Source organism: Homalodisca vitripennis, chromosome 8 (assembly GCF_021130785.1).
Source record: "Homalodisca vitripennis isolate AUS2020 chromosome 8, UT_GWSS_2.1, whole genome shotgun sequence".
NCBI classification, from domain to species: domain Eukaryota; kingdom Metazoa; phylum Arthropoda; class Insecta; order Hemiptera; family Cicadellidae; genus Homalodisca; species Homalodisca vitripennis.
In genome coordinates this window covers 111,601,593-111,662,540 of record NC_060214.1, presented here as the reverse complement: position 1 = coordinate 111,662,540, position 60,948 = coordinate 111,601,593, and the positions used below count along the sequence as shown (strand labels likewise).

The window sequence follows — 60,948 nt, the reverse complement described above, 5'->3', positions numbered from 1 at the left end:
TTCACTTAGATTACACTATATTTTGTAGCCTGTGCGTCTCTGATCTTGAAACAGTCTAAAGAGTTTGTATTGAGCTTCTTCTTTGCCGACTTTTTTTGGATCTCTTCTGGCGATACTCTACTCACTATGTTGAATAAATATGTGACTTATATAGTGATATACCCTCACAAAACATTTATTATCAAAAGCAAACTTTAAACAAAGGAATGGGTAGGTTATAACATGTGAGGATCCCACCCAGTTCATGGGCACAAGAGATCACGCAAAGTCAGTTTGCTCAAGCTCAAAATAAATCTGTGACTAGTTTGATTAACTTATTTCAGTACATACTACTTTATATAACCTACACATAAAACTTATAAATGCCTTTTTAAAATACTTATAAGATTATTTTAATTAATTTAGTTAAAATATCATACAAGTATTATTATTGTTAAATCAAGTGTTGGTGCTAAATGTTATAGCAGCAGTATACATTTGTTTTGTATTTTGACTTGTATATTCATGTATGACATTATTTTTATTTACATATTATTATAAATGTACAAATAATATCTTATTTAATACCTTAAGAATACACTATTTGTTTCTTGACGTTGGAGTCTTGTAAGGATCTAGGTTATCTTCTCGCTAAGGGACCATCAGGCTTCCTTGATAGAAGCACCTTATCCAGGTTACATTTATGTTACCAATATGCAGAGAGTTACTTTGTTTTAAATAAATTTCTTAATTTTGTATAACCCTATGCTTTACCTGCATAAAACAAGACAGTGGCGTTGTTTAGAGTGTGTATATCTTGAATAATTCAGTACTTATACAGAATCACCAGCTACTGACTTGAGAGTAAAACAACTGGTGAATCCTCATATAAATAGAATAAATAGTGCATTTTTGTGGCTTTTGTTCCATTTTTAACTTGAACTCCTAATAAACCAGTTTGCTAATGAAAGGGTAATAAAACACAATACTGCATAAAAAGTATCTTTATTTGTTGTGTTAGTTTCCTTTCAATATAAAGTACAATGAATCTCCTAAAAGAAACTCATAATACTATTTGTGTTTATGAGGAAGTAGAATAATACAGGTTTTGCAAAGTCTAATTCTCTGGTTCTTGACAAGGACAAAATAGTCCAGAAACCAATTTGCATTTTATAAAGACACAACCTGTTTTTTATCAATTGAATTTTGTCTAAAATCATCCATCGTCAGCTGCACTAGTTTTGGTGGACATCGAAATGGGAGAGTATCAAAAAAGGTTAAAAACAGAAAAGGATCATTATTTCTCAGGAAATATTTTTCTAAGTTTAAGACATTTAGAACCTACCTTACATAAATAAAGGTTAACTTAGTGTCGGCTAACCATACAGAGACCCTTAAAGTGGTGACTTTCAGTCTCGTTATCTGATGGTCAGCTGTTAGTGTATCAAGTTAGAAAAAAATATAATCTGAGAAAAACATTGTTTGATATTTTTAACTCTTTCGGTAACCTTCCATTTCAACTTCCACCAAAAATTGTGTGGTTGATAATTGACTTGTTTCTTAAAAAAGTCTCTTAGAAAGACTTCCTTTATTGATTTCAAGAAAAACATGGTGGTGTGTTTATAACCTACAAAACGGCTCGGAGCTCCTAAACTATATGCTTCAAATGAGATCTATGAGCTGATACTTAAAGACGTACCAGCTAATCTTAATTATAAGCGTAATTATGATTGATAGTGCAAGTTACGCTCTAAATTTTAGCATAACAATCCTCCGAGTCCATTGACACAGATTGCATCTACTCGAACTAAAACGAGTGCAATAGACGCAAATCGCATTGTTCAAATTCACTTTACCGCTTAAATTATTGTAAATACCATTGTGAGTTTTTATTCCTGTTTATCCATGTAAATCTAGTGACATAAGTGACATTCTTTTTAATGATTTTGTTGAACTGAGGTGTAAGCAGTTCCTATCTCATAAAGGTCAGTACAAAAATAATGAATTACTAATGCAAACATTATAATATTATACATTTCTGTGTTCAGGACTAAATTTGCTACAATTTAGCTGTTTTGAATTATATATGTATGAAAAGGATAAAAATAAGCAGATATATATAATATTTTATATAATATAATAATATTTTTTTGCAAAACTTTTTAGGATTTTCGAACAAAAACTTTTTTGTTGCATCTGGTGTAAAAAAGATATTTTTTTTGTTTCACACTAACACAGTCTGATTCTACAGTATCGCAACACTGTTTATAAAATAGGAATAACATTTTTTGAAGTTTTACAAGAAGAGTCTGCATAAGCCCACAGACAGATATATGTGCATTCTACAAAATATGATGGCACACTCGGAAAAAAACATTTGCAGTGTAAAAATAAATTTATTGTGATTATTTAAAGGTTGTATCCATGGTAACAATTGTAGCCATTTTGTATTATTTGAGGTTTTGATCTGATATCACTACAGCTATTTCACATGTAACAAATTATAGATTTTCTAAAGCTAAATTCGATTTAGAGTATGTTTGATTAATACAGTACATTATCATTCTTTATTAGGTTGTTCCCTATCACATAACCTATCTTTCCATTAACACGTTTATTTTTTTTTTTGGGAAATAGTTAATTTGTGGGTAGTGTACAATGCACCATGACATTTGCAGATTCTCGTGAAAAATTAAATACAATGCAATCGTATGTTTATACTGAATATATATTTTATAAAACGTACTTTTAAACGTAAACGTACAAAACATTAAAAGCCTGACATTTAAGGAATTTTTTACTGCCACCTCGAGGCTTAAGACAGTGGATGTTTTGGAATTCTTGTGGATGCTCCTAGGGTTTAGTCCTAAGCCATTGAGCACTTCAATTATCACAGATTGGTTCCATGTTGAGTACAGTGAGTTAGATTTTTCTAACCTTACGCACTCATATTATTATACACATGGAAACTAATATGAAAAATTGCATCATACATACATATACTGAATATTATGAGAATACATAATACAATATATTTTGTCATTTTTAATCCTATAATAGAACTTGAGTTTTCAGCAATAGCAAGTGAAAACGTTTCATCTTAAGACCTATTTGGATTTTTTATCTTTATTAGTTGTAAAAGGGGCAATTTAAACAGAGTGTGGTTTTGATACATCAAATTGAGATATTTTAATAACAAATTTTTAAATAAATACAACAACGTGTTCATATAACGTGGAAAATTCACGTATGGAAAATTATGTCGGGCACGCAACAACTTTGTCCGTGAAATTCATTATGACTGCACGACAAGTTTTCATTTTGCCGACAACCGTAAAATTTCTTCCTTCAAGGCACTAATGTTTTGGGGTTTATTGGCATACACCAATAACTTCTGATAACCTAAAAGACAAAGGTCACAAAGTGTCAAACGACTTTAGTGGCCATTGATGATTGGAATTCCGTATCATTCAGAGAAATGACGTGATCCTGGAACCGTTCACTGAAAATCACAATTGTTTTGCGGACAACGTGGTAGGAAGCCACATGCATGATATATAATTTTCATACTAGAAATCTGAGGGTTATATAAACATGTTGGTGCATTTATTGTTAGTTTTTATTAAAATAAATCTCTTAATTTAATATAACCAAAACCGGTGCTCCTTTTGATTCACCCTTTAGTTTAGTTTGAAAACATTGTAAAAGAATCATCGAACATACAAAATATTTAAGATTAACATTTGTTTTTAAGCACTCTCCCAATCACATTAGAAAAAACTGATTTTAAATGCTTAAAGAATAAAATGTGTTTGCCACATACAGAATTGAGTTCTATGCACAAATCAATCAATAAATGTGGAAAATATTGTTTTTCCAAAATCACATGCTTTTTTAAATTTATAAAAAATAAAATGTATAGTTGAAGTGACTACTTTTGTTGGCGGGCTATGGATATATGTTTTGTACAAGGAAAAAATTATTTTCACATCAAACATATTTATGTTTTCCACATGCTTTCAAGTAGAATGACAGCTTTACCGAAACATAAACAAACGTGAAAATGAAAATGATGAAGTGAAGCAAGCAAGGCAAATACAATTGGCTAAATTATGTTCAAAAGAATTTTCAAGACAACATTCGCAAAGATATAGGGACAGTAAAAGAGCAGATTCTTTGAACAATGTTCATATTTCTCAAGCAAGGCAAAAAAATTGGCTAAATTACAAGATTGAAGTGAAAATGATACTGACCAAATTGTAGAAACTAATATAGAAGATAATATAATAATAAAAATGTATAAATATTTATTACTTTAATACTTAGAAGTCAGTGATCATTGTAATATATGACGTAAAAATATAAGAAAAATAAAAAGAGAACACTTTTATGTTTAAGAACTTAGTGTCTCATATTATCTTAAATATATAAATTAACCGTTTAATTTTAGCAAACATATTTTTACAAGATATAAAGTCACAGCCCATTAAAAGTAGTCACTTCTGTGAATCAGTCTCCCAACTGCCTTACTTTACTTTTCATCTCAAAACTATTTTTCGAAACAAAACTTTGTATGTGACGTTATATTCACAGCATATTTTATTAATTAATAAACATAGATCATACATTACAGTTATATAAAAAAACATTTTTTTAGCAAATCCTTATGTTTTGGTATTTTTAACTGGATGAATCAGAGATATGCAAAAATATTATGTTTTTAATGTGTAAATGTCCGTAATAATAAAAGTATAAAACAACAAATCATTTATTTAAATTTTTAGTCCTAACTAATCGATAACTACATTAATCTAAATATTTGCTAATTACTTAATTTTTTATCCTAATTTGAATTTCTCTAAATTTGAAATCCTAGATTCGACGTGGTTAATTCCAAACCCATTTTGGTTCAACGGGTCCGAAATTCCACACATCAGCCTGTCCCACATGAGGGAGGTCCTTGATGAGGCTTTTGGACCACTGAAACGGTTGAACCACCACTGCCCCATGGTCTACACTGAACGGTGGTCCTGCTGCCGCAAGAAATCCATCTTTTTTCGAAACCTTAAGGTCAATTACGCCAGAAAATTCTCTTAGTGGTAATATCTTACTCTCGTCAGTATCAAAAACTTTCCGTTTAGTTATTATCGAGTCAATTTCCGGCAACTCCTCCGCCACCCGGATTTCTTCACTAGTATCGTTATTGTTGTCCTCCATTTGTCTAAGTTCTTCAGAGAGCTTCTTCTTCGATATTATAGTGTTGAAGAGTTCCCGCACATTGTGAACAAAATGGGGTGGCGTTCTCTTCTCCTGATCGTTATCTTGGTTTTCACGAGAGTCAACGATTTCGTTAGTCATATCTTGTTCGGTGGTGGATCTCAAGAAGCGACTTTGGTACTCCATTTCCAGCTGGTGGATGTCATCGAGGCTCAGGTCACTGCGCCCCACCAACGTCAGGTCCGGGCTGCGCATCAGCTCCACCAGAGACTCAAGGTCGGTCACGTTGGCCTGACCCATCGACAGGACTTCGGCTACAGGATTGGACAACTGGTATGCCGACATGATGTTGCCACTCATATTCAGAATATCCTGGAGAGAAAATGAAAAGGTCATTTGCTAGGAAAGGTTGAACTTTAATACTTTTACTTAGCTTATATATTAGTGTTTCATATGTTATTTGCAAGTAAACAAAACTGTTCAACAAAAAGGACAAACAGTTAGGCATAACAGAATATATTACAATTACATATAGTATTAGTCAGTCGCTAATCATTATTCATTTAATAAGCTCAATTTTGATCAACTCTGAGTAAAATAATGATGCTTTGATGTAAATAATCAGAATGCACATAAGATTAAAACATTTTTCTACAGGTGTAACTTCAATGTAGACCAAATTTTAACAGTACTCTCGTTTGCTGTTTTCTCGCGAATCCCTTGATACATTTTTTCATTCGCTTTTTTTTTTTTTTTTTTTTTTTTTTTTTTTTTTTTTTTTTTTTTTTTTTTCCTTCTGAGGGAAGAGGACACTTTGTCCCCGCACTTAGTCCTAAAAGGACCTTTGCGCCTCCCTTACTTTTATTTGTGCCCTCAAAAACCAATCAGATTTAAGGGCTCCTGTTCTTTGATGTCCTTGGGGCTGAGGAGGTATGCTCCCAGGTATCTTTTCCTAGTCTCTACGATGGCAGGACAATCCAACCAAATGTGCTCCGCTGACTCCTCCTCCTCTCCACAGAGTCTACATTCGCTGCTCCGACTAAGGCCTACCTTCAAAAGGTGCTTTCTCAGAGGGCCATGTCCTGTCAACATTCCTAATATCAGTCTTATATCCTCCTTATTCTGGTCTAGGAGAGCTGTCCATCCTTTTGCATAAGGAGAGATAAACATTTTGGATATTCATTCGCTTTACACTATGATAGAATTCAAAGGTTCAAAATATAATTAAAAAATCTGGTAACCTAAGGACGTACCCGGTAGAATGGCACGCCACAACTGGCCCAATAACCGGTTGTGTTGAGGCGCTTTGTCTGTTCCTCGCTGCGTGTTAACCCCGGGACTTGCTCTGTCACCCACAGACGCACTCCCGGAGTACCACCCGTAGACTGCACCACCAGCCACTGCTTGTTGCCTGTACCACTGTAGCTCTTTGAGACCAGCTGGCTCCAATGTGAGCCGTTGTGGGCCACCCGGTTAGCAGCCATTACCCGTGGACCCATGAACACCTGCAGAAACCATTCAAACGAATTAAGTACTGTTAAATTGAAATTGGATAGAATCTGGCTTCTACATTTATGGCTGAGCGTTAGTAAAGCTCAATGTCTGAAAAATTTCATTTGTCTTTATGCACGGTATATTGAGAACGAACTCATCAGTAGACTTAACTCTCGAACTGGTGGTGTCTGGTCTATCACTTAGAAGGTTGGCAAAATTTCTCTTGAGTCTGCTGGGGCTCTGTAAAAATTTCTTTTCTGTTCCATTGTTTTTCTGTCTGAAGGACAACTTGAGAATGGAATGAGCTATAAACTTGAACTTTTGCGTGTGACTTCAGTAAAGCCTGCCTGCTACATGACACGTGGTGTGTTATACTCCTGCTTTGTATTAGTTACAAATTAAAAGAACACTTTATTTATTTTGCATCCGGAAAAGCTTTAAAAATGAGTATAAAATAACTAAAAACAAAATGTAACCCTCCAAAACTAATGAACATTACAAACAGCAATTACAAATTTTGAGAAAAACGTTTAAGAGTGTACGGTTTAAAACTAAATATGTCATATGGTAAGTATTCATAACTCTTTAGTTAAATATTTTGAAAAAGCGGTCTGTCATTGAATGTACTCTTATGAGGGAATTAAAAGAAGGTAGGTATCACAATTAAGTAATTAATAGTAAGGTACATTTAAGATGATTTAGTGCACAGAAAAGAAAGAGCCCAAATCACTGGAACATTATTCAAAGTGCCATCCAGTGGTCAGACCTAGCAACTACCAGTGGTGGGAACAACGTATCTCTGAGAGATATTCTGACTTATTCTAGTTACTAGTGTCTGAAAAGCTCTAGGTTTGGATGGTGTTTGATTTAGTGTGTTCAAGGAATGTTGTAAAGATTTCCGATTATAATTGAAAGCAACTGAAACTTTACTAGTAATGACTTGGGTATTCAGAACAAACTAAGCATATGGAATAGCATGGTGGGTTTATTTAACAAGGGGACAGTGTGTGAAGATCACCTGAGTTGTGACTTCAGCTTGGGCCCAGAGGTTGGGGTTGAGGTTCTTGATGGCGGTGCCAGATACAGTAAGTGGAGTACCGGTGCCAGACACCTGGTAGAAATCGTCCTGAGAGTGAATGGTGCCAGGGTACGAGGTGAAGGTTACCACCCGGCCCGGAACAACAGCTCTAGTACCACTCTTGCCAGTCATGTGGAACCCAAAGTGGTACCGTTTCTGGACACGCAGCATAGCACTGTAACTGCAACGTGAACAATCTACATTAGTATAGTGGAATGAAAAAATTGATTCAAGAAAAGTAAGATGTAACTTAAGAATACTGTAGATGATGAAAATGTATCATGTTTTTATGGTAAACATTAAAATTGTGAAGGATGAAGCAAACAGTTTCATGGAAGACGAAAGTGAATGACAAGTTGAATTGACCTAGAATAGCGTAGAGGAAAGGTGAAAAAAGGTTATGTAATGTATGGTATCCAACACGGAACTGGTAAAATTTAATGGTGTTTGAGAAAAGAAAACAACAGAGACAAAATAGACCTGTACTTGTAATAACAATTATTGAAACTAAGCAATACAAATTATTTGACTTGTTTGACATATTTGGGTTGCTCATTTACATTTCCCAAATTGATATCAAGCAAACAGGAACGCATCTTAATTTAATTAATATAAATTTGATAATATTATATGTCAACAAAATAAAATTTGTTAAGTTTACCAGGAAAAATTATTATTTAGGTAATTAAGATTAAAAAATTTTCTTAAGAAGTTAAAAATATTATATTTAATTATTTTTATTTACCAATAATCTTTCAAGTCAACTATCCTACTATCCGAATACTGATTGTAGAAACAATATATTTATTTATATCTTAATAAAAAACATACTGATTTGAAATCAATTAATATACTACTTACAATGAAGAAGATGCGTGAGCTAATAAGAATTGTGTCGAGTCACCAGGGTCTATTTTAAGAAGAGCCATGCTTAGTGGTCTGTGGGGGTTATTCTCGAGTGACGAGTTGTACATCAGTTCCAGGTCTCTCAGGTCACAAGCCATGTTCATCCATCTGTAACATCAGGGGGGTAAAGCGTGACGTAATATCGGTCAAATTTAAATTTCAAATGGTTCACGCAGGAACGGTAGTGGAAATTGGCGTGTAATTTTTTGCTGTGTACCACAAACAGCTGATAGAGCAAAACAGATGTTATATTTTCATTACCTGTAAGTGTAAAATAATTAATAAAACAAAAGATAAATTAACTCCATGCCGAAATCAATTTGAGCCCTTTGATTACGATAATTAATAAAGAAATTTGAAATCTATATTGGTGATATCAATTAATACCAAAGTAAAACATATTAGTTTGCATCGGAAGCTGAACAGCTGACGACTTCCGCCTTGTGCATCCTGTTATGTAAACCTTAACGGTTGTCTCGGATCTCTCAGCCTTCTCGTTTCTTTTGGTCTAAGCAGCATAGAGAATAGGACATGTGTGATTACTTAGTAGAAAAAGCACATGTTCTCATAAGTTCGTGTTATTTGATTTAAAATAAGAACAAGTGAAATTGGTTGGTGATGTTTTGTGTAGTGTTCAAATATAAACCGTAAACCGAAATGAATGTTTAATTGACCTCAACATGAAAAAGGTGAATAGTGTTATAGTGAAATTGGACCACGATTAAATTATTTTTCAATTTTATATTACAAATTCATTTAAAATGTAATGTCGTTCAATATTTTTATGTAGATCTGAATTGAACATTTATTATACTACTCACACTATTAAATTAAATAAATTACACAACCCGAACTTCTACATATGGTGCACAATCTGTGACAGTTTCTTACAATGAATTAAACCAACAATAATTTAATCTACAACCAACAATGTGGGTCAACTAATTGACCCAAATAAACGATTCACGACAAATTACACCAAAACTCAAGGGCAATTATTAACACAAAAAACCTGAACCACTACAAATGGCACCACCAACGTGGGGAAATTAACAAATACACAATAAAATATGATTCAAAAACATAATAAAAAATTATTCACATCAATGAGACCATCAGAGAAACACCATTTGAAAAGTTAGTGATATATCAATGTCAAATACCTTTATTTTTAGTCATTCTCTAACTAAACCCAAAATTGACATTTAAGTATGATTTTTTTAACATCTAATAATAAATAAAATATCAACTTAATTTTTTTACTTTTTTTCTCCACACTTATGTCGTTACTTCTATATTATTAAAGAAAATCATTTTAATTGGAATATGTTTATCAAATATGACAGTTCTATGATGATATTATTGTAACGTAATTGTGGCAGATTGTGCAATTAAAGAATAAAAAAGCAGAAATATTGAAAAATAATGGGGAAAATTTAAGAAAATAACAAAAAGTATATAATTTATAAATATACAAACACGTTCGCAAGCACGTGTACACACATGTATTTAGTTTTATATAGATAACAAAAGGCAAAGTAAATTGTGAAAAAGTTCATTTCTTTAAGAAAGTGTTATATTTACTTACATTAAAAGACTGAAATACAAATATTTTATAGCTAAGATGACTCATTACTATTCTCAACGAATATATTAATAAAGAATTATGACTATGACTTACAAGAAGTCTTGGTGTGGAATGTCGAAGTCTTTACGACTTCTATCCACGGCATAACGCCATCCGACTTCAATCCCATCCAGCTGTTCGTAGAACAGATTAATCTGAAAAATACAACTATTTGTTACAAATGTGTGGGAACATATATGGAGTGTGATTTTCTAAAATATTTTTAATTGTTCATAAAAAGCTGACAGATTTCAGGGGCGTAGGAAATTTTTAATATTTTGGAAATCAATGATGCTACCAGTTTGAGTTCAAAGGTTCCAAAACAATTAATTAATTATATCAAAATCTTATTAGAGATACTCTAAATAATAGACGAGTGTTGGTAAAAGATTCACTGGAATGCAACTAGGTTTGCTCTTTTGCACCTACAAAATTAACTGTCAGTATAAGCTTGGCTCGAACATTGAGTCTTTATGTTTAAGGCCTGCTGAACTTTTGCGGTTATATACTTTATTATAGTTCATTCGTTGAGTGTTGAGAGTGAAGCCCCACCCACAGCTCAGCGAGCCTCTAGGTTGTGACCGATCAGAAAAAGAAATCTAGGCAAGCCCATGTGGACTGTGCATATTCTTAGAATATTGGTGTGCCGTTTTTACAAGCGATCGATTTTGCTTTGCTATTTGTACATTGGCACTACTGCAGAACACATGTAAACCAGACTGTTACGGCAGTGGTGGGTAGCGTTTTCAAAACTCAATAAATATGTTTCAGAGAGAGTAAATATACAACGTTTTCACCATCATCTGATCAATCATTTTCATGGACAGTATAATAGGTGGTCCAATGAAACCTGGCACTTTGTAGAGCCACTGAAACTAAAGAATGTTACATTCAATAATTCAGAACATTTCAACTTCACGGATGCAACAGTTTGAAATGAAATAAACTTGTTTTGTTACTAGTAAGATGGAGTGACAGCACAGCACACAACGCAGGAGTTAATATCTGTTTATGAAGGTTCACTTCCTTTCAAAAACTTACACCAACGTCAATTTAAAGAACAACGTAAGAAATAAACTTGCTGCAATACCAATGCCCATTATACGTCAAATAATGACAATTTTAAAAAATGATTAGAAACATGATGAGTGATGCTGGTGAACGCCTGTTAATTAACAAATGAAAACAACATAACTATTTAAATAAATTTAAAAATTTTCTTAACTTTAATTTTAAAACAGTCAGATTTTACTGGACCATCATGTATTTTGATAACATTACATTAACGCCACAGACATTTTGTTGTAACGAAAATGTACCACAGAATTGTGTTGTACTACAGCAACATTTACTATACAGGTTATCCAATTCGTTTTTTTTCTCGTAACGTCTGAAGAGTACAGCATCCAGCACACCATAATTTGAATTTGACCAGAAGGAATTACAATGATTGGCAATGACTCTTGTTGACCCCAGTTAAAAACTGGAATTCTAATTGACTGAAACCAATAACTTGACTTGTTAATCTGTTATAACAGTTACTTTTATACGAGGGGTATTAGAAAAATAAGGTTCCCTATGCCGCCGAGACAGAATGCGATATGTTGGGAGAAATCTGGAAACACTGTCTTACTCATTAGCTGTCCCTCTCTCTATCCATACCACTCGCGCCTCGCTAAGTCCAACAGTGCCGGCCTAGCCGCCTTCGAAGATGGAGCTCCCTTTCGTTGTTACCGCCAGATGCGAAATTCGTGTTGTGATACGTTTTTTAAATGCAAAACAGATTTTACCTATTGAAATTCATCGTTAGTTAATCGAAGTTTATGGGGAAACATTAAGAAAACTGAGACGCGCGATCCAGAACCGCCGGTGAGGAAGATTGTCCAGTGGTATGAGGCTTCTCCATGACAACGCTTGACCTCATGTCTCACGTCAAACTCAAGAGCTGCTGACAAATTTTGGCTGGACTATTGTGCTCCATCCCCCCTATAGCATAGAACTCCATACCTAGCCCCAAGTGATTATCACTTATTCCCAAAATTAAAGGAATGCTTGTGTGGCCTTCAGTACCGATGATGAAGTCAAGGAAGAGGTTACTCGATTCCTCAAAGGATTGGCGGCAGAATTCTACAACATGGGGATAGAAAAGTTGGACCATCGTCTACAAAAGTGTTTGGACAGAAACGGTGATTATTAAGTTTTAAATTGATGTATAACACTAAGTAGAAATATAGAGCTGTCTATTTGAAAAAATCATGGGAACCTTATTTTTCTAATACCCCTCGTATTATGTTAATTTCACGCAGTGGTTCTTTATATTTTGAAATAGTGCAATAATTAGTTTCAAACATTTCTTAATATATAAATCTAAACACATTTTTGTCAAAACTGTAAGCTTTATGATGAAAATATGCTAATGACTTATATTTTTAAAAACTCACTTGAATGTTAATCCTGTTTGTTAGCATGGACGGAAAATGTAATTAGTTTCCAATCAAATGTACTGCACAGTTAGTTTTCCAATAGGGAAGTCTCGTCTTTACGGTAAAGAAAACTAATGAGAACTATTTTAATTTGGCCTTATTAATAACTATCATGGTTATAAAAATACGAGAAAATGTTTTATTTCCTCAAATTATAATATGGCTATATTTAAAAGTGTTGCAAAATAGACTCCTGGAATCTGGCGTCAATGTCCGTCTGAAGAGATCCAAAAAAAGTCAGCAACAATTGTGCAACTGATGAGACACTGAAAACACGCCTTCGTCTAGATTACACTTGATTTTGTAATCTAGGTGTCTCTAATGTCAAAACTATGCAAGAAGTTTGTTTTACGCTTTTTCATCGCCAACATTTTTTGCATCGCTTCAGATGGACACAGACATCAGATTCGAGGTGTCTGTAACAGCGTAAGATTGTACACGCCCCAGAAGTATCTGAACTCACATAGAATCATCCCTTCCCACCATATCTACATCGTTTAGAATGATTAAACAAATAAAACTTTGAACTGTTTTTAATTTAAACAATTTAAATGCCAAAATACTCATATCTAACCAACAACAACAAAAATCATGCCATCTGAGCACCCATTCTGATTGCCGATATTGTAGTGATTGATTTAATCTATGTTGAATAAAAGCCTTTTGTCAAAATTACAATGAAATTAGCTCATTACAACGATTTTTACTAATCTAATACTTTCAAACGAGCAAATTCTTGTATATGTATAATCTGAATTTCGGAAACAGCTCCAATGAAATTTAGTATTCAGAGGGCTTTGGGGGCGAGAAATCGATCTAGCTAGGTTTCATTTTTAGAAAACATTGTTTTATCCATGTTTTCAAGCAAATTAAAAACTGCTACAAAGTCAATATTTAATTATTTTTTATTTCTTTGTTTGCTTCCTATAGTAAATGACATCTGACGTATCATAACAAGAGTAGGAAGCCAATCCTCACACCTGATGTTTCATCAGAAATATGAAAGAGTAAAAAAAATTGGTGTATAAATTAATGAAGGTTCAAACTGAAAGGAAATTTTGATTTTAAAATAAGTTGACGAATAATTTCACTCCTTTTAAAACTACATCTATTTATCTATTTCATATGCTTTGTCCTACATGTACTGCTAAAGTCAAATGCCTGCAAACCTTAACTAACATATACAAGCAGAAAGGTCTCATGATTTAGATGTGTCAATGGTTTACTGATATTTTTTTTTAAGTTTATATATTTGAATGAAAATTGTAAGAAGGTTTCTTGAATAGCTATTGACAACTTAGAAGCAGGTAATTCATAAACGCTAATGCTGTTTAACCTTAGTAAGATTTTTGAGCCAACTATTTATTGCATGAAAAGGGAGCATTTACTAAAAACTCCATGTCTAATGATAATGCATATTATTTAGAGAACTGTATCTATAAAAGAAACACTATTATAAATCAAAACATAAAAAGCAGCCACAAACCTGATGCCAGAATGGGTCTGTTTCGTCCAGGCTTTTGGCCTTTTCTCTGATGTTAACTGAATTTTGATCAAGGATAATTCTAGCCTGCTCACAGAAATCCTGACGGTCTTCACAGGTCCGCTCGATGGTGTTTTTCCAGTGATAGTATATCAGTTGCCACGACAGGCTACCCTCAAGCAGACCTGCTGCGTGGGCCTGCACCGAGTCGGGGTAGCTGTCTAGCGTCTCTACCTCGATGCTTGCCCACCTGCATGACAGAGATTCAGGTTAAAGATGAGAAGTCAGAGAGAATAATACCATTACAGCAAGTTGTGGTAGATATGCAAGAAGAAATATTTTTAAATGTAAAGGAATAAATAAACCTAGTTCCTTGGATGAAATAGAACACATTTTTTATTTACTCTTTCTTCTTCCAGATAAATTGTCAGAGTAATTAGATAGAGTTCATATGCCTATTAATATCCTAACAGAACATATTAGCATAACCCCACTAATTGCCCCCTCCCCCCCGCCCTATAGAACCAAAGAACATTTGAATGTAAAGATTGTATATATACCCCAAACACGTGAGGGCTTAACAATTTTAAAAGCACATAATATTATTAATCTTTTTGTTCTCAGAACCATAAATGTCACTACAATTCCAAGAATACTCTCATATAGATGTCTTTGCATTAATTCCTAATGTCCTGTTATGAGGATATTCACAAAACATCCTACTCTACTATTTATTCTTAAGCCTGATTGTACAGATATTTATCATTCATTGATGCAAAAGCTACTAAATCGTCTTCTGCATTTCGTTGATGGTTATTGACAATATCATTGTATGTCGCCTGGTAATGTTTGTGGTCATTAAGCCATGCTTAGATATCTTCATCGGGTAGTACATAGATGTAATTGGCTACACAGCTGCAACCATCAGGTGTACAGCTATAACAGTACGCCACATTATAACTGTGTAGTGTTATTGCTTGATCTAACTACGATCAAACAGATGGCACTATATCAGTTCATCCTTGCACATGAAAAACAAGATGGCACTATATCAGTTCATCCTTGCACATGAAAAACAAACTTGGTATCTTTAATGTACTTTAGTACATGATTCCTAAAAGATTATTAATTTTTTTAATGGCCGTGGTTGATCTGGTGGCTTAAAAAACGGGAACTCAGATTATTGGACTTATACTGTATTTCATGCTGAATAAAAAGAAGAAAATCATTAATATTGGTTAAGAAAAATAAGTAAAATAGAGGTTTTTCAGTGAAATTCTAGATTGCTGCCTTAACAAAAATTGCTACAATTTGTAATAGATAATTTTTTTCATATGGCTGAGATTGCAGCGGTCAAACATGTCAACATTTTCTCAAAATTTCTATTTGAATACAATGATATACAACATAATATATTATAATATACTTTTATTTTTAAGAAATAAGTTTTCTAGATAATCAGTAATGTTCTACCAAAGAAAATAGAAATCACGTCTGAAGAAGGGTTAATAAAACAACATATTTTCCTAAATTCGTAAGTGTTTGGTGCAACGGAATGTTTGGACAGTATTGTTTCAAATCCACCACAAATCTCTAGCAGGGGTTCTGTGACTGGAGCAATGTTGCAATTATGTGCACGTCTTAACATCACTTCCCTGGTAGTCCATTTCCTCACTTTGCCGTCTTGTCTTTGTATTTTGACGCTTTTTGTGTTGCATAGCAATTTAACAAGTTCAAGTCCAGCACTATTTTTGGGTATAGCATCCAAAACCCTAAACTTAGTTTTTTTTTTATTTATTTAGCATTATAATTACGGAATATAATCACTTTTATGAATAAACATTTATGAAGTGTTCTGAAACTACCGTGGCGTCATTGGTACGGGTGGCCATGTGTCATACTGACCAAATATTTGTGTTGAAACTTAAATAATACATACAGGCATATGTAGTAATAACGTTGCTAAATAACGTAATTTTTGTAGATGAAATGTTACTTTTTACGTAAAAAGTACTGTGACATCACTGTGGTACTAATAGTATTGACATGCCATTACAGTACTTATCAAATAAAGTAGAGAAAATAGCGGAAATCCTATTCAGCTAATAGTAATAGAAACATGTGAGAGACTGGTGAGAAGAACAGCTGACTACAAATCGGCTAAAACTCAAGTTGTAAATATTAAAAATAATCTGTGCTTTGCAGACTGATTTCTGGAAATCAAGCTTGATTTGCTGTTCTTAGACAAATAAATTAATAAACATTTAATAACTACGATTTATTATCAAATAGTACAAAATTTAGCGGCTTAAAAATACCCCAACCATAAAATTTTTAGGTATTGATCTGGATATAAACTTTTCTTGGAAAAAATGTATTGAAAATATTATTAGGAGATTGAACTCGGCATGTTATCAAATGCTAGTGTTACGAAATTCAATTAATTTGGAAGCTAGAATAATAATTTACTACTCTTTCTTTTTTTCAACAATTCAATATGGTATTGAATTTTGGGGATCATCTTCTGACTTCGATAAAGTTTTTAAGATCCAAAAAAAATTATAAGATTAATGACCTTTTCATCATTTAGAACTTCTTGCAAACCTCTGTTTAAAGAATTAAAAATCTTATCACTTCCAAATTTATACATTCTGAAAACCCTACTAACAGTACAATCAAATTTTGAAAGCTTATCAAGCTTTGATCATAATTACAATACAAGATTTAAAGCTAATTTTAAATATCCCATACATCGACTGCGTCTGGTAGAAAAAACTCCAATATACACGGCAAAAAAACTATACAATAAGTTACCTCAAAAATATAAACATTTAATCAATTCAAAGACATTTAAAAGCAAACTAACAGATTTTTTGTTGGAAAAAACTGTTATAGTGTTGATGAGTATTTGATGGATCCTGAACTTTAAAATTGTGTTTTAACATAGATTACATTAAATTTGTTACGCTGTCTTGACCTCTTATATGTATGTTTATGTGTATCTGTTTATATGTATATGTGAATGGTGATGTGCATATGTAATAATAATAATAATCTTTATTGCGTGAAACAATTAAAATATTGCATGGCATGCGTCAACATAACTATATAAAGTAAATAAGTACATCAGATAAATGATGTTGGTCAAGGTAAATACATACAAGAATTATATTACATTGCATGTATCAGAACCGGGGATTTCGTGGTTATTGTTAATTTCAAAAATTTTCATCCCAGCGGCCCATCATGAACTCATCAGTTGAGTAAAATGCCTTTGACATAAGAAAATGTTTTAGTCGAGTTTTGAATTGTTTTGTTTCATTGAGTTGTTTGATGCCCTCAGGGAGCCTATTGATTAGTCTGACTCCAACTTCAGATGGTAAGTGTTCGAAAGCTGCCGTTCTGTGCTGTTCGACTCGAAAGTTATTCCTGCCTCTAGTCCCATATTGGTGGACATTCCTGCCCCGTACCAACTCGCATTTAAGTCGGCAGTACAAGGCCACCTCGAGAATATAGAGACAGGGAAGGGTCAGCAATCCAAGCTCCCTAAAGGCATATTTGCACGACTCTCTGGGGTTTAATTTTGAAAGAATTCTTACGGCTTTCTTTTGAGATCTGAAAACTCTTTCAAATCTGTACTTGGAACAGCTTCCCCACAATCTTAAGCCATATGTCAAATGTGGATGTATCAGACCGAAATAGGCCATTTTTAATACATCCACCGAACAAAATTTTGCAAGATTGCGCAGGACATAAATTCCCGAAGCAATCTTAGAGCAAACGTTTTCAATGTGATCGTCCCATGTCAGCCCCCGATCAAGGTACATTCCAAGGAACTTAATGGAGTCTGTTTCTTCCAGAAGGAAATCGTCCACCATCACCGCGGGTCGGAGCTCTTGTCCTTGTTGCCGAAGGCAAAAATGTATGACGTTTGATTTGGAACTGTTTGTTTTCAGATTGATTCTGGAGAAATATTCGATGCATGAATTCAATTCAATGAATGACTCCATTTCAAGTTCGTTTATTGATTTTGATCTGATGCAGAGAGTCGTATCGTCAGCATATTGAATTAATTTTCCATTCTGGATTGTAGAATTCAATCTGTTGACGTAAATTAGAAAAAGGGCTGGTCCTAATATTGATCCCTGTGGGACACCGTAGGGCATTTTGACTTTGTCTGACAAGACACTCGCAATCTGCACGCACTGCTCTCTATCTTTTAAATAAGACGAGATCCAATCGTGTGGCAGTCCCCGAATACCACTTGACCACAACTGGTGCAACAGTGTATGTATCATTATTACATTAACTTATGACAATGTTTCTATAGCAATGCTATGTATAAACGTTGATGTAACAATAAAGACTGATTCTGATTCTGACCCCCTGTATTTGTGCCCCAGTGGCGTTATCAGTACTAGTGGTGTGAAATGTGGTATCAACGGGATTGAACGTGTGAAGTACAAAATAGTTATCTTGAATTTGAGTCTGGAGACTCTACACTCTTCCATCTAACACTCAAATGTTTCAAACGTAGGAAAATGTATGACAAATGTTTCAAAACTTAACGCACCCGTCTGTGGTCATGTCCGGGCGGTAGTATGCCCTAGCCACACCCTTGCGGACAGCTACAGGCTCGTTGTTCTGACCCCAGAAGTGCAGCCGGAACCCGGTCGTGCGAGACCAGTAGACCGTCGCTGCGTAATTCCCGTCATGTGACGACCTAGGCATACACAGGGAATTTTAGAATTTCGTTATAGAAGAAACATTGGCACAGGCAGAACTCCATCTTGGAAAGACATCTTTCATTGAGCTATGAATAATATCCACAAGAAGAAAGTGGGTCAAGGAGCTCACAGCTAAGAGAGATTTAAGGATATTTCAACTAGAGCTAAATAACCTGTTTGAAGATTATTATTCTAAATTTTATGAACACATGCAAATGTTTGAAACATATCCAGTTCTCTAACATTACAAAAAGTAAACTCAGTATTGGGAACATACTTAACTTTTACTTGGTTAACTGGTTTTAATTAGTAGCAACAACTCTTTTCCAATGTAATTGTTATTTTTTGTTTCGTCAGGTGACTCAACAAAAAAATATGTTTTTTCAGTCCCATGGTGATTAAACCTTTGGATTCAAAAGGCTTTGTTTCAAAATAAAAATTTAACTGGAGTTATTAATACTAATTAAAATTATTTCCAATTGGTCCAAGTGTCTTCACATTTACTTAGCTATAAAGCATAATTTTATCCTCAAAAATTTATCATCGCTCTATTTTTTTTTTTAATGTAAAATTTATACTTTTACAATAAAACGTGACAGATACATGAAATGAGTTACTCACGTGGTCTTATCTCCATAAAATAGTGTAGTTGTGACGCAAAACTGTGATAAAAAGCCATATACTATAATATATAGTATATAGCGTCATAAACACAGCCATATAATTTTTTATTCTATAGTAAATTTACTGACGCAAGATTCCTTAGGAAAACAATATTACCGGTTTTATGGTGTTTGAACCTACAATAACAATTAAAAAAAATTATGGTTGCCTGTAAAGTCGGTTTTACGGGCGAAGATTTTACGTGACAACGTCTTTTTCTCGGTAGAATATTTATTGATATGAATATTATTAAATTGCACAATAGGAACAAGGAATTGAATGAAAATAAGAATTGCACAAATTTTAACTATAGAAATATATTTTGTTTACTAAAACATTGTACATAATTTGAAATTAATTAAAATTTGTTATTGTAAATGGTAAAGTTGAATAAAACATTTACTAAAATTGGAATTTGAAATTCTTGCTAAACACAGTTAAATTCTAACTCCGCGCGTGGTGATTGGTCGGTTTAGTTCGTTTGTTTGGTCGCACTGTTATGACAGGTTAGAGGTTATAATTTGTTATTTTAAATGTTTGACTAGCAATACGCGCTGTTTCTTCTCAATCGACTGAATTACGATTGATTGCAGAGTGATTTAAACTAATAATTTACTTAACACTATCAACATTTGTCAATAGTATGACATAACCTATAAACTCAGTTTCTCAACTTTTGTGTCAATCTAACAATTAATCAATCAATCATAGTTTACGATAATGAAATATCAGTGTACAATTATTTACCTTTATTGTTGTAGTTGTTGTAAATGACGAATCTAAGCACTCCACATTTTCACGAATAAACATAGTTATCTGCTTTATCCCGTGCGGCGGACCCACAGTTATCTGCTTTATCCCGTGCGGATCCCGTGCGGCGGACCCACTGGACGGGCATCGTAACGTTACCGGGCGTTACACTTTTTCATGAGTGACTCCGAGCCGCAACCTAATTTAAGACGTTGTCACGTCAAAAAGTACAGAAGTCACTTTGACCTAATACTTTCCAATATTTTACGATGGTTTTAATGGTCTAAATATATTGATCAAGAGAGAAAGGAAACTTTCCCTGTGAATCTGTAAATCACTGTGGACTACAATGTAAGACAGTAGTTCCCATGAGGTGAGTAAAGAAACTGGATGGAGGGATTCTCAGGAGTAAGAAATAACTGATGAGCACATCTAGTAAACAACTGTTTTCCACCCTCAGATTTAACTCATTTTCCGCAAAAATTCACTTTGTTTTATTTAGCCATAATAAATAACGGTATATTTCCATTGAGTGCCTCTTAAGCTGCATTAAACAGGCAATATTCCAAATTCTTCACTTTAAAAGTTAGAAACCAACTTCAGTTGTATGCGTCTAAAAAAAAATTTGGGTAAAGAGGATTATTTTTGTAAGGATTAGGTTTTAGGTAAGAGCACCACTAAGTATTTCCCTTATAAAAATACACAACACGTTTCCAGCCACCTTAAAATCAGTATAGTGAGCACTTACGGAATAACACCACCATAGTAGTAGGTGAGCAGGCCTACGACGGTAACAGCTGCTAGAGTGAAGAGAGTTATCCTCGTCTGTACCCACGAAGCCCCGACCACTTTCAACATGGCTCTTTTTTACTGCAACAGAACACACTCACTGAAACACGTTTTTCAACTCATTTTTGAAATAACCTTGATTTTTTAAAGAAATAAAGTAGTTAAAACTGTCCAAATAATGCCCTGTCACAGTTTTTAATTACAAATTCAGACAAAAAATTGAATCTGGGATAGTAAAAAAATTAACCAATGAGGAGCAATGTGATAAAAAAATTGTTTTTAGATCTTGATGATAATTTGGTTACCAAATAGTCAATTCCTTGCTAGTTCCTAAGCTTTAGGATCTACAAAAATTGAATTCATATCTGTAGATCTCCAAACCTTACTGTTTACAAAAAATAAACTATTGATCTATCAGTTTCAGCATAGATAATAAAGTTGAGGCTGAGAAGAAAATTAACTGCAGGAATGCATTCGCAAATCCTAACAATATTATTTTAAGAATTCCATACCAACAACACAACAATTATTTCAATTTTTCTCCTTTGCTTAATTGTATTTGCGTAATTTGGTAATTGTGTTGAACACGTTAATGTGATAGAAAAGTAAACAAACCTTTGATAAATAAGCTGTTCAAGTACAATGCTTAGAGAGATAATTATGTGTATCCTTGTTGGAATGGCAAACCTATTGTTATTAAATTTTAACTTATTATACAGAGAAAATCAAAATGAGTTGTATAGTATTGAATGCGACTAGTTCTTGAGTATAAACAAGATTACCCGTTTGTTTAAATAGTAACTGGATTGTTACTAAAACATATGTTTACAAAAACTGTTATCGCTACATATTCAAAAACAATTTGTTATAGAATGTAATGGAGATTACATTTTTAATACAGTACCTCGATTTATTTTTTAATATTATCACAATAAATTTATAACATTTACGAAAACCAGTTTTAAACTATTACAAACTTTTACAGTTCATTTTATTTATTTCTGAATTTAAAACTAAACTGCTAAAAACATCAATAAAATGCTATTTGTAATTCATACACTGTTTGAAATTTGTACTCCAATAATAGCATATTCAAAGTCCCTTGTTACAAATTTACTAACCGGTTTATCTTGGCTAAGTTCCACATGCTTAATCGCAATAGATCAAACAGAACAATGTATTGACACTATGTTTATACTCCGAACAATGTATTTATACATCTTGGCAACATTACACGAACAGTGTGATATCAGGTGTTAGTGAGTGAGTACTGCTCGAGAGAGAGCATCGTCAACAAACATTTGGTTTGCATCATTTTCAACAAGGACGGACTCACAACACATCACTTGACCCACTAAATGTTTGATCCACATTTCACTTAAGTTAGACTTTAAGACCACAAATTATTACTATATTCGTCAACATGTCTATATGTATGTATGTGTGTGTCTGTGTATATGTATTTATGTATGTGTCTGTGTATATGTATGTATGTATGTGTCTGTGTATATGTATATATGTGTCTGTGTATATGTATTTATGTATGTATGTGTCTGTGTATATGTATATGACAACTGTTTTATTACTATAATATAGAATATTTTATAAGTTAATATTAAACAATTTTTGATTAACTATAATGTTCTTGATGTGACTTTATTTATTGTAGATTCTGGGCATTTGTTTGTGAATGAATAAATAATTTCTGAATCTGAATCTGACTCATACTTTAGGGTGAAAATGTAATCAGTTGATCTACTAAAAAAAGTTGAGTGTTATAATTGCTAAAATATTTTATATTAAAAGAGATAAGTACAAAGTTTGTTTTCATAATTAGTAAATAATTTTACTTGGTTGTATAAGACAGTACAGTAATAAAAAAAAAACATGGCACTAATTTTAATTATAGAATATAAAAATTGAATATTTAAAGTTTTCCGGTTGTTATTTTAATTGTACTGATTTTATTCCACCTATTATGTTTGCTCTAAATAGTGTCAAGATTGACAGTATATTAACAAGTCAGCAATATATAAATGAACAAGTAAATTAATGTATTCCAAATTACAGAATTTATTATGAACTGATAAAATATTTTGAAATTAACTAACCACGATTAAAAGCGCAGTATTGGAATTTAACAACATTGAAATTATATATAAATAGTATGAGTCCAGCACTACTATAGAGATAATTTTATCTTGTTGTCTGCTAATGAAAAAATTTAGAAAAATTATAGTACATGATAATAAATAATAACAACTATGAATAAATGGAAATAAACAATATAATAAAGTATAAAAAAACATGAATGAGCGTTCGATGAGCTGAAAAACTACCATTTCTGTTTGTCTGTCCTCACAATGTCTTGAGAAAGAATTTAGCTATAGATTTGAAATTTTGCATGAAACCTCATTTCCATCAGGGCCGCATTTACAAATTCGGCGCCCCTAGGCCTACAGACCAAAGAGCGCCCCCCCCCCCCCCCCAGAGGACTCTGATTACACTGACGTAGAAATCCAGTAATATATATATATGTATATATAATAGTATATATACATATATATATATATATATATATATATATATATATATATATATATATATAATAGTATATATACATATATAGGAGTGTTTTGAATAAATAAAAGCAATGAACCAATGAATGAGTCAACGTCGCACCCCGGACCTTGTTGACCTTGGCCACCCGCCCCGCCGAGCGCCAACACCACCCGCCGCCGCAACTTTTTTCTTTTGTGTACTTTAAAATTTATGCGCCCCCTAAAATTTTGCGCCCTAGGCCTGGGCCTAGTGGGCCTATAGGGAAATGCGGCACTGATTTCCATACGTGGAACTTTGAGTTTGATGATGGTGCACGTCACTCTATGGGTATTGGTTGAGTGTTAGGGAACATTTGTATATTGGTCTTATGGGTAACCACCATGGGGGCAATAAAAAAAATCTCAGAATAGATAAGTTTGTAACAAAACTTAATACAATCATGTGGCATTTTAAGAGGTGCCGTAGTAACATATGTAGCTAACTATAGACTTAACTAGTTATAGACTTGAAATTTTCAATGCAAACCCCAAAGAAGCCTGTTATATGAGTCACGTATTCCTCCCTTGTATTTTAATCACTTGCTGGACTAAATTTAAACAAATTCATGTTCACCTTTATACATAACAGTGATGACGCAGTTGACGTAATACCATCTGCTGCATTCACACAGAAGAAGTGGATGTAATAAAATTATTTCTTAAATCACTGGGTGCTCAATAACACACAAAGGAACTACACTGTGTCCAATCCATTGTTTCACACAAAACTGAAGCATTACACAAGTTCATTACTATCGTAGGTAGTTATGTAGGTGAAGTCGCTATCTAGTTGATAATAGCACCAGGCCGCCAATTATTATAAACACTCCACTATTCATATTGCGAGAATTAATTTTAAAACTATCCGTGTTTCTCTAATTATTTGAAAATATTGTTTAACGCGTTGAAGCTTTCTAAATAATATTACGACCAAATGTTAACACTAACAAAACATAAAGTACAGATAATAGTAAGTTAGAGAAATCGTTGTATGATTTGATAAAGAAACGATAGAAATAGTGTCCTAGAATTGTGAGAAATGCCTATAATAATACTGAAAATTACATTATTATAGAAATCTTAAGATTACTGTTACTCATTCTAGAACTAGAGAGTTCTCTCTGAAAGTAGAACAGCTTTGTACGGACAGAAAGGGGATAACACCACGTATATGTAAGACGAGGTAGGTAACGCCACACCACAGTTGGACGTACAATTTCAAGCCTATAGCTCATTTCTTTAGGCTACATGTGTTACTGTCACATGTTATAATTTCATATGATTGAACTTAGTTTGTTTACTAATGTACTCTGCAATTTTATCATTGACATCATGAACAGAGTAAAACAATACACAATAAGAACAATGTAAAATGTTCACTAACGCTCAGCCAATCTGATAAAGTTATATCCAGCATCCCGTTAAGCGTGACCTTCCTCAGCAAGATAGCCGGCTCAAATCACGCAAGCCATCACTACGAACAGCATCCCAGTTGATAGAGGAGAACTTTATGCCTAATGCTAACTGGGCGTCATCCTGGGAATCATTCGATGGACGGAACAAGTTCTTGATATCCGATCCTACGGCTTGGAAATTCCTCGAAAGGAATGGGTTTTATTGAATCGTTTTCGAACTGGGGTTGGGAGAAGCAATCACTGGAAATTTAAGTGGGGTATTACTGACGACCAGACGTGTGATTGTGGCGACCAGACATGTGATTGTGGCGCAAACTCTCAGATAATGGAGCACATTGTAAACGACTGCCCTTTGCGATTGTTTTCTGGTGGTCTGAGTGGTTTAGAGGATGGGTCTTTAAACTGGCTCAGTAATTTGGATTTAGCTTTGTGACGGGAGACCTTAATATTATTTTTAATTTATGACTCAAGAACTTTGTTCTTACGTACTTTTTAATAGTTGTAATTTTTAATTTATTTATTTATGGATAGCTGCCTTTGTCCCCCATACGATATATATATATATCCAGCATCACAAAACTCAACATTTCTCATATAGACATGAAGCTCTGTGCAAAATTTCAAGTCTGTAGGTACAATCGTTCTCGAGATATAGACAAAAATAAAAATGTTCAGACCCTCGAGTGATATGTTTTGTTGACGCCCAGTCATCCTTTTTTTTTTTTTTTTTTTTTTTTTTTGCCTTGGGATATTGGGGTGGATTCATAGATCCTCACACGTCAACCTGAGCTTATTGTGTGCCCCTTTAAGTCACCCATGCTTCTATTTGCTTACAATTGACCAGTTCCAAATAGAAATATTAAACATGAAGATCATTTGGGAGACTTACAGGAATGTTTTCATTATGTTAAATTTCTGGTATTTTCCCCTTCTCTAGAAAGATTGTACACCCTCATTTCAAATTGTTAAATAGAAACCCTCATTTGTGTTGCACCTTTGAATAGAACATGAAACCTAAATAGATATAGATAGTAGATCGTGGAATTTAGTGGAGATTTAAAATCTCTATTTAATTTTGAGATGTCAATTTTTTTCTTATTTCAATTTTTATTTTTGAGGTTATGGAAGAAAGGACCATGTAGCCCTAGCTTTGGTTGTGTACATCAAAGGTTTTTCATTTTATTTCAAAGGTTTAACTGGATTTACTATTAATATTTACTAAACATCTGATGATCTCTAAGAGGATTCACTTTTGGCTGGTTTATATGGTAAATCCTTCACTAGGTACAATACATCAATTAATCCAAGATATTTCAAATTTTTTGTAACTGATTTCTTTCTGGTTCATTTAAAACTGTCTGCACTGTAGGATTATTAATAGTTACTGTACAAATTGAATCTTAAATTATACTTTTAGAAAAGGTTTACCCCCAACAGTGATTATTTTTTATTTAAAATTTGAATATTCACAAGCCAAACGAAGTTTAACTCAGGTGTTTAGAGATCCTACAGAAGTGAAAAATTATTTTTGTATATAATAAAAAAAACAAATAATTTACAATTTTGAAAGCTTAATTTAGTTCAAATTTATTGACTGGCTTAGAAATTAGTTCTCTGTTTATAATGTACATTACAAAATAATATTTAATTATATTGCAACTTATTTCTCAAAAGTAGTAAATTGTAGGCATATTTTTCCTCTGGAAGATAATATTATCATGTAGTTCCCATATAAAATTATATGCAAAAGGGCTGACTGTTGACATGAGTGACATATGCATGATTCTAAAGTGATGATTCCATGCCAGCTTTTACATGATGACTTCCTCACACGTGGAGCAAACAGCTGACCAGCCCAGCTGATAACGGGACAATTGTTGATCAGCTGATTTTCAAGCAGACTAAACAATGCTGCCACTGCCTTCTTGATTCCTACTCTTATCTACAATCCTGCAGCCGCCACAGCCGCCAGCTTAATACATTTATTTTTATTTATCCTCTAACTCAGTATAGAAACGGTTTTTTTGTGATCCAAAAAATTAATTTTGACTACTGTGAGTAAATAAGGTGTTATAAAAATACCAGTCTGTACTTGAATATGTGGCTCTATGTACGTGTCCACTATGACAAATTAATGGACCAAATTTACCAGATTTGGCATGTGCCTATAGTTTTAAAAATATATCTAAAACAGATATGTTAGTTTTTGTTCATAAAAATCCACTAAAAAACTATGGTTTTAGTAAGCAGTTAAAAAACAACTCTCAAGGATGGTATTAGTTATCTTTTGCTATTTTAGACCATTAAGTACTCAACAAAATTAGGCAAATAACATATCTAATAAATCTTATTTAAAAGTTATAGTTGAATTTTGAAATAAATTGAAACACTTGTATATATGTTATATGAAGAACTGATTTTGACAAAACAAAATTTCATTTATGGTTAATTTGTGCACTGAATTTAATGGTTAATAGTACATATTTTATTTCTATTGATTCACTTTTTCAAATTTGTCAACTCAATACATCAGATTGTTATGCTATCAAAATAATTGGTTTGAATAAAGTTACAAAAATAACACTGATTCTTTTTTTTATTACATTTTCAGCATTTATATACCCCACTAAATGATAAGTCTCAAACTACGCTAAATGAAAACAATACTTAAAAAACATTTAGCCTTTTTACTTCTAATGTCCGGTTTTATAGATTTCATAAAACTACACATAAATTGCCAATATCTGTTGAATTGGGCATGTGGAATTTAAACCTAAATTGCCAGTATCCATTTTCCCAGATGTTAAAAATGTATGAAATATATTAAAAGTTAAATTACCAGTAATTTAAGTTGCATATAGTGTTTTATAATAAACATTTAATACGGCTATATTTTTTATAGTAGGCTACATTCTATGGACAACAGAGTTATTTCAATTATTTAAGTTATGTGTTTGTATTATAGTACGAGACATATCACTCCAAGCCTAGGTATGGCAAATAACTGTTATTTAAAGCGCTTAGACCTGAAATATGTTGTTTAAACTTTACATGAGTATACAGTAAAAGATTAGTTTCTAGCAATATAACTAGTATTACAATTAATAATAAAGCCAAACGCCCAGACATTCGGTTCATGAAAAGGTTTTGTGGAAATAAGTCATATGTTGATACAACGTACGCTTTAATGAAACAATCCTTAAGTTCTTAGAAAACAATAGATTTACTCACTTGATTATTTGGTGACGACAGAAGAATATGCTTCACAGCAGGTCTCAACCCATTTAGGATGCTTCTGGGGATCGATAACCACGCTAGGGTCCTTTGAGGCCCACCACCAGCACTCACAGCTTCTTGTGTTCACTTGAGTGTCACCTGTTGACATATAATGACATTAAGTTACAAGATATGTCGCCATAAGTCACTTAGCATCACTTTTATATCAATGATGCTGCTACTTGCATAGCTTGCCATTTCTTGTATTGCACAGTGTTATCCAGCTATTGTTATGTAACTGTAATTAACATTGACATAGGCCACACTTGAAAACATAATTTCTTACGTAGTAAAGAACACAGAGCAGCTTAGACATACAAGGAAAGTTAATATTCCACATTTAGGTGTAAACTACTCTATAGAGGTGTTCCCCAAGGCTCAATCCTTGGCCCAGTCTTTTACATTGTGCTCCAATTGCTTTCTTTTGTTAATAGAATGTGCCTCAGCCACTATTATAATCTTATTGTTTGGGCCTTCATGCTTCCAATGGCCAAGCATAACTATAATACTAATAACTCTTAAGGAATTATTGATTACAAAGATGTAACACAGCCTTTTGTGATACCAGTGCTGGACCTTTGGAATATTATCACAATGGTTATATTGGGAAATATTTTATATTTTTTTGTAGCAACATTGTAAACTACTGTTACTGGTACGTGTTAACAATGTACGCTGTTTAAAATCCAGATATTCTATTAGTCCTCCAAGCTTTACTTTAAAATACTTCATAACCCAGAAATTATAAATTGGTCCATGACAGTATGAGGATTTTGCTTATGTTTAAAGATAAGTTTAGCCTAATATTTCCAGTTTTGAGCTACAGCAGTCTCTGGATAACTAAAGTACGGTATTTTAACACCTTATGTGTCAACATCTCACGGTACTTGACGTTATCCAGATGTTCCTCACAGTCTACGTGAGACTATGGCACTATAAGGGTAGACAACAAATAGTATAGTTGACTACCACTCTTTAAAATAGCTAGTAAATTGATGTCAACTAAGGTGTGAAGATTAATTTTCAAGTTATATTATTAGGTAGTATTCATAGAAATATGCAATCTGCCTCATTACGGAAATTCCAGAATATTTTTTTCTTATTTTGTCTATCCAAAATAATAATAATTGACTACTATTTAAACACCTGAAAAGCAACACAGTATCAAGTTAAAAGTAAGGAAATGGGAATTACACTGACAAATATGTCACTATTTACTTGACAGTGTATAGTGAGTTTGTCACAAGCTGATAGTAGTCCTAGCCAGAATTATGTATCTAAATGAACACATGTTATGTAAAGGGTCAATGACATATTTTAAGAAAGTGACAAAATTTAATTTTATGCCCATGTCTTTGATTATTTTAATCTATTATAATACAATTTACAAATATAATAAATTTGCATTTAAATTAATTTAATAATATTTTCCTCACGTTCCATAATAAAACTAATTAATTTATAAATCTCATAGATAAGGAAAGAAAGTATACATTTTTTTTAGCGATTTTCTTACAGAATATTAAATTTAAATGAATTCATACATGATTGAAACAAAATTAAACCTTCTCGATGTAGCAGAACTGTTAAAAATGAAAAAATAACTGATTGCGACATCCTAAGTTAAGTTAATATCATCGTATTTTTCAGAGTTTACTTTAGTGTTATTGTTGTTTTTTTATAAATTTTGCTTCTAAAATGTGATACTTACATGAGATCTTTTTGTTTGTTTCACCTTTTTTGGGCCTGTACATTACACATACACACATTATAGTTATATATACTTTTCCATTCTATAATTTGGATAAAATTATGGGGTGTCTGTTTTCTAGTTTGTAAGACATTGTTAATTTCACACACTGTTAATGTGAAGAATATATGAACTTTAAACCTAGTGGTAGCAATCTTGTAAGTATTTTTTTCTTTCTTTATTATCTCACATAGTAAAATAGTATACCATTGTAAATAACAAAAAATGAAAAAAAATAGCTGATTGCGACATCCTAAATTGGCATGTAAAATCCTCAGCCCTGTGTTTTCCCTCCCTATCATAGATTCAAAGATGACAAACGTAGTTGATTCCTTTTTACGTAGGTGGGTTCTTGTAAAGACAAAGAGAGCTGCAATACCGGCTCCGGTCTGGTCCGAGAGGAGTCATTGTCCTTGCTCGAGTTGACCCTACAGTCGGGAACATCGACCCCCGGCCCAAGTGAAGGTCTGTGCCCCATCCCGCCCCAGATCTGACCCTGGCCGTCGCCCTGCCCCTGCTCCTGCAACGCCCGCATTCCCCGGCCAGACCGGCACGTCCGGCACCTGGAGATCGCTATATGTCTGGCTATCTGTCCTTGATATCTGCTTTATTTGTTTTCAAGGGTCAGTTATAGAAATGGTCTACATCAGTACGAACCTGTATCCGTTACTTCTGATACCGTTACTCGGCGATACGGTACTGAGTATAAATACTGGTTACAAACACTGGATACTTGAGATAAGTATTTCCGTATTTGTAATGGTTTAAATACTGGATACTCTCAATCAGTATTTCCGTACTCGTAACGCTTTAAATACTGGATATTCTCAATAAGTATTTCCGTACTTGTAACGCTTTAAATACTGGATACTCTCAATAAGTATTTCCGTACTTGTAACGCTTTAAATACTGGATACTCTCAATAAGTATTTCCGTACTTGTAACGCTTTAAATACTGGATACTCTCAATCAGTATCTCTGTACTTGTAACGCTTTAAATACTGGATACTCTCAATAAGTATTTCCGTACTTGTAACGCTTTAAATACTGGATACTCTCAATAAGTATTTCCGTACTTGTAACGCTTTAAATACTGGATACTCTCAATAAGTATTTCCGTACTTGTAACGCTTTAAATACTGGATACTCTCAATAAGTATTTCCGTACTTGTAACGCTTTAAATACTGGATACTCTCAATAAGTATTTCCGTACTTGTAACGCTTTAAATACTGGATACTCTCAATAAGTATTTCCGTACTTGTAACGCTTTAAATACTGGATACTCTCAATAAGTATTTCCGTACTTGTAACGCTTTAAATACTGGATACTCTCAATAAGTATTTCCGTACTTGTAACGCTTTAAATACTGGATACTCTCAATAAGTATTTCCGTACTTGTAACGCTTTAAATACTGGATACTCTCAATAAGTATTTCCGTACTTGTAACGCTTTAAATACTGGATACTCTCAATCAGCATCTCTGTACTTGTAACGCTTTAAATACTGGATACTCTCAATAAGTATTTCCGTACTTGTAACGCTTTAAATACTGGATACTCTCAATAAGTATTTCCGTACTTGTAACGCTTTAAATACTGGATACTCTCAATCAGTATCTCTGTACTTGTAACGCTTTAAATACTGGATACTCTCAATAAGTATTTCCGTACTTGTAACGCTTTAAATACTGGATACTCTCAATCAGTATCTCCGTACTTGTAACGCTCTAAATACTGGATACTTGAAATCAGTATCGAACACGTAGTTTTTTAATGTTTTTGTGTAATTGGTAGTAGGCTATTCAAATGTACAACGCAGTTATGTAAAAAAATTTATAAACGTAATTTATTATTATTAAACATTTTATACTTTTTTAGATGTAATTAATGAATTGTACGATAAATTGATCTTCTGCTTATTTGAATAGAGTTGAATGGGCGGTATTCTCTAAGGTTATGAACATAAGATTCTATTTTATAAGTAATTTAAATTTCTTTGGTACCTACGTTTGTAGTACATTAACACAGTTTTGTATTACAACAAAATTTAATAAGTTCTCATTTGAATTAAAAGCATAACATATCTAATCATAGTTTACATAATTAAACACTTTTAACTCGATGTATTTAAGTTTTCTTTGAACAAAAAAAAATTATTACTCAGTAACTAATTCAAGAATATCACACTGACACCGGAGTTGATAAGTGATTTAGATTGTGAAGTAGCAATATTTTGCAGTTGGAGCGTTATGATCTTGGTATTTATTTTGTATTATTTGTCAGCCACAAATCAGTATTTCAGTATTCGGTATTTTTTCGGTAAGTCATCAGTACGAGAACATATGTATCTAGTAACCATAATGGAGTACTAGATCTAAAGTATCTGTCATCAGTATTTTTGGTTCTCAGTAACCGTTACAGATACTGGAGAAAAGTAACCGTTACAAAGTACTTATTACTGAAATACCGTCTCACCTCTATTATCGAGCAAAACCTAACCAAACTAAATGTTTAACAGCTGTTTCTTTTTCACAGCCACCGATATCAATGCTGCTACAATAATCAAAACACCCGTGACAATGTTCTCAGCCAAATACACAACTAAATGAAAAAAAACCAGACCTGATATAAATTTAAAATTAAACCTATATCCGACATGAAAAAAACTAATTTGTTAGGATCGCTATGGGAATAAGCTAAGGTTAACAATGTACCATACGACAACTTAGATTACTCAGAAAGTTGAATATGAAGCGAAAATATTTGCTTTTCAATCGTTCTTGTAAGAACTGTTATATCCCCACATCAAAGTTTATGCAATGAAACTAACAACTTGCAAAATGTAAGGCTTCTGTGTTAGATTCTCGGTCTTATGTATGTATGTTAATAATTAAGGAGTTCAGTATTATATCACAATTAGTGTTGCATATAGTGCATAACACAACGTATATTATTTAGAACCGAATAATATAAATGAAACCAAATCTCTTTTTACTATTTTTTTGTTATTTTTCAAACCACAGTTTTAAGCAATACGGCTTCATTTCCCAAGACTTCAAGGGTTGTATAAATCTTCGCGATTTTCCAGCACTTATTTCTGTGAATACTTGGTTAAAAAGTCTTAAATGAAATTAATAAAAAAATCTCTATTACTACACCACAAATGGTGTTTTTCTGTTTTTGTTTAAGTGTAGTGGAGTCAAATTAGAAACAAAAATAATTTTTAGATTCGGTGTTGTTATTGGACCGATAGGCAATGATTTATTGATTTATTTTATTACAACTATTTATCGTGCTAAACCTTAGAAGTTGCGTTAAGTAGGCCAAACATTTCTTTTTATGTTGTTTTTTTTTCTGCGTGACCACATCTCTGCGACAAACCCGTTTGACTACCCATAATTCTCACAATAGAGAGACCTTGAACAGAGAATGTAGTCTATACCGCCAATAACACTGAACTCGAATACACAACTGTTATTTGCATGATGATCACATACTGATTAACAACTACATTTGCAACAGTTGTTAAGTAACTGTGACAATGGAAATATCAGTTATAATTATTATATACTAAAATTGTCGAGCATCGCAATGTAACTGCTGGTTAGTAACGTATCATTTTACATGAACTGTACTTATGTACAGTATGTTTTATGTTCAAAGATGTTAAAAGGCCAAACATCTTGTAGCCTATAGGCTACCTGTGAGAAGTCGACTTATGGAAGAGCCGGAAATGAGCTAGCAGGCAATGGCCTACATCCAAGGACGGCGCGTGGATCGAATACACGTGTGTGTAGGTTAACCACAAGTCCTTCTAAGACGAAAGTTCACTATTCTCTTTCTTCCTAATTAGTTTATTTCATCGTTTCCTTGTTATTTATTGGCTAAATTTTACTGTAAACTCAAATTCTTCTAACACAATATGAAAATCTAGTCGGAATTAATAATAAATAGCAACAACACAAACCAGTTTCATCATCAAATGGTTTTTAATTACGCGTATTTTTAACTTATTATTTTACTCGTTTTAATAACATCAAACTATTTTATTTTACCTTTTAAGTACTCGAGATAAATGTCACAGAGTGGTTGTAGTCATTCCAGTAAGTTTTATAAAAAACGTTTCTTTTACTATTTACCTATTACTTACTTCGGAAGCAAATCAAATTCTATAAATAATAGTTTTTTGATTAAAACAACCGTTGTCTTAGGATTTTACGGTTTTTGGTGTAATAATAAAAAAATTACGTTTTATATTTCGATACTTCACATATTTTAAAAATTACGGTACATTTTAAAGTAGAATGAGTCTTTTTTTATAAATTTGATTTTATGTATGTTATGCAATCATGTTATGTTAACTTTTAACTAAATAAATGTACGTGATGCAAAAGATATGTCACGCGTTTTCGCTATTCTCAGACTTTGACAATATGCGAATGCTGAGGTACTTATCACAACACATTGTGTAATCTTGGTTCTCCTTATCTTTCTTAAGCAGATACAGTCTGGGGGTCTGGATATACTTCAAAATAGGGCATTGAGGATAATAGCTGGTTTTCGTCAAAGACGAGCATGTAAATTTGTTTTCAAGAAAATAAATCTACTACGGTACCTTCCAATCTATTTATATTTTTAAAACCTTATTATTTCTTAAACGGAACCGTAGTATTTTTTCCAATTTATTCTCCCCAATTCAAAGCTTAATCTTAGAAATAAGCACACAAAGACAATACTTTGTCAAAACTAAGCAGCTTATTTAAACAACTTTGAGATGTTCAATAAACAATTAACGTTTTCACTATGAAATTAAAATGTGTTTGCATGCACATAAGCCTTGCCTTTGACTTAATACGTATTTCAACACTTTACGGCCAAATACATAAGGCAATAAAATACTGTAAGATTTCGTATTGTTTTTATGGAATAAAAATCAAGATGGCCGCCGATACAGCCGGCTGTTGTTGTTACATCACATAACCTAAAAAGCTGCGTATGAACCAAAAATACTTCGTTACGATACTGTTATCGGTTGATTGAAATAAAAGTTATAGAACATAAAATGAAGGCTACAATTTTAATTTAGTTTACATTGTTTACAATATTATTACTCCGGTTACTTGCTTCTATAGGTTATGTAAGTAAACTAACGAAAACGGAAGTAGAACATGCATTGCCTAATTTCATACGTCTGCATCCATGAAAATACTATGATTTAATCGGGAGCAAGACCCTCTAGATTTATGTGAACATTTCGTTCTTAAGATTTCCACTATCGGCAGTGTAAAACGAATGTGATAGACTTGATTAAATTGAAAGATGGCCCCGTCACTAGATAACCTCTCTTTCAACGGCCAAGATACGGCGATTCACGACTGTACTATTTTTATCTTGATGTCACTCATAAGTCATAATTACGGCTGCTCTCTGTACTCTACTATCTCGGTTCAGAGTATACTTTGATACCTAGTTTTGAGCCCTCAAAGAATTTAAATACTACGTACTACAGCTTCATATCAGTTATTGTCGTGTGTAATGGTAACCCAGGGCAACTTCTAATAAGTTATCCCAGAACGTTTCAGCGGCGGTAGATTATACTTGTGAAAGGCAGCATGTCGGCATGTATTGAGCATGAAGAAATTGGAGGTGCATGGTATGCCCCATATATCACATGCAAGGATGACCAAATGTTCTCTATTACAACAATTGTCTAAAAGTTTGTATCTTGTACTACGCTTATAGTTTTCCTAAAGAACTCAATAATATTAAACATGTTTTCAGCTATATTTCGTAAAACTGTGGTTGACTTTTCCGGTGTATTGAGGAAAAGTGCAATATGCCAGAGATAACGATAATTTATTCTTCACAAAATGTTGGGTTCATGGCAAACTCGTTAGTTAAGGCGACACAGTAGTTGGAAATATAAAGTGAGTACCGTTTATTGTAAAACTGTTTTAGACCACAGACATTATTAGAAGGAATGGGTATATCACTTGGAAACTAACCATTGCAGCATGTGTTGCTTGTGACAGTATAAAATATTCAAACTGAGTCTTTACCCACTGCAACCATCGTGCCACGGTATTTACGCAAAATCGCTGCTTTTTTCAGAGAGTCAACGGCATTATAGGACACGACTGGCCGGTCTTTAGCAAATAGACAGCAACCAAATTTTGGGGTCATAATTTTCTGGCCAGACACCAACATGTCATTGCAGGAATAACTGTTCATAGTTCAAACCCTCTACATGCTAGAAAGACTATATATTTCTTGGTCCAAATGATATGTCAAAGTCCAAACAAACACATTGTTCAAGAACCTTACCCGGAAGTGTTCACTCCCAACTGGTTTATACCGTACCGTAAAAGCTAAACTATACAACAAATACTCACTTTATCACTTACATCCGGGCAACCAAATTGATGCAGTAACCGCAGACGTCAAGGTAAGGATGTTTTGGGTAAGGATATTAGAGAATAATTGGGTAGATGTGTCCAGTTCACCAAGGATAAAGCCGACAGGAGTTGGTGGATGCAAGGTTCCTAGAGGAAGGATATGGGTAACAGCCTTAGGCCTGGTCGTATTTCGCTATTTCTCAACTTATAAAACTTTAAACTTATTTATTCATACAGTTGTGACAGTTTTTTGAAGGCCATTACGTTAAGCGGAACTTCTATTCAAAAACGGATAAGTTAATTTTGTTGTTTTGCCTTTATTGAACTCTCTGCTTCTTTCTGAAAATTTTGACATACAACACAGTAGTATTTAATACTGTACATATTTTAATTTTTTTATATTTAAACAGTGGTTTACCGTAAAAACTTTTCGTGTTGTGTATAGGTATATAACCTACAATTTAAACTAACTTTTTTTAGCATTAGTGTGAGGAATTGATTTTAAACTATTATGAATTAATGTATACATAAAAATTAAATCTTTTAGCGATTTATATAAATAAAAGTAAAAATTGTTATTACTTATAAATAAATAAACATTGTTTCAAAGGTATAAATAAACGGTGTACGGAGTTTTACATATGTAAACATACGTATTTACATATATAATAAATATATTTATAATAAATATATAATATAATATATATAATATTATATTATAATAAATTATAATAAATATATATTTACATATAATAAATATATGTATTCTCTACGTGTGTGAACGCTGCGTCCTTAACATGGGCAGTATACGAACTTCACGGTCCCCATAAAATGTACATCAATAATAATAAAATCCACAAGAGGTAAGCGACCTAAGTACCTCAGATTGCTTGTTCATCAAGTGCTTTTTGAAGGCTATAAAAGCTCCCCCAGAAAAGAATTGACTAGCCCCTTCTTCCAATAGTGCAATGACCCATTTTGAAAGCACACATGACAGGGCATGTTTATTCTTGTTGGGTTCGTGACGGGAACTAAGAGATATTACTCGGAAGAATGCTCATCCTCTCGAGAATACTTCAACTTCCTCCGCGATAAGAAGATAAGGTTATCGGAACGGAAAATACTGTTGTGGTAAACTACACCACTATACGTAGATAAATTTCAAGATAGAAACACTTGGAATTTTTTGACAAATCCGAGAAAGAGTCTAGTTCGGGAAGCCTGTCTCGTTTGTATGTCCATTTTTATATCTCTACAGGCTGTATACATGGTAAAAGTATATGTGAGTACCTTACTAGAAACGTTTTCGCTAAATCGATATCTTCTAAAATATCTACAAGCCTGAGTTATGAGTTTAAGCCAAGAATTAAGGCAATAATAACGTTAAAGGGGCAGATCCAGTACTTTTGCTAATGGTATTCATTAAACATCCATGATAACATCTTCTCTGCAATATTTAAGACCAATCCGATAATTTTCATTGGGAAAGATTTCACGGATTCCACTCTGCATCTTATCATTCACTATTATGCCACTGACTCAAAGGCCAATTATACATGGGTAACCACATATTTCGTTTTATAATGACGTTATTAGTTTTACTTGGACAAATTGTTTAGTAAGGGCTGGAAAATATTGTTGCAGTTTTGAATACACATATTTTTCAATATGTGTTTATTGATGCTTGGTAATTTCAATTGAATACAAAATCAAACTTGCATTTAACCTAACTAGCATACAGTTTGAACAAATTCGTCTTGAAATTTCGTCTAGAACCTCATTTAAAAAGGTTAACGCAGATTTGAAGTAGGTACCAAGAGGGCAAAATAAGCATTTTGGCAAAAATAAAAGACCGTAAATTCGTTTTACAATCCGAATCAGAGGATATGTTAGCAATGACATTCTGTTACGCGAATTCCCGTAAGGGCCAAATTAATAGACATACATTAAGCCAGAATATTGTAAAAACTAGTGATGCGGTTTCTTTGTTGTGATTCGTTCACTATTCCCTCTTACCACTGTGTTCAATAATCGCATTATATAATACCCTGCGATAAAAATATATAGGATTAGAATTGAATTTCATGTTACGCAGTTGATTAGAAACGCAATTTGAGTGATTCGTAAATGTACAGCTTGTGATTATTCTCAAGTAATCAGTGAAATGATAATCATACGGATTCTGTTACATAAAACTTTGATAACATTCACGTACCAAGGTCACCTAAGACCACTCAATTGCACGTGTCGTGTCCAATCATTTTCAATTGGTTACGTAAATCATTGAAATTAACTCGTTAATTGGGTTGAAAGTACTTACATACTCCTGATAATTTATGGTAGTTAATTATTAAACGCAGTGAGAGAACTAACAGTTAACAAGTTATATTTTAAAACTGTTATCTGGTTCGACAAAGGAATTTATTGTATCAAGGATGTAATCAAATATAGTAATCATTTCATAAACGGGCAGTTAAATACAGTTAAGGAAAGGAGTATGGGCGCAATAGAAGAGTGGTCCGTTACAAATATTAATGAACATAACCTCAATTACCTCAAATATGGACGCGTCGCGTCATTAGCACAGCTGTTGAACAGCTGCTCAATCCGGTTCCAGAGACATCCAAACCAGTTACGTAAAATTCTGAATGCTCTATGCTCTGTGCATTATAATAATGATATGCAAATAATATATACATGTTCATTAAATTTGTGTACATGGCAATAGCCTAATTTAACTTAAATAAACATTGAATCACAAAAAGTACTTGCTCCACTGGGACGAACCCGGATCTCTCACTTGCCGGGCTAGTGCGCTACCACTACACCACAGGCCTTACTTCTTACGTTTCAATTATTTTGTATTTGGCCGTTTCTGTTACATATGCGTTTAAAACTCCAAACTAAGATATGATCGGAAGACCAACTACATGTCAAACAACAATTATTTACAGTCATTAAATTTATATAAATGGCACTAGTCTAATTTAATTTCAATAAACAATGAATCACAAAAAGTACTTGCTTCGCCAGGACTTGCAAGTGATTCAGGTTCGAGTCATCTTTGAAATAACAAGCAAGGACCGAATTATGGACAGGAATAAATACCACACGTAGTTAATTTCAAACAATACAGTAATTTACTGGTAATTACAGTATTATTATTATCATTATCGAGTGAGGAATGATTCAGGCGTAGCTTCGTCATACTTGTGTACTCGTATCACGTGCAGGTGCTATGAGCAGGTTACGTCACACTTGTCACCTTTCTGCTAACAACCTATTAGCATCACGTTTCTCAGCCACTTAAAATAGTCCATCCGGTCATAATTGTCATATTGTTAGCAAACAGTGCTTGGATGAGCGCGTGATAGTGCGAAATCGGAAATTTACTGCCAAAATAAAGCTCTTATCCGTAAGAGTTAGGCCTACTGATTGTAAACTTCACTAACATTGTATCACTTTATGCATCTGACTACAGTGATCAAAACAAGTTTGTTTCTGTAATTCCTTTAATTTTTTATTCACTATAGAATGGATATTGATACAGAACGTTTCAAAGGTTATCTATCTACATCACGTATATAAACGATCGTTATGTAAAATCGCTTGATATACCCAGAATATTATAATTTTCCCAAACAAAGCCGCTATAGTTTTTTTGTTTGTTTTAAAGTAGTATCTCATTAGTACAGATATTGATTCGTGAGATAACTAATTTTATTGTAAAAAATGCTAAGAATATTAGGTTATTTGCTTCGAGATGTTGCGCGTGGTGTTGATATTTACTACGTACTAACGATATTCGTTACTTTTTCATTGATTTATTTATGGACAGCGCAACTACACAATAATATTATATATTATTAAACATGAGTGTATTTATAATGGTGGTTTTAATTATGAATGGCGCATCACTGAATTTCACACAAATTCCACTTTAATACAGTTAATTAAAACAAATTTACGGATTAAAATATGTATATTTTGTAAATACCTATTTATTTTACTGGTGTTTAGTTCGTTGCCGATTTGGTTGTGCCGTTTCTAACGTCCGTTCGGTTAGATACAGCAGGATATGCAAGTCCTTTTCCGGGGTAGGCCATATTCCATGCATTCACTACCCCTGGTTAATTGCAGAGAGCATAGAGTAACGTATTATGTTGTATTTATTATACATAATATGTTACTCTATGGGTGAGGGCGTGGAGTGTGTAACAAACGACAATGTGTCGATGTATGTGTACAGGGATGATGGGCCATCCTTTCGGCCGACGAGGCCAGCTGTGGATGTTACTAACAGATGTTACTTCCACTCCAATGTCAACAATTATCAGCTGTTTGCTGTCTACAGTCGGATCTGTGTACCTTCCGTGTCGATTCTTTTCGCCCGTGAAGAACAATACAAGGACATATTTTGTTTCCGGTTTCGTCTTTGAAACTGAAGCGTTATTTTCTACAAAAACGTAATATCGTTATTATGTAACATGCAAAAGCTTGTGATGTAATAGCAATTAAAGGAGCATGTGTAATCACACACAGGAAAAACTGTGCTAGCATTGGAGTTGGACTAATTTTTCTTATGCGACGACTTTCTGAAAGTGAAAGTAAGTGAAAGTGTCTCAACTTTCTGTTCGAATGGGATACGCCGCGCTAGCGAAATTAGCAACATTTTTGTTCATTAACTTAAATAATCTCTCGTATTAAATTGACAAATTTACAACAAAACCAATCAAACATATGCACTCATTTTACTTTAAACAATTTTACGAAGGCGGAATTGTGATAATACTGTAGTGAAATAAGCAATCGATTTAAATATAGTCGAGATAAGTAGGATAAATCAATAAAAAAGTGTTGGTAACTGGTTTACGATTAAGATAATACAAGAAGATCTGTTCTTTGATTGAAGTCTGTGTCTGAAGGTGGAAGGATTGTGAAGGAAACAGGAGTTTCCCGGATATTTGCCATCTTTCGGTGATACAATACAATCAGCAACACTACGCTTCGAGATCTGCAATTTGAAATCTTCTACATGTAAATTACTAAACTAATGCATGACTACAACCTAGGTTAAAGTAAACAAAACATACCAGAGGGTTGTGACACGCATAATTCCATTCGAAACGTATCACTGAACGATGGCAAATGTCCGGAAAATCCCTGTTTCCTTCAAGAAGGTCTAATTAATTAGTTTATTAAATATTTGCATAGAAGTCCTCCCGGAAGTCATTGAAAGGATGGTCAATAAATCGACACAACGGATCATCGAAGGATCCAACCGAACGTACGGAAATGTCGCACAAACAGACGGTTAGACACGCAACGACACGAATTTAAAAAGACCATTTCCAGTAATGCAAATATTAGTGTTCAAAAATAATAACAGGTATTCGCTATTATTAATGCCTATCAGTAACATTATAATACGTTGTTTGTGTACGCTTCAGTCCTTAATAACGGTATTCCCATATCACAGAGTTAGTTTACCTTTGTTTGTACAACACATTATGGGTTATTAGATTTGTTATTTGCTAAGGAAAATTCCATTCCTACTTTTATTCATTACCTCTTTCTATTATCAGCTACTGCCCTCCGCTTGGTTTTCTAGAGATTACCCGTATACTAAGGCTAAAGATGAGTTGACATAAAACCATCGGCAATAACTTAAGTGGTTAAATGGTCGGTGCCTGCTCACCCCACTATGGTAAAAGATGATAAAGACCGGTTGGCCGAGCCTTCTACAACACGAAGAGCAAACAGGAAGTGGAAGGAAGGAGGGAACATGGAGCTGCAATAAACCGTTTATTACCAACTACTCTGGTCAGTTTCATGCTGCAGTCACCGATAAAAATGGCGTTTTAAAATCCTACTTTACCTATTTTTTTATTTTATTTTTTTTAGTGCCATCTCCAGATTTTAACTACAAGTCATAAAAAGTTTATTAGTAGTAAATATTGCATTCGGAATCGACAAGAATAAACAAATCGCTGAAGATTCACCAAAATCACTGTGCACAGCGCTATCCGACGGCTAGACCTAGTACTACCATTGACAGAACGCAAAGCTGGTGAATCGTGTTCACCAGTCCTACAGTGAGTCCTATTTTAATTTCCAAACTTAAACATGGCGATTAGTAAGATGAGTGAATTTGTGCTGCCATAAACCGATTTTCTGGAGCATTTTCCGTTCTTTAGATAATAAAAATTAAACAAACTATGGTAAAAAGAAAATAATATTCTACATTTCAACAAAATCGCAGCGTTTAAAAAATGAAAACACAGCTCTTATCGAAATTGCTGGATCCAACACGATGGCTGTCTACTGTTTCAAAACAAATGATTGATTATTCAACAATGATTGGTTATGGTTCTGTACTTCTGGAGAAATTCATAAAACATTGGGGACTGGGTTACAATTATTAATACTTATTCTATATAGGTAATAGCTACTGGATAACTTAATTCAATTTAAAACTTTGATTCTTTTAACGGTATTAGCCTACTGTATATAGCTGATCAAGATAAGGTATGCAACAGTGGGGGGACCCAATTGTCGGGAATTATCCATCTGCTTTTCCTCAGATAGTGTTGAATTATTTCCTTCTTTGTTTAATGTATTTGTTATTGTTACGTAACTATTACAATAAACCATGACATTTCGAGGAACTGGAGGACCCTCTGCCCACTTCTTCAGATATCCAATTCTAAACCAAAGATGAAAGCGAAAATTTAAACAAATCAACAAATTATGATAAAAAAACAAACGTTAACAGTTTAAAACTGTTGTTTTAGAATGTGACACGTGACGAAGGGGCCAGATACCAGCTCCCGAAACGTTGGGGTTCTCTTTGAACATCTTAACGATAGCGAATATTCGAAATGCACAAATTTCTATAATTTAGTGGTTCCAACAAGTAATTCCTGACCAACCTCGACCGTCATGGTTTGTTGACACATGCTACATGTCTTGCACATTTTTTAGATATTCCTGCATTATCTGGCGTCTGCGCTATCTCCCTCCCCCCATACAGATGACATTGGGTTGTTTAACATCCCTAGATCGTGAAGGAAACACGATTTTCCGGACATTTGCCATCGTTCAGTGATATAAAGTCCCAGTAACACTACGTTTCGGGATCTGCAATCTGATCTCTTCTTCTGATCGTGTTGTGAAGGGAGGGTGTAGGCATTGGGAACTGGACTCAGTAACCAACCAACAGAGGACCGAAATCTACATGGTTCGGTTACTACATAAAACTGCAGAATGTAGTGCTATTGACTGGTTATCCTATAAATGAAAAGGCATTGTTGCCAATAACAAGGTTAAATACCTAACTCTGTAACGCCATACATTTGCCGCCAATAGTAAATTAGGTGTACAATTCCTTCGACTTCCTTCCGGTCCTAGCCAGTGCCCACTGCCCAGTGGTCCGAGAGACCGGAGACCTTGTACTCGACTGCAAGAAGCGAGGCCTTGCACAACGTTTCATGCAAGGCTTGCACAATATTCCGTGCAAGATTGTGCAACACCGTCACCATCCAGCGGTGGTGGTTCTGTTTTTCAACAAATCTACCTTTCCGAAACATAGTTGTTCTTGACGTTTGTAGTTTTGGGTCGAGGTCGTCTGAGGCGACTGGATCATATGTTATATAAGTAGTCGTAATAAAAGAGGCAATAGTACTTGGGAACAACAAAAGTACTGTTATAGGTGTCTTATCAGGTGAACTTCAGCATCGACCAGGGGCGTATTCAGAAGAGGGGTTTATAGTGCTGAGACCCCAGAAATGTTTCGAACCCAAAAATTGTTGAACAAATGCAAATACTGTTTAATACCTCAGTTGGTGTGGCTAGACGGTCGATCTTCAAAAACTATTTCAGAATTGACCTTAACTAGGGACAATTCACACTGTCGCTTTTTAGTGGATGGCCGCGAGATTCGATCCCGGGACTTACGAAAGAAATGTAAATATGAACAATCAAAGAAATTTAGTGAGAATTTAAAAAACAAATAGTGCAATATCCAATAATCATTGCTAATTTTAATTTCCAAAATAGCCATTTAAGACACGACTAAGTAGCCTAATTGCTTTCTGACGACAGTTAAAAATATCATTGAAGTAGGTGGCTTGCTAAACCTGTCTGCTCTTCAAAGATAAGTACATAGTAGCATTACATTGTTGAAAGCTTCGATTATAAACTTCTCAGAAATTATACAATTTTAGATAAGATTAAATTGATCCATTCGCGAATAATCACGTTTTTCACCCCGCCCAATCACGAGAGGTGTCCGTTCAGGGTCGAAAGGTCATGGTGTTTTTCAAACTGAACAGAAATTTTTGTCATACAACTTGTTAAACTAACAACTTATAGTTTGGTTGTATTTAAGAAGCACTCCCCATTCCCTCCCCCCACCCACACGCCTGGCTATGTGGCGCCAAACAAGGTTTTCCACACATTGCAACATTATATGCACACTCATGTGTACTACTACCACTCTCATCTTTGGCGTTCTTTGCCTCAGATAAGATAGTGGTCGCAGGTTTATTTACTTAGCGTCATTGAACTCTGCTGCTCCTGATAATTTACTTGAACTCATGTAATTTATTATTTCCACACATATGCTTGATAATAGTGCGCGTGCTTATTAAATTTGCCTCCAGGTTCAACAACCTCCGCCATTAGAAACTCAAGATAGGCAGAACTCAAAAACATAACCTCCAAATTAAAGCGGTTATATACAGAGCTTATTTTCCTAAGACTTGTTTAATTTAATAGCCAGTGATGGAACTAGGGGAGGGGGCCACGGCCCCCTTCGAGATTTCTGAGGTCGTTTTTATGAGAAAAGCGGTTGAAATGTATCCACACAAAAATTAAGGATACGGGATTTTTCCGACATTTGCCATCGATCAGTGATACAAAATAATCAGTAACACTACGTTTCGAGATCTGTAATCTGAATTCTTCTGCAGGTAAATAACTAACCTAACACATAATTAAAAACTAGGTTAAAATAAACAAATCATACCAGAGCGTTGTGATACGCGTAAGTAAGAAATCACAACCACCATGTTGTGTGTCAATTTCACTAACTCTAAAGCATGCACTTAATAAAAAACCAAAAACAACACTAATTATTAAAACTGAACTACAGAATACAGGTCTGGAGGCTTCAATACAATTCCTCTTCTATGAATTTTATCTAGTAGCAATAGTGCTGCTGGTCTCAGGAAATCAGGAGCTGACAAGCTTCTTGGAAGGACTCTTCTTCCTTTACTCTGGTTTTCATTCTTTTCTTCGTCATCTACTGCTACAATCTCGAGGTGTTTGTAAATCGCCGCCACCGCACTCACGCGATGTCACACCCAACAACTCCCGCCACCGTGACCAGGATGCTGCGGTGAAGCTAGGTGATGCAACAGAAATCGTGCCAAGTTCCCGTGCTGCCCTGACTCCAGTGCCAGGTCAGTAGGTCACCCACTTTCACTTTCACCGACAGCCGAAGAAAGGCCCAGTCACGCGGCCTCCACCATCTTGTTTCCCGCGGAAGACAAAGACGTACAAAATGAATCTCCTTGTTCTCGAAGTGCACTAATGATGTGTGGTCTTTGGCGCTGTCTACCTCAACGATTTCTCTGCATCTATATTAATTATTTATGCGCCTATGTGTTCGGCTTGTGTAAAAATTCAAAAGGAATGGGCGAGTAGTATGTTGTATCAAATTATACCGAATATCAGGCTAGTTTTTATAAATTTCACGACTATTGACGAATCAATAACAGTGCTAAGTCACTACATTAATATAGCTGGGCAAGTTCAATCCCTATTTTATTTAAACGTAACAAGATGACCTGTTCTTGGGAACTGTTCTATTTCAAACTGTAATACACAATTCAAACGCCGATGACAGTGCGTTAGGATAAGAAATATGAGGGGTTAGTACTTCCTTTCTTAAGGGCTGGTCTTGTGGGGAGCCTGTGCAAGCAGTCATTTCCTGGGGGTGTTCAGATTGTAAAAGAGGGTGATTTGCATTATCGCCAAGTTGAACTTCAGAGTCGTGGAGAACAACATTCAAAAATTTGCAACTGTTGACTCTGCCCAGTCTCAACATTTTGGAAACAGATTCCCTAAAATTGTCCGATAAACCCAGCCAGAGTACGGGCCTAACTGGAAGACACAGATCGGTAGTTTATGATCACTTGCCTTCGCAGGCTGGTGTTCAATTCATCAACAGATTGCCCGTTTTTATGCAAAAAGTCCCAACGATCAAGGCGTAAAACACTCGTCTTTCTAGCGTCAAACGCATTTTGCAGCGTTACGAGTTTCTGGCATTTAACTGGGAGACTGCCCATTTGGATGACTGACTCCGGCGCTGGAAGTGGTTTGCAATTGGCGATGTATAAATGAGACTTAATTGTATGAATTTGTTGTAAGTTTGAATGTGGTGGGATTGCGGTGTGGATTTTCCAATTCTTAGAATTAACAATGACGTTTGACATGCAATGTTAAAAAAAATGTGTAAGGGGAAATAAACGATTCGATTTGATTCTACGCCAAGTGAATTGACTTGAACATGTGTCCTACATATAGGACGTTTTTTTTTTTCAACTTTTTTGCTAAAGTTTGGTGATCACCCTTTGAATGACGCGGGATTGTTGCATATTTACCATGCATTGTCTGTAGATGTAACCGTAGTAATTTTTGGACAGAAGATACTTTTAGCTGAGCAATAGCTACAAAGTTTGCTACTCGTTTGCTTACGTGCGCTTGTGTAGTTTACATTGTGATAGCTATTTTATTGTTTCAAGTTAAGTTATTTCTATAAGACGATTGTTAAATTAAGTTAACCTGACCTTATATAAAACTAGTCAGTATTTAAAAAATATTCTGCAATCTAAGAAAAACCTTTTTGGTAGTGTAGTGCAGAGTGTACAAAACAAGCAAGCTACTCCTGGTATTGTTTATTGTGCAACATTTTAACACTTTAGGATAGAAATTAAAATAAATCTTTTAAATATCTCAATATTGTTCAGTGCTATCATCTAACAACAACATTGAATAATAATGAATAAAACATTGAATTCATCACAGAAGCGTTTACCTCAGTGTTTTAAAAGCATTTCTAGATAAATATTAAGTTTTTCATACATGATTTTTACTTATTTTTTTAAATGCTTCTCAATAAAAAATATTGTAAAAATTACAAATATTATTTAAAATTTCTTAGCAATCAAATAACAAAAATTAATTTTTGTACAAAAATGTAATATTATATTTTTATATAACACCACTTTTTAAACTTTTTCACGGGTTTTATTTAACAAATTTAATTAGCTGAATTTAATAATGCTTCATTGTAAAATGTTGCTTAAATTTATCGCTTAATATTCTAATTATATTCACCGACATTTTACTTATATGGAATTAAATCAAAAGAAAAGTATTCCAAAAATGTAAGATAACGTTGTTCACTAAATGTATTATGTTATATTTTAGGGAGTCTATAGCGTTTTTATTCTGAAATAGTACACTGAAACGGTTATAGAAATATTAAATTTCATACAGCAACCTATAAACATTAAACTATTATAAGACTGTAACTGATATAATTTGTTATTGTCACCACATTTAGCATTTTGATATCAAAATACTTCGTTTTAGATTTTCACTGGTTTATTATTGTTTTTACCAATCGATTTTTCCCCTACTGTACACAATTACGCCATAGAAGACCCCATTCAGATAAAAACTTGTATTGATCGACTCGATATTTTAATCAGAGGGTAACGCGAGGGCTCACGAGGGTCGTAATTGATGATAGGAGGGTTCGAGTATCAATTACGCAACCCTTATTTAACCAGACGTAACTCCCGTTTTATACACATCAATAACAAACAATACCAATGTCGTAGAAGAAAACGTGAACCAGGGAGACATCTAAATATTTCTCCTGAAATGTCTCCCTGACGATCTGTGTACCGACTATGAGGAATGCTGTCAAGACTTGGGACCAAATCAAACAAACACGTTTACTATTTATTTAATCATACCGGTTGGGTGTAAATAACCAACCACTCCTCAATCAATTTGTGTGTGTTTCTATTTCGGTTTTAAAGCTGAAAATGCAATGTATAATTTGATTTAATGTTACGATTATTAGTAAAACTGTCCCCTTCTAAGAGGGTGTTATTTTTCAAATATGATTGGAGGAAAGTTACGCCTTCTCCCTTCCCCCTCTCGATCCTTCTTGAGTAGCTAAATTATGTACCTAAATATAGATCCATAGATTCCTTATTTAATTAGATGTATTAATCAAGAGTTCGGCTTTAGGTTTTTAAGATACGTAAATAAAGATAACGTGGAAATTAGCTGGTTCAATTTCCTTCTTTTTTAATTTGTTGAACAGGAAAGTTGTGAGTACTATGATTGTTTATCGGCGGAAAGTGCCTGTCAGTGTTTATTTAACTGTATAAATTACGTTTACGGCCAATGTGTTTGCAGAATAGCCTATATTTTTCAAATATTTTATCACTTTGCAATAGGTTCTCGAAGTGATTTCAGTTTTTGTCCAATGCTGTTATTTTGTGCGATGTTTGATGTTTAACTGTTTGTGTTTGTGATAACGGTTTGTGTTTAAGCTCCGTTAGATTCCCATTATTAACGAGAACATGTATTTATACAGTGTGATGTTCATTCACTGTGTAGAATGCTCTAGACAACATTTCGTGAATTGACTGACACGCTACTTTGTTAGAATTTCAGTGTACACTGTAACACAATGCCGTATGGTGCGGGTATTAGGTATTATTATTTAGACTTCCTGGAAGAGTGATTAGATAACAGACCTTCAAACGGCGCATTTGTTTCTTATTTTCCTCTCATTGATTATCGTACCAGCCCAATATTGATTGACTGACGCATATTATTATCATAATTCAATAAGGTATCTAATAATTCTCGTATGTATTCTTCTCTATTTATTTGATAAGCATTTTTTCACAGGACATTCAATCTTTAATTTGACTTTCTCGTCAGATTTACGTATTTCACTTCTTCTAATTATTCCTGAGCTGTTGTAGTATTGGTTAACTTTTTAACAACAATTAAAAAGTTAATTTAAAAACAAACGCTCCAATAATTGTTAAATTGTATTTCTGTGAGACATAAAATGAATGAGCATTGCGGTAATCTATTTCAATGAGAAAGAATATTGTTTTAGTTGAAGATTTAAAATATTGAACGAAGTGATGTTGTTATCATTGATAATGACGATCAGTCGGAATGCATTTCAAAGTCGAGTTTACGTTTCGGGTTCGCTGCACTTATTGCAACGTAATTTCTGCAGTTAAAGTTAACAATATTTAACTCAGCAATCGCTTTTGGATTTGGAAAATCTTTCCTTATGTTAAATCCATAGGTATGACATCTTCCCTAAATACGTAAAGGTAGAATTGTTTGACCACTCCACGTAAATTTACAGGCATTTATAGAAGGAAATTTTGGTTATTTTGAAACCAGGCTGAAATAAAATCAGCTCAAGATAAAAATCTGAAATGTTTACAATACCTATCTATGTCCATGAGTTATACAAAACGGGGAGTTACATAGTTTTCCATTTTATAACAATTCAAAAAACACAGGAAATTATGTAATGTAAGAAAATGACTTGATTTTTAATATTTTTTTCTCGATGAAATTGTGTTTTTGTATAATTTGAAACACGTTAGTCCATGAAGCTGCATGAAAAATAATTAAACATTTCATATTTTTATTTTTTACAGTTTTTATTAAAAAATTGGCTACATGTCTTACTTAAAATTCTGTAATTTCATGTGAAATTGTCAAAAACAATTTTACTTTTTCTCTATTAAGGAAATTGTCTTAAATAAATACCTACGTGAGACCGTAAGAAAAACAAATATTTTCCAAACCCAACATGGATGCACCACCTTAAGTCATGGTAGTACTGGCGATCGTTTGCTATTGCACCAGAAATACAATGTTAAACAATAAAAGAACATTTCTATTTTTGTTTGCAGATATTCTAAGCTGTAACAACAGTCAAACTCGTAACTTCATAAATCAAATCTATAATTCGATTAGGCCTACTGTACTTCGGAATTTCTGTTAAGGCAATATTAATTGAAAACGGGAGCTAGAAACAGGAATAGGTGTAAACACAACAGAATATTACACGATTGTAGGATACTACCTAATCATTGTTATAGCTTGGATATTGTATACTACTTATAAGTTATACAATACGAAATTCCAGCTACTAATCTATCCTAATGATAAATAAATATCGGTGTCATTGTTCCAAGAGGGACTATCGCACCTCTCCCTGAATGTTTTTCAACATTCGGCCGCTCGTAATTAATAGGTTGGTCCGTGAGACAATAATAGAACTAATTGATGATGACGACGCTAGGTAGCGCTGGTGACGCACCAAGAGTTCCAGGACACGGGCTTTCACGCCTTGATAGTGTTGTTTTGTTTTATTATCACCCTAAATTATTCCAAGTTTCCTAGTACAGCGCTGTTGTGCACAAGGCAAACATTAGGAAGCCTACGCCATTCCCGGAACGAAACTTAATTTGGACTCATGTAAAGTTAGTTCAGACCTAATTTTACCATTAAACCGACGTCACTATCAAATTTCCCGTTTTTCCTTGCTAAAATGATATGAATGGTCACAAAAGTAATGTAATCACTATGTACTCGCACATCGTGTATTTTGTTTGATACCTTATCAGGTAATTATTGAAGCGGCCTACAAGTACGCCTATGTGTAGGCATACGATATCGTGTGTGATATGCAAATTCGTAAATAAACAAAACACGGAAATTCTCAAATCTGTATTATCAGAAAATAGGAATAAATTTTGTTTACGTTGGTTGTATTCTTTGCATATACATAACCCATATTATATTTATATAAACTATATCCTACAACGCACCAGCAATTATACTATATATATAAAGCAATTATAAAAATATATATATATATATATATATATATATATATATATATATATATATATATATAGTTTATAATTGCTTTTTAGTGGAATTGGGTCTTAAGCTACTTAGACAAGTTATATATGTTATAATGTTATATGCCTAATACTTTAATCATAATTTCATATTTTTAAGTTATAAAACATATTAAGAACAAAATTAATCATGTAATACCAAACTTTACTTACCAAACCTCTTGTCTTGGAGGGAGACGGGTTTTACCATTACAGAATTCAAACGCTTCTCAAACTTGAGTTCCAGCGAACTCGAAAATTTATGTCCAAATGTTTGAAAAATTAAAAGGTGTATGTTTAAGTGAAAAAACTTGATGCGGTTCAGTTTTGTATCTGCGCGCACAGGAAAAAAAATTAAATATCAAAACACAATTAAACTATACACAATAAACGTTCCTAAATTCATTTGTCACACGCGTAAGCACAAGTTGGAGAAAGACCTAAAGTGTAGGACGGGTGCGATGTGTAGCGTGGACAGCAGAGCTCCTGGTCTGGCTGAAGCGCGGCTTGAAATGAAAGAGAACTAGAATGGTTGATATCTAGAGACGCTGCCACAGCCTTCTATGACAGCACCCACTGTGACTAGCTCCGACGATTATTATGGCCGTGGCGCGGTCACGGCCCCCTATATATCGTCTCTGTACTGTGGCGCCGCGCCGCTCCTCATTAAATAATTGACCTCAGTCAGCTGATTGTTAAACTTTCCCCCAGGGCATCAGCTGATTTCGTGACAAAAGGGAGTTTGTTCAGTTGTCGTCTGTGACGTAATTTCCTCGCATTACGTCAGGAGCATAAATGAATTAATTTTACAGGGTGATAATGTCGTGAAAATCACGAATGTAAGATTCCACTAACGGTAATAGGATAACATTACACATACACACGCAAAGTGAGTGATTTTCCACATTTTATGTATCACATTTTCTTTGCTTCATTAAACTGGAACCTATAAAATTGAAGTTCACAAATATAAATTTGTAGGTTGTATGTAAGCTAGTAATAGTATAAATTCACCGTATCTGTATACATTTACTCTTGTTATATATCACTATAATTGTCATTATTATGCATAGGTTTTATAAGACATGAAAGATAAGAAAAAGACAGCAAACATTTTAAACAAATAAGTGCTGCACAAAGACAATACTGTGGGTGGTTATATTTCTTCTGTATTTATTTAATTTGTACGTTCGAATTCCTTCATTAAAATTGTATTTTTCACTAACCGATAAGATTGCATTTAGAAACGCACAACAATATATAGGGATATTTTAAACTAAGACTTTTTCTTTCAAATCTTTGCACTCCATAAGTTTTAGGTACCTCTACTAGTTTTTGAAGTTTTCGAAATTAGCCAGTGATGTCAGCGTATACATTTTTTTGGCAGATCGATCAAATTCCAAGCAGGGGTGTGGGGCAAAACTCTGCAGGGAAAAAGGACCATACCCCCGGAAAAGTTTAAAAAAAATAGGAACAGTATATTATCTGGCTCTAATATGGCAGCAATATTGTTCATTAATTTTGTTGTCCAAATTTATATTTTGTATTTTTGTATGTGTAGAAACGTTTTCGTTATGATATTTACATTATTAATATTTTATTAGGCACGTTATTGACAAAATACGTTAGAATAATCCCATTGCAATTTTATTTCAAGCAGTTTCAAGAATTCAGTCCTTTCACTCAGTTGTATTTATTAATGTAGTAATAGACAAGCTGACAATTGACGTAACTAAAATTAAATTCAAATGTTGGTAGATTAATTGATTAAATAAATCATCGTATCAAAGAGTCAGTACACCACTTCATTGTCACTAAAAAATTACGTGACACAATGAAATGGTATAAAAATGAAACACCACAAAATATTGGAAAATAATACTGTACTAAATTTACACCGGTTTAAAAATATATTTTTTATTGTGCGTGTATTGTACTATAGTTTAAATTTTTTAATGTAATAAAAGCTATGTTTTGAAAATATTAGTACGTGATTTTATTAGACTTATTACCAGCCGATTCAAAAATTACGCTATAGAAAATCGTGTTTTACCGGATGCAATTAGACGCCATTTTTGTTAATAGCTATTGCACCAGAATTTACGATCAGTAAATGGACTTTAGGGTACAAAAATAAGGGTCAGCGGTCATTTTGTTGGATAGTGCCGGTGGGAATGGGAACGATCCTTAAACCAGGTTAGTTTCTGAAAACAACTTTACCAGCGGAAAATAACCAATGTATATACCATGTGCTGACAAAAGAAGGATCGAGCTAATAAACTACGTATTCGTCGTATAATTTATTTTGGGAGTTTCCTCTAAAAATATCGGCCTGTGTGGCCCCGCAAGAAATGTGGCGTAGTTTTAACCAACCGGAAGCTCAATCCCTCGCAGCCTATATATCAGGACTGGAATTTTTATTACGATAAATTTACCATAATATGTTACTGGTATATAATTTATTATACTATTGACACTCGGTAGTTTATAACTTAAAATAATTGATTTTGCTGTTGTGATAGATTGTTATAATATTTTACTAAGAATAATAGTTTAATAAGTATACTGTACCCATTTATGGTAGTATGACAATTTTATAGATGTGTTGAAAATATGGTGTTAACTCTCTGTCTATTTCTATGAGTATCGATAATTTAAAACAATAAGTAAATACGCTGGGCTCAAGATTTAATAGTGCCAAAAAGGGCATACGTATACGAGTAATGAAAAATAAAAGCGATTGTCAGATTAATATCATATTATATGGGTATAGTTTTCAAATAATACACATTAAAATTGTGCTTTTTTAACACAACATACACACTCATTTTTATTTATTTGGAAACAGAATAATGGTTTGGGTTTTTATTTAATAAAATGTATATTTTATTTTTTATTTTCATGTAATATTGCAATTTTTTACTACCATTCAAGTTTTTAAAATATTTTATTTAAAACGTTATAAAAATTTGTCTCAAATTATTTTCTTACATCTGTTTATTTTTTTGGTGATCTCGAAATCTAAACTATTGTGAGTAAAAATAATAATTGTTGTCCTTGTTTTTTTTTTTTTTTTTTTTTTTTTTTTTTTAAAGCACTGCAAAAGTAAAAAAAGACATGCAAATCACACAAGTGTTTATAAAATTGTGTTTATAAGTTGAAGGCTATATGTCCAACTATGTAGTATTTTCTCAATTTATTTATTTTTTTAAAAAATTTATTTTAGTATTTATTAATTCATGTATGAATTTCAGTTTGAAATTAATTTGGTTGTTATATATACATATATATATATTTAAATACTCATGCCAAATTATTTTTAGCAGATTCATAATTTAAGAATAAAATCTTAATTATTTAATGAGATGTTATGAGTTAACAGTTGATTCTTTATTACCCAATTACAGTTTTATAGGATTGCATATACAAAGTTATAATACAAATGTAACACAGAAATGTTTTATAATTAGAGTACATTAATAGTAACCTGTGCACATAAGTTATGTCATAAAGAAAGATAAAAACAATTGTAGACTGTTCAAGTTTTAGATTGAGAATTTATACTGTAAGCCAAAGAACAATATGTCAGATAACCTGGCCTATTCATACATATCTTTGTAAAATTAATTTTCACAGTGAAAATAATTAGTAATTTAAATTTTGTTAATCATTACTTTCAAAATTTGCTCTGGAAGGGACTTATACATGTTGGAAGTTTTAACAAATTAGATATTATTATTAAGTTATCTATAAAATACAAAACGTCTACAACACAACTGAAACTCAATTGTAAAATGTTGAGGTAGTCATAAATATTAGATTTTAGCTTTCAGGGGAAATATTTGTTATAAAATGTTTGAACCAAAAGTGAGGTTCATACATATGCATTTTTAAGAATCACTAAAATATTACTGTTAAATTGATTTTCACCAAATTTTGCCACAACAGTGAAGTTTTTACAACTGGTTATAATTTTCCTGTATTTTTGAAAACTATTTTAGATTTTTACTCATAGCCATGTGTTCGGACAGGAAACCCTAAATCTTAATAAAACTGCTCCACTAGTTTTAGTTAAGTTAAATAATCACCATTTAGAGTCCATTATAGCACTTTAGATCATTTAAAAATTTCTTAATCAGCATCTATTTTAAAAAAAATCGTTCAAAAGCAATAAAAGATTGGATTTGAGTTTTAGGTGAAATGTGATTATTGACCATAAATGTAGGCATTTTAAATTTACAGAAATTGATCAGTCTAATTTGTGTTATCTCTAGAAAATCTTTCCATTATATAACAGAAACCATTTTTTGAGAATTAAAAGACTGATAAATAATTATGTTTGACCTTAATAATCATATATTTCTGGGCCGCATATTAATAAAGTATGGTTATTTTTAAATTTATTAAACATTTTATAAAATCTTCACCATTTCTAATATACACATATTAAGAGGTCGAACATAGTGAAGTAAAAATAAAGATCTCATTAAACATTTGTATTTAAATATTGAATTTAAACCATGGCACCAAATGACATTCCAGAATAATTCTTTACACATCTGTGGTAGTGAGGAAATGACAAAATACAATGTTTAATGTGTAAAGGGGGAAAGTTTGTGGCATATTTTAGTACTATCTGTGGGAGGGAGGAAATAGAGTCAATCCTCTCCTACAGAAATTCTGTTTTACACAAACACACACACACGCGCGCGCACCCACACACACACACACACACACAGACACACAATTAGGTAAAGTTATGAAAGTTATATATATATATATATATATATATATATATATATATATATATACATAGTAATTTTAATTTCTTTTACTCATAATAAGCATTTACTTCATAAACTTAACTATAATTAATACACTTTTTTCTTTCACTCATTTTGCATGCCCTTCTCCTTTGAAATTATCCTTCAAAAATAAATTAGATATTTCTCTGGTTTTAATCAAATACAAAACTGATGTTTTAACCCTACACATATTTACTCCTAAATTCCCTAGCTAAGACGTTCCAAAATTCCAAACTCTTACAAATCAGCAATATACTCCCCTCCCTCCAAAATACGTACACTGCAAAATGTCCACCGAAAGAAACTTCCAGATGAACTTCCAGATCATTCTGGATAGTGTTTTGAGCACAAAATTGGCCTCTGTGACAGTCTAGAATGAGTCAGAATATTTCTCCAATTGCCCCAATCATTGCCCATCAAAGACAGTATTGGTCTAGTCAACGATCACGCCATTCTTAATGCGTAGCATACTTCAACTAATATATCATTAAATACCTCTTGTTCGCCTCTCATTCTTCTCCTTTTTCAACACCTTCAAAATAAGGTGTCACTTGATAGGAGTTCCTGTTAAAATATTTTGACTTGCCCCCAAACTACCCAATTTGTGGAGGAGAAGTTGAAAATGTTTATAAATAAAAAACTTCTTGATTCGTCACATAAACTGAAGTAAATCTCCAGTCAGAAAAATATTAATTGGGGAAACGTTTGAAACACTCTGTACTATATACAGAGTAGTTTGCACCTATAACTACAAACTTAGTTCGTTTGTAGGTACTGGAAGCTAACTGAAACTAATATTTAATAGACTAGCAGTAAAATCAATAGAACACTGTAAAAAATGTAGATACATCCCAACTTGTAGTCAGTGTAGAATACTTTGTTTACTTCACAGATTACAGACTTCTGTATTTATCATACTCTTGCTCATCTATTCAGCATCATATTTCTTGCATCGTAAAGATCAAAGCTTATCTCAATGATGCTGGTCAAGAGAAAGATGCACCAACAAAGGTGCTATGGGATCCATTTACATGACTTATAATCTAACCCTTTTAATGTTTGATTTATTTCCCAACATTTTACAGATATTTAGAAAATTCAAGTTCAGTATTAAATCACTAAAACTTGGTATTTTCTTCTTCATATTACAAATTGAGGAACTTTTGGTATTTTATTGTATGAACTCTAAACAATGTAATGTATGGTCTTTTACAGTAATCTTAAAATGTAATGTAAGTGAACAATAATAAACCTTTTAACACTTTTGTTGATTTTATTTGTAGAATGTATATATCAGATTTGAAGAATCCATCATCAGGTACTTGTATGTAAATGAAGTAAATAAATAATTAAAATCGACTACCTAAAAACTAACTACCTTGTTGGCTAAATTTTTGTATTTAATTTTATATGTGATCAATTTATATCGTTTAAAAGTCTATCAAATAATACATTTCATGTTAGAAAATCTTTGTCACATAATAATACATTAGAATTAATTTTGGCACTTTTATAAATTTCTAAAGTTGACAACAGGTGACTTTTTTTGCATGTGAGTAAAATTTCAAGATTGTTTTCGATGTTTGTGTATGTATGGCCGGTGTTATTTAAGTGGTCAGCACCATTGAAGCATATTTTGAATTTGATGATGTCTTCAATGCTTTTATATGTTCATTAAAACTAATTTTGAAGGATTGGCTGGATTGTCCAATATAGTGGTTTTGACAATCATTGCATTTTAATTTATATACTCCACTATTGTTAAATTTGGAATTTAGATTTTGATTTGTCGAATTACTTTTATTTTTTATTATAAGGCCGAGGTTGTTATAAGTTATGAAAGACAATTGATATCCTTGTTTATAAACCTTGTTTATCCTAAGGTAGTCTTATCGAATGTAATTTGTATTACTTTCTACTTTTATTATTACTTTCTTTCTTTTTGTGGTTCTTTGATAATACATCAATCATGCTCGGCTTATATCCATTGTTTCGGGTGATATATTTAATTCTCTATCAAAATTTTCAGTTTTAATTGGAATTTTGTGTAATTTAATGATGATTGATTTTAATACAGCCATTTTTGATGACGTTGGTAATTCAATAAGAAATAACTAAATCTGTAAATGTTTGTTTTCTGTAAATTTTGAAATTGTGCTTTTTATTTCAGTGTAATGTAGTGTTGTCGATAATTAAACTGATTTTATATAAGTCAAGTGGAAAATGTTATTGAACATGACCAACAGTTCTTGGACATGATGAATCAGTAGAATACACAAGTTATCTGTGATAAGTTATAGTAGCTTCTAGGAAATCACTACGGTATCAATCTGTTTTGTTACTGATATAACAATAAACAAGCATTCATTATAGATTACTTAATAAATTTAAACTAGCTAAGCCTCTTTCTTTAAAATGCTGAATCAATTTTCTAATAAAATATTACCAAGCACCATTTTTATCAGTTTGGGATTTATTGTTTGAATTGCTTTCTTACTAGATTCAAGTAATAATAGCTCGAAGCTTATAAGCTTTAATTTTCTTCAGCCTCTGTCTGGTGACTAAAATCTAATCTTGTAATAAGAGTTATGATTCCACAAAAATTAGGTGTGGCTAAAGAATAACCAGAATTTTATTGTTATAATGAACCAAGAAACTTCACAAAGTGGAGAGATGAGTACCCACAACCCATAGACCCTTTTCCAACTTGAGTCTTCTCTGCCCGTGTTCTCTTAGGACAAGAAGCTTATAAATTGCACTTAGTCCTGTAAGAACCTTTGCGCTGCTTCCGGAGTGATAGGATATTCAGGATGGGTAAGGTTAGGGAGTAGGGGCAGCCTCCTATCGAGATCCATGAGGAAGAATTAGGGTACTACATCTCAAAGTCATCCCGGAAGAAGGGGAGGCCAGCTCTGAACAAGCCTCTCCAGTCAAAGTAGGCAGGGTTGAGGTTCACAAGAATCTCTGAGGTAAGGGAACAAACCCCACCAACTCCAACAGTCATCTTCCACAGTAGACTAGACCTATCGAATTGCCGATGAACCCCAGAATCTCGACATTTGCGGTTAGTGATGTGCCGCTCCTGGACATCCATAAGGTTGCCCAGATTGAAGTGACACATCAGATTTTGCTGTGCCCAGTGGTGGGTTCAACTGGTAGGTATAAACTAGCCAGAAGTGATCCCTGCTGGGTTAGCCCGTGTCACTTAGTGTGCTATTTGTGCTGATGGGATATGGACAATGATTTGATATATCGGAAAAATATAATCTTTCAGAACAATTTGTCAATCTGAATTTTCTGTCGGAATTCCGTAATATGCTACAAGTGATGCCACAATTACATGGTGATGGTTTATCATGTAAACAGGTTTTGAGAATTTTCTATGTGTTTATGATATGGGTAGAAAAGGAAAAGGGGTGAGCAAGAGAGGGAGAGGGACAGAAAGGGGAGAGAGATGAGTAAATATTCCAGGTATATCCACATTTCTTAAGAAAGCCCTTGAAGCTAGATTTTCTTGTCCATTTTTGATGGCAGGATCTCTTTACTGTACAATGGGAAATCTACTTACTAATCGATCTCTTATGGCATGTGGTAACGTGGTCTTTATCAAACCCCGCCAATTATTCTCACGCTCTTCTATCCCCTTTCGAACCCCAGACAATGAGTTGGGTTATAAGCTTCGTTAAGGATAGAATGAGATACATCCTAAAGAGGAAAATGCACCATTGTTAGACTCAATCTTGCTTGTGTATAAATGAAGGTATCAAGAACGTAGCCTGGAAAGAATTTTGGGGTGGGTTCAGACAACTGATATTTTCCTGTCGTGGACAGAGAGTAAGGCCCTATTTTGTTCCTTAAAAGTTCTGGACCCGTTTCTTTTTTAAGAACGATGTTCCAGCAGTACATATCAGTAATACTGAAGTATTTATATATTAATAATCGTCCACTAAAAAAGTAATTGAAAAAATTAAAAATTTGGAAGGGGAGCCGGACTCCTTGAACCTTCTGCTGGCTATGTCCTTGGAAGGTATTGTGCATAAATGTATTGAATTTGCAAAAAAATGCATTATGTGTTATGAAAACTGTTTAAAAAAGAGAGACCTGTGTTCCGATTTTTAGAGAACTATAAATAATGACTATTCCTAATATGTACATATTCTACTGTCTTATAAGTGTAAAGGAACAACTTGAAAAACTTACAAATATACAGGATATTCATGATTATCCTACTAAAACAAAGTATCTGTTACAACTCTTACAAGTTAAATTAACCAAAACAAAATCCAGTAATCTTTTTATACAATTAAATTGTTTAGTAAGTTACCATTACATGCTTGGTCTGTATCTTTAGTCAAATTTAAAACAGCTTCAAAGTGCTGGCCAAAAGTTAATATATTTTATTTTGTGGATGAATTCTTAAATTGTGATACCACAACATTAATTTTGTAAATTTTGCCTCTGAATGTATGTATT

General features: G+C 33.3%; 1 protein-coding gene across 1 annotated transcript; it reads right to left on the bottom strand.

Annotated features, from left to right (window-relative positions):
- Positions 1–968: 968 nt before the first annotated feature.
- LOC124367901 (putative phospholipase B-like lamina ancestor) lies at positions 969–52,274 on the bottom strand. The gene is made up of 10 exons (XM_046825098.1): positions 51,845–52,274; positions 28,443–28,586; positions 21,156–21,277; positions 18,841–18,990; positions 14,271–14,517; positions 10,356–10,456; positions 8,630–8,782; positions 7,709–7,949; positions 6,450–6,701; positions 969–5,568 (listed from the first exon to the last, which is right to left on the bottom strand). The coding sequence occupies exons 3-10, from the start codon at positions 21,263–21,265 to the stop codon at positions 4,867–4,869; spliced, it is 1,956 nt and encodes a 651-aa protein (XP_046681054.1). The 5' UTR covers positions 21,266–21,277; positions 28,443–28,586; positions 51,845–52,274; the 3' UTR covers positions 969–4,866.
- Positions 52,275–60,948: the final 8,674 nt, after the last annotated feature.

Bases quoted from the DNA above. Each gene is read 5' to 3' on its own strand.
- LOC124367901 (XM_046825098.1), bottom strand. From the start codon at position 21,265: ATGTTGAAAGTGGTCGGGGCTTCGTGGGTACAGACGAGGATAACTCTC. The intron at 6,702-7,708 runs GTGATCTTCACA...TGGTTTCTGCAG, and splicing joins AAGCTGAAGTCACAACTCAG to GTGTTCATGGGTCCACGGGT. The intron at 5,569-6,449 runs GTACGTCCTTAG...TTTTCTCTCCAG, and splicing joins GTGGCGTGCCATTCTACCGG to GATATTCTGAATATGAGTGG.